This window comes from Eptesicus fuscus, chromosome 17 (genome assembly GCF_027574615.1).
Source record: "Eptesicus fuscus isolate TK198812 chromosome 17, DD_ASM_mEF_20220401, whole genome shotgun sequence".
Taxonomy (NCBI): Eukaryota; Metazoa; Chordata; class Mammalia; order Chiroptera; family Vespertilionidae; genus Eptesicus; species Eptesicus fuscus.
Window position 1 is genome coordinate 35009599 of NC_072489.1, and position 72089 is coordinate 35081687.

At 43.6% G+C, this 72089-nt stretch overlaps 2 protein-coding genes across 3 annotated transcripts; both read right to left on the reverse strand.

Moving 5' to 3' along the window:
• Nucleotides 1-16619: 16619 nt before the first annotated feature.
• CH25H (cholesterol 25-hydroxylase) lies at nucleotides 16620-18551 on the reverse strand. Its single transcript, XM_008152971.3, has one exon. It carries the CDS (start codon nucleotides 18002-18004, stop codon nucleotides 17186-17188), a length of 819 nt encoding a protein of 272 aa, XP_008151193.2. The 5' UTR covers nucleotides 18005-18551; the 3' UTR covers nucleotides 16620-17185.
• Nucleotides 18552-25555: 7004 nt separating this feature from the next.
• LIPA (lipase A, lysosomal acid type) lies at nucleotides 25556-56343 on the reverse strand. Of its 2 annotated transcripts, XM_054728985.1 has the most exons (11): nucleotides 56168-56343; nucleotides 55896-56046; nucleotides 52960-53071; nucleotides 51249-51366; nucleotides 42858-43056; nucleotides 41621-41730; nucleotides 40149-40285; nucleotides 34812-34958; nucleotides 34027-34098; nucleotides 28808-28879; nucleotides 25556-27064 (listed from the first exon to the last, which is right to left on the reverse strand). In XM_054728985.1, exons 3-11 carry the CDS (start codon nucleotides 53068-53070, stop codon nucleotides 26831-26833), a joined length of 1200 nt encoding a protein of 399 aa, XP_054584960.1. In that variant the 5' UTR covers nucleotide 53071; nucleotides 55896-56046; nucleotides 56168-56343; the 3' UTR covers nucleotides 25556-26830. The 2 variants fall into 2 exon arrangements, with proteins under 2 accessions (XP_054584960.1, XP_027983443.1); XM_028127642.2 differs by lacking the exon at nucleotides 55896-56046 and having other exon boundaries at nucleotides 56168-56342.
• Nucleotides 56344-72089: the final 15746 nt, after the last annotated feature.

Consider the following 72089-nt stretch of genomic DNA (forward strand, 5'->3'; position numbering starts at 1 on the left):
TAAGGAAATGAGACTGCATCAAACTAAAAAGTTTTTGCAGAGCAAAGGAACCAATCAACAAAATGAAAAGACAGCTTATTGAATGGGAGAGAATATTAGCAATCGTACATCTGATAAAGGATTAGTATCCAAAATATATACGAAATTCATACAACTTAACACCAAAAAAATTTTTTTTTCAATTAAAAAATGGGCAGAGGACCTAAATAGACATTTATCCAAAGAAGACATACAGATGGTCAACAGACATGAAAAGATGCTCAATATTACTAATCATTTTGAAAATGCAAATTAAAACCACAATGAGATATCTCCTCATACCTATCAGAATGGCTATCATCAATAAATCAACAAATAACAAGTGCTAGAGAGGATGTGGGAGAAAATGAACCTTCATACAATGTTGATGTGATTGCAAATTAGTGCAGACACTATGGAAAACAGTATGAAGATTCCTCAAAAAGTTGAAAATAGAGCATCCATATGATCCAGCAATACTACTTCTGAGTATTTATCTGAAGAAAACAAAAACACTAATTCAAAAAGATTTATGTACCACTATGTTTGTTGCAGCATTACTAGTAGTAGCCAAGATATGAAAAACATGATGTCCATCAAGAGATGGATGAATAGAGGAATTGAGGAAACCAAGATGGCAGCGTACTCACTGCCTCCCACAACCACATCAAAATTACAACTAAAACACAGAACAACCATCATCCAGAACCGCTGGAAAGCTGGCTGAATGGATGCCCTACAACAAGAGAAGTAAAGAAGAAAGCACACTGAGACTGGTAGGAGGTGTGGAGGCACAGAACGGGCTGGTCCGGCACTCACTTGGGCTGCCTTTTTTATCGGGAGGGAGATTGCCTCTGCGGAGGCCGCCCAGAGAAGCAAGGGATCCCAGTCCCACACCAGACGCCCAGCCCAGGGTCCCAGAGCTGGGAAAAGAAGTCCCTACAGGCTGTAAGAACTACAGGCTGTAAAAACCAGTGCGGATTGGGGCTCAATGACACACCAGCTGCTGGAGAACCAGCTGCTCCTCTTAAAAGGCCAGCACCACAAACTGAACTTACAAGCTCCTGTTTCCTCTGAGCTTCAGTACCGGGCAAGGCTCTGGGAAACCCAGACACTCGAGGAGCAACTGGACTGTCTGGCATCAGGGCAGGAACTCAAGGCAGCTTTCTTCCAGATGGAGGTGCTTGCAGTGGTAATTGTTCCTGTGCTGGGACCTGCCAGGTTTGCAGGGCTGAATGGCAGCCATTTCTGTTTGCTCTGCCCTGGTGATTCCCTGAGATCCCACCCCACCCAATTTACAACCCACCCAAGCTGTGCACACAGCTTTCTCAGGCTAAAAACCTGTCAAACAAGCTGCAGCTGGGTCAGGGAGCTCCAAACCTATCAATAAAAGGCCCAAGGCCCAGCACTAGCACCAGCCTGCCTTGCTTCACAGCTGGGCCTCATCTGGGCACTTCCAAGCCCAATATAAACAGAAGGAATCTGCAGATCTCTCTGTAGCTCCTGCTGGGTAGCCCCAGGAAGTGGCTGACTTTGCACCTCCCTGGAAACCCAAGAGCCAGTGTATCCAGTGGTCAGTGTGAGACCATACCAGATTACAACTCTACACGTCCATAAGTGACACACTCAAGGGGCAGACTCAGTGGGCACCAAAGCCCCACTGAAGCAAGTCCTACTCCATAAGGGTGTCTCCTGCACAATAGGTCTCCCACTGTAGTCTCAACTGGTCCCCACAGCCAATTGGCCTACAGGTCAATTCCTCCCAGTGACACCAATCAAGGCTCAACTACAACAAGACTGTGCACACAGCCCACAAAGGGGTACACCTAGAGTATCTACCTCAGGTGACTGGGGAGACTGAGGCACTGGGCCCTATGGGACACCTACTACACAAGGCCACTCTATCAACTCAAGGAGACTTAGCAGCTCTACCCAATACATAGAAACAAACACAGGGAAGCAGCCAAAATGCGGAGACAAACATGTCACAAATGACAGAAATGGAAGAAAGCAAACTCCTGGATATAGAGTTCAAAACCACAGTTATAAGATTACTCAAGAATCTTCTAGAAACCTCCAAGGAACTTAGACTTTCAAGGATCTTAGTGAGAATGCAAAAAAAAAAAAAAAAAAAAAAAAGGACCAGTCAGAAATTAAGTATACACTGACTGAAAAAAAGAATAAAAAAGAATAATATACAGGGATTCAACAGTAGACTAGAATATCCCAAGAATCAAATCAATGATTTGAAATATGAGGCAGCAAAAGACACCCAACCAGAAGAGCAAAACAAAAAAAGAATCCAAAAATATGAAGATAGTGTAAGGAGCCTCTGGGACAACTTCAAGCATACCAACATCCGAATTATGGGGGTGCCAGAAGAAGAGAGAGAGCAAGATACTGAAAACCTATTGGAAGAAATAATGACAGAAAACTTCCCCTACCTGGTGAAAGAAATAGACTTACAGGTCCAGGAAGTACAGAGAACCCCAAACAAAAGGAACCCAAAGAGGACCACACCAAGATACATCATAATTAAAATGCCAAGGGCAAAAGACAGAGAGAATCTTAAAAGTAGCAAGAGAAAAGCAGTAGTTACCTACAAGGGAGTGCCCATATAACTGCCGGCTGATTTCTCAACAAAAAGTATGCAGGCCAGAAGGGAGTGGCAAGAAATACTCAAAGTGATTAATAGTAAGAAACTATAACCAAGATTACTCTACCCAGCAAAGCTCTCATTTAGAATTGAAGGTCAGATAAAGAGCTTCACAGACAAGGAAAAGCAAAAGGAGTTCATCACCACCAAACCAGTATTTTATGAAATGCTGAAGGGTATTCTTTAAGAAGAGGAAGAAGAAGAAAAAGGTAAGATAAAAAATATGAACAACAAAGTGGCAACAAATACATATCTATGAACAATTGAATCTAAAAGTCAAATGAATAAAAAATCTGATGAACAAAATAAACTGGTGAATAGAATAGAATCAGGGGCATGAAAATGGAACAGACTGATGGTTCTCAGAGGGGAGAGAATGTGGGGGTGCAGGAAGAGAATAGACAAAGATCTTATATGCATGTATGCAGTACCTATGGACACAGACAATAGGGTGGCGAGTGCCTGGGGTGGGGTGGAAACTGGGTGGAGGGGAGTTATGGGGTAAAAAAAGAGGGGCATCTGTAATAATCTCAACAATAAAGATAAATAAATAAGAATGAATAAAGAAGATGTGGTGTATGTATAATGGAATATTACTCAGCAATAAAAAAGAATGAAATTTTACCATTTGCAACAACATGGATGGACATAGAGGGTATTATACAAAGTGAAAGTAGTCAGACAGAGAAAGACAACATATGACTTCACTTATATGTAGAATCTAAAAAAGCACACAAATAAACAAACAAGACAGAAACATACCCATAGATAAAGAGAACAAGTAGATAGCTGCCAAAGGGGTGGGGATGGGGGATGGGAAATTTAAAAATGTGTCCAAAGACCAAATTCAGGCTACAGCTGCAGTTGGGGTCATCTTCCAGGCCTTGATCCCTGCAAGCCTCACAGCTGGGGATGAGCTGGAAAGTTTGCAAGGTGGAAGCTACCATTCTGGGGACTTCTGGAGAACAGGGATGGTTCTAAGATTGTCTTTAAGATTGGTGCTGAGATTCTTAGTTTGCCTAGAATTCACAAAATCTAGAAGTGTAGTTGTCACCTCCAAGAACAAGCAATTACCTTTTCTCCCGTGCATCTTTCATCCAGGGCACCAGGATGCCTCAAAATGTGGCTCATGAACCATTTGTAAAAGGACTCCTAGTGCCTATCCCAGGTCTGCTGAATCAGAATATCTAGAATATCTAGAGTATAGTTCAGGAATCTATGTTTTGTTTTGGTGTTTTTTCTTTTTACAGTTTCTGGGAGTGATTCTTATGTAGTCTAAAATTTGAGCACCATGGTTTTACAAGTTATTAAAGCCTACATCCAGGATGCTTATAAATTAGGTCTGACAATATATCAAAGCAAAACTTCATTGAGCTGAAAGATTCATTAGTGTTATGTATGTCATTCTTTGTTAGGACCAAATAGCAAGAAGTACCTGTCCAGGTCAGCAATTATGAGAACATCAAGACACATTCATTCTCCTTAATATACTTACTTCCTTGTACTCCCTTGGTTTTAGGTACTTTTGTCACTCGAACATAGATTTTTTAAAATATCATTGTCTATTTAACAAATTTCTAAATTAATCAGTACCTGCCATGAGACAGGTCTTGCGCTTGCCATCAACAATATACAAATAAATATGTTAGGATCCTGCCCATCCAAGAGTTCACAGTCCGATCCTTTCTTTCTAGCAGTTGCGATAGAACAGCCACCACATTCCTCACAAAGAAACTCAGAAATGCCCTAGTCCACTGGTCTTGCACTGTGTTCCTTAGAGCTCTGAAGTGTCTCCGATGTTCCCCAGGGGATGTGTGGATGGCCGACCAAGCAGGCTCCGTACAACTACCTGCCATTCAACCGTAAAAGGTCCAGTTTTTCCTGATTATTTTTTATTACATGTTCACATGACATTCTAAGACAAGGAACTTCATAAAATATTACCCTAGAATACATATATTTTCAAGTATTTATCTCTGACAAATCGTTTTAATGCAGTATTCCACACTCCCCTTTTTGTTGCTTCTGGTTAATAAGCGAGGATACCTCAAATTGGTGCTGACAAGTCATAAACTTCCCACCAGCTGTAATTTGATATAGGTGTTTGCCCTCAAGGGGACTGGAGGCAGTTAGAAACATTAACTTTCTCTGAAACTACTGCCTTGCCATTTCACTTGGAAAAAGATGTTTTTGAAAGCATGTCAAGCCACACAAGGAAATTCAAAACCACAAACCTTAACTCTCCCATTTCCTGCATTCTCATTCCAATCTGCTCCAATCCTGGTCTAAGCTGATCTCTTTGCTAAACTCCCCATTGAGATGTGTATTAGCGCCTGCTTCCACTGAATTAGAAGATACTTCCAGTTTCTAAATAATATTTGCTTTTCACATCAAGAGTTAGTTCAATTGTTCACAGGAGCCTAGATGTTAAAAGGGAAAAAGGAGGGCCTTTTATTTGTCACCGATTAATGATATACGTTAAGGCATGTGCTTCTATCAGCATGCATGTTTAAATACAAAAAATCATGCCCACCGAACCACATGTTAAGCTCGGAAGTAGAAAGGACCATTTAGGGGGTGTAAGCGTGGGTTTCTGAGGGGACAAAGGTATTGCCAATCCTTGAGAATGAATATAGCATCGTAATCTGGCTGAGTGATAATCAAATATGCTGGGTGTTTGTGCTCTCTACCTGCCTATACCTCTATAGGTCAATAGGGACCACATGTTTGCATGGGGGTACGAATATCTGCTTGGTCTTGGGGTAGTTCTTGTTGAAGCAATTCTTAATAGACAGCAATTGAACTTCTGCCTTTTACTGTTTATCTTGGCACTTGTAGCTGATTAGGGTTACAGAAAGGGCTATTTCTGGAGAAGGCAGTTTACAAAGACATGGATTTATTCTACTAGAATATTCACTCAACTCTAATTAGTCTAAAATCACTATAATAATTTGGAGATATTTTAAAATATCTCCAAAAAGAAGCAACCTCCAAACAGATCCAGTGATTGCTGTGGGCCTTCTGGGATGAAAAGCTACAATATGGTTCTGGACTCTGATTTGCTTTGTGAATTTGGACATCTTTTTTGTCATCACTAGCTTAATAGTCCAGATTTCTCTCTTGCAAGACATAAAATTACCTATCTACCTGACCTTGCAAGATTATGATTATGAATCTAAGTTCTTACCTGTAAGAGCATTCTATAAAATCCTGTGTAAGTGTAAGGGAAATATAATAAACTATCTGTAATTATTACTGAGGTCATTAAATAAAGTCATTAAGTGGACCCAGCCCAGACCATAGACCTTTCTCAGAGCCACTGAAAGCTAGTGTGTCTGCTGCCTCCAGCAGCCTTAGTGCAAACACCATTATGAGAGCTTAGCTGGTAGGGAAGGATCTCGGTGGACCATAGCCTTTGGGAAGTTGGCCTAGAGAAGAAAATATGCCTGGATGAAAACTATTTCATGTCTTCTAACTTATTCTTAAATGTATATTTCCTCTCACATACGCATAAAGGCACAGCCAAAGGCATAGAAAAATGCTAAGCTGCAACTTCTGGAAAATTAGACATGAAAGGGTTTGTTTCATGGAAGACTGCCTCTAAGACATTTAGTGGCTTAAGCACACACAAGTACATGAAGAAAAATCTTCCAAGATGAACTAAAAGAAAATAGCTCACCTTTGCCTGTGTTTTGGCATCAGACTGCCAAATCGAGCTACGTACACAATTTCTTTCACAGCATGCTTTGGAAGGGGGCAAGCACAGCGCGGTGTATGGAAGGTAAATACTCAAAGAATAGTACAAATGCAGGCATACCCACAGGGTGAGGGGTGGTGTGGTCAGGTTGCTTTGGGTCATGTACTCAGAATTATAAAAGCATGGAAAGCACTTCCAAGAATGATTGAAAAGAGGAATGCGGGGGTATCAATGTGGCTGTCAACAAAATCTTCTCTCCTCCCTGAATAAAACACATTAACTGCTCCAGGGCCTCCTCATACATGTCTGCAAGTTGTGCTCTGCATGGCTCCAAGGGGTGTATGACATTGATACATATGAAAATCACACTCCTGGAGTTGTTCTGTGTACAACCTCATGGCTGTACATGGCAGGCCTAGGAGAGCCTCTCTAGCATTTGAAAGAGGGAATAGAATAAAAAGGGGAGGTCTGTGGAAGAAAGAGGCTTTACTCATATCCTGGTTTTCATATCACTATAGACATCACCAGGGGCAAGTCATTTAACCTCTCCGAGTCTCAATTTCCTCCTCTGTAAAGAAGTAATAATAAAAAGTTTCTACAAGGTTACCAGGGTAAATGAGGGCTAAGTGAGATCATGGAGATAAAAGTGCCTGAAATACAGAAGGGACTCGTAAATGACCATGACAATTATGCACCACTTAACAATGGAAATGCATTCTGAAATATGCGTCGTTAGTCGATTTCGTCATTGTGCGAACATCTGAGAGTGTATTTGCACGGGGCTAGTGGTATAGCCTCCTATGTGCTATCCTTCTCACAGCTGGCAGTGCAGCATGTTTTTTACACCAGCATCACCAGAAACATGTGAGTAATGTGCTACCATGTTAGGATGGCTCCACATTAGGACAGCTACCACATTATGATGGATGCAGTATTACCATGGCTATGACATTACAATGGCTACACCTTTAGGATGGCTATGATGTTAGGATGGCTGTGACAACCACAGACAATAGAAAAATTTCAGCTCCATTATAATCTCACTGGACGCCCAGTGCCACGAGATTTGTGCACTGGGGGATAAGGGTCCCTCAGCCCGGCCTGTGCCCTCTCGCAGTCCTGGACCCCTTGGGGGATGTCCGCCTGCCAGCTTAGGCCTGATCAGACATTCCTTTAGGCCAGCAATCAGACATCCCTCTCGCAGTCCGGGGCTCTCACAGTCCTGGACCCCTCGCTCCTTACCGCCCACCTTCAGTGGAGGCAGAAGAGGCTCCTGCCACCACTGCTGTGCTCACCAGCCCTGAGCCCGGCTTCTGGCTGAGGGGCGCTCGCCCTGTGGGAGTGAACTGACCACCAGGGGGCAGCTCCTGCGTTGAGCATCTGCCCCATGGTGGTCAGTGTGCGTCATAATAACCAGTCATTCCGCAGTTCGGTCCATTAGACTTGTATTATATAGGATGGTACCACCATCGTATATGTGGTCTGTTGTTGACTGAAATGTCATCATGCAGCACGTGGCTGTATTAGCATTGACTACATGGCCAAGCAGATACTAGCGGGAGGAAGCCCCCTTTATTTATAAAGAGAGATAAAAATTGCTATAATAAAGCCCCTTTAAGTGGTGGTCTATGTATTGCTATCAAAATAACCTTTTTTTAGGACCATGAGTAGATCCATTTTATAGATTAGTTAAGTCACTTTACCAAAATCACAAAGTTAGTAAGTGGAAAAGCCAAACTCACATTATTTCTTTTCATTAAAAGCCCAATGCCCAATCTCTGAGTCACTGAGCAAGAAACAAAGAGGGGTGAGTGGAGGCACTTGAATGGAGCTCCATTAGCAGAGTGGGGTTGGCTACTGAGCTTCTTTGGCAATGGATTTTATAAACTCATGAAAATGTATTTAAGAGACTTCCTTTTTTCTCCATCAGCCACCTTGAGAGTGCTTTTGTACAACTCAGAGGCAGAAGAGAGCAATCAGCTCTCGGGCCACACACAAAGCACTAAGAGAAAGGAACAGAAACGTGTGGGATTTAAATGTTGGCTCTAACATAAATTAATTCTATTTTGGTAGGACACGTGTCTTGTTTTCTCATCTGATAATAGATGTGTGTAATTTGCCAAGATATGAACCAGTTCAACAACACAACCAAAAGCAGAATTTTCAAAGGAACTTATAATCTAATCACATTCCTTATCCCTGCCCAAAGTTTGAATCCCCCTTTCAAATCTAAAATAGCATACTAGTCAAAACTGAAGACTAAAATCTAACTGCTTGGGGTTTTATCCTACTATGTAAAACTTTGTGCAAGGTTCTTCATCACTTTATGCACCGGTTTTCTTCTCCTCTCTAAAACTGAGATAGTAAATACCGAACTCTTAACAATGAAGGGGCTTATGTATGGAAAGCATGTATAAGAATGCTTGTCACACAGTAGGTATTCAATAAATTAGGAGTGCATAATAATCCTAAATGTTCCTATAGCTCAGGTAACAGAGTTCAAAATACATGAAACAAAACTGATAAAACTAAAGAAGAAACAGGCAGACACATCCACAATTATAATCAGAGATTTAAAACACCCACATTCGATCATTGATAGACCAAGTAAAAAGATAATCTATCGTAATAAAAGCATAATATGCTAATTAGACCAGACAAACGACCTTCCAGGTGACCTTCCAGATGAAGCAGAGGCAGCGGCAGCCACCATGGCTGCAAGGGCCAAGGCAGCCGCCGGGGCTGCGAGGGCCGCCCCTTGCACGAATTTCATGCATCGGGCCTCTAGTAAAGATATAGAAGACCTGGATCCCACTTGGATCAACTTGATGTAATTGACAATTACAAAACACTTCACCCAACAGAATACCTATTCTTTACAAGTACTGAATGAATGTTTGTCTTACCCGCCCCCCACCATTCATATGTCGATCCCCTAACCCCTATGGTGGAGGTGGGGCCTTTGGAAGGTAATTAGGATTAAATGAGATCATGATGGTGAGGCTCCCATGATGAGATTAGTGTTCTTATAAAAAGAGAGAGACCACAGTTTTCTCTCCCTATCATGTGAGGACATAAGAAGGCTCTCTATAAACCAAGAAGGGGACCCTCATTAGGAGCTGAATCTACCAGCCCCTTAACTTTGGATCTCTCAGACTCCAGAACTGTGAGAAATAAACGTCCCAGTCTATGGTACTTGGTTATAATAGCCCAAAACTAAAATTTAGAACATAAGATCCTGAATTAATTTATCATCATCATCATCACTATCTAGTATGATTGATAGACTATACACTACACATATTTTAAGTGCACAATTCGATAAATTTTGACCCATGTATCCACCTATTAAACCAACACTACAGTCAACACATGAACATATCCATCATCCATGAAAGACTTCTCATGCCCCATTGTGATCCATCTTTCTGCCCTCTCCCTCCCCCAAACAACTGCCCATCTACTCTCTGTCACAATGAATTCATTTGCATTTTCTGGAATCTCATATAAACAGAATCATACAGCACACACTATATCAACAGACCATATAGTGCTTTTTTTTTGGTCTGGCTTCCTTTACTCAACATAATTATTTTAAGATTCATCTTTGTTGTTGCTTATATCAATAGTTCATTCCTTCTTGTTGCTGAATTATATTTCATCGTGTGGATGCTTCTTAAAATGTTTTCTAAACAGAGAGTTTCAGAGTTCGCAGGAATAAAATACAAGTCCACACCAATAACCCACAAGTTATATGGCAGGATCGATCTTAGCAAATTTTGAAATAAACACTTCTCTCACATGAGCAGAGCTGTTTATGTGGTGTTCATGCAAATGATTTTTTTAAACCTATGGGTTATTTCTAACAGTGTCCCATAACCACATTTCTGCTAGTCAGCAAGAGGCAGCCTCCAGCGGTTCTAGGACCCAGACAGCCTCCAGTGATTCTAGGGAAGGAAGCAGCTGCGAGAGGCAGGAAGGATGCAGGCCTTTGAGTTCCAACTCAGCTGTCTGATTAAGGAAAAGTCGCTTTTCATGTGAACCTCGGTTTCCCTATTCGTAAAATAGGGAAACTGGACCGTGGTGTCTCAGCCTTAGCATTCATAGAATCTCTGACCTTGACAAGTGTCAGCCATGTGACCTAACTTTCCTTGGCAATGTCATATCTCAGGCTAAACAATCCACTGCCAAGCATGAGCCACGCTTTCTCCCTCCACCTAACTGGGGACTCAATCTACCGAGTAAGGGGTCACTTTTTTCTTTTTAGTGTCCAACTGCAAGAGGCTCCTTCTTTCAAAAGCCCTTCCTCGCTGCCAAATTCTAGTTATGCAAGCAGGCTGCAGCTCTTGGCCTGGCGTCTGTCCTCAGATTAACACTACTTCTGACTCTGACACAGATACTACTGCTCAGGCTGCTTCTGCAAATTGTGCTGCCCCAGGGTCAGTTTCCCCTAACTCTAGTCCCTCTGAGGTATCCTTCCTCTCCCCCCCCCCTCCCACACACACACACCCTCCATGTTCTTCTGAGAGTCAGCAGGGAAGCAGGAACCAGGGAGTGCAGAGTAGAGGACTACAAGGTAAGGAAGCTGTATGGAGTGAGAGGCGGTGGGTGGATTGAGGAAGCCATGAAGAAAGCCAAGAAGGATCATCATCATGGCAGAGATGGAGGGATACGGGAGCCATTGCACCTTCGTGCCTTCATAGATGCCTGAGCTCCACACTGTCGCACTCATTGACAGAGTAACACTCATCCACTCAGCATCCTGCTGCTCTATCTCACTTGACCTTCACAGCAGCCTGAGGAAGCAGGGAAGGCCAATTATAATCACCCTTACCTCCACCATTTCACAGAGGAAAACTGATGTTCAGAGTAATTCAAAGATTTCCCCCAAATAAAAATCGGGCAGCTCAACCCCAGCTGCTTCAGGCTCCAGATCTAAGAGCCTACACTCCAGAAACAGTGACTGAGCACTTCCCAAGTTGTAAGGTCCTTGAAGGAATCAACGATCTGTAAGACATGGCCTCTTCTTTCAGAGAGCTCCTTCTCTGGTAGAGAAGGCAGAGAGTGAAGTTCCTGTAAGAGCTGCCAATGACGTAGGAGTGAGCCGATGAGAGAAAGGGATCTCCAGCTACAGGGAGCAAGGAAAGCTTTGCTTTGCCGTTCACCTGCTGTTTCCGGTACAAAACAGTCACAGTACCAAGCGATCCATTCGTGGACGCTGTGGAAGACAGACAACTTAAGTTTCTCTTCTTGTTTTGAGTAGTGATCAAAAGACATCAGAAAAAGGAAATAAGCAAAAACTATTTAGAGAGGGCTTGGGCCTTTGTCTAAAGAACTTCTGTTCACACTAACTTGCTTTTTTTTTTAACTTTTAAAAATAAATGAATGTATCACAACTGAAAGGAAGAAAGACACAATGAACAACTGATTTCTGGTTTGGCACCAAAAAGAAAGGGTTACCTTTGATTATATCTGCAATGGAAATGAATTCATTGAATGGGGATAGAAATTACTTTTTATTTTACACTGTTCTCTCGCATTTGAAATTTTTCCATAAGCATGCGTTACTTTTATGATCAAAGAGAAATCCATTTCTTCCTCTACACCTCATCTCCACTTGTTTTGGGGACAAACGTATTGTCTCTCACCTGTAACCATAACCCTTTTGTAACAACTAGTAGCAAAAGAGTTTCTATTTACAGAGTGTTTGCTGTATGTGAGGCAGAGTGCTAAATTCTCTAAATATTTTACTTATTTCTTACCACAATTCTAAGGGTAGATACTACCACCCTCTTTTTACAGATGAGGAAATTGAACCTCTGAGAGATTAAGTGATTTGCTCAAGGTCACAAAGTTCATAGGCAGTGGAGCCAGGTTTGGAATCCAGGCAGAACTGGAATCCCTACCGCCCTTCACTGCCACCCGTTATCTTCTTAAACCAGATGGAATCACATCACTTTGCTTAAAATCTGTGGCACACCCACTCCTTCCCTCCATTCCCCAGAGAACGCAACCTATGCTTCTTAACATGACACTTCCAAGTCCAGTTTTCAATGCATTTATTCATGTACTCATCATAAATCAATAGATAATAGCCAGCCCTAACATTTGTTTCAAAGCAGTTTCACATACAACCTCCCCAAAACCATGTGGCATAGGCAAGGGAGCAAACAGTCCTAAGCAGTTTCAATGGCTTGTCAAGAGGCAAGACGACATGCCTTGACTTTCCTCCCTTGTCCTCACAGTGCTCTGAGCTTCCCGCCATGTTTTAAGTATGTCAAGTTCCGCCATCCCTCTCTGATTCTGCCACACTGTGTTTTTTTCTGCTGGGCACGCCTGGGAACACATACAAACCCTTCATGATTTCTGTGGCTCAACTGACCCATGTTTCTTTGGGCTTCCTCAACAACCCGTCATTACTCTGCGTGATCACCCTGGCTACCTTAGAGTAGATGCATTTGTTTGCTTGACTCTCTTTTGCAGTAGACTGTGCACCTCTCTAGAACAGGGATTATGGGTTGCGAACATGGCCTTATTTGGGAAGCTAGGATAAACTAGTGATGGAGGATGGAATGGATGAAGAAAGACATGATTAATGGCAAAGATGTGTTTCTCCTGCTCCCAGGAGTCATGCAATACTAAACCAATAATTATCAAGAATGAGGCATGGTAGTAGGGGCAGAGAGAAATGGTGGTGTGTTAGGTGTGTGTGTATATGTGTGTGTGTGTATGTGTGTGTGTGTGTGTGTGTGTGTGTAGAAAGAGAGGGGAAGGGAGGATGTATATAGTAGATATACATATATAGTTTATATATATATATAATGTTGGCACACATACATAAAGTGTGTATATACAATATGTGCACACATATATGTAGTGTGTATAAAGTGTATAAGTACATATAGAGTACATACACATATAGTTTATATATATACTAGAGGCCCAATGCACAAAATTTGTGCAAGAGTAGGCCTTCCTTCCCCCGGCTGCTGGCACCGGCTACCCTCTGGCACCAGGGAGCTGGGCTTCCCTCACAGTCCCAGCTTCCTCTGGAAGGTCGTCTGGAAGGACATCTGGTCTAATTAGCATATTATGCTTTTATTATTATAGATATTGAGCTTACCTTATAGTGTGTGGATATATAGTTTGTATGTGGCATGTACATAAATAGTATATAAATAGTATGCATATATATATATATATATATATATATATAGTGTTTATTCACACATATGCATGGTATATGTGTGCATATACCTCATCTGTGTGTGTACTAGAACACAATGAAAGCAGAGTTAGAGGGTGCACTTGAAGATGGTAGGAAGGACATTTATTACACACTATACAGATATTTTTTAATGAAATAGAAGCACCTTGAGGCTGGCCTCCCTCTGAGAAAAGCAGCCCCTGAAGCCAGAAGAAACAGAATTAGGAAGGAAAATAGAGAATCGTATTAAAACCAAGTAAGAACCGAATTCCAACATGAGGCTAGTTAGCAAAAGAAAGACCTTAAAAAACAAATCCAAGGCAATGGAAAAGCGAGGGCAGGGAGTGGGGAATCACCGGATTTGATAGTTAGGAAGATGGCAGTGAACAGATATGAAAGTTTCAGGAAGAGGTGGGATGACTCACGGTGACGAAGTAGAGTCAGACACTTTCCAGTCTGTCTCTTTCCAACACTTAGGCCTTGAAAGATGACAAGAAAAGCAGCTTTCATGGAAGCAAAATAAAAAATGGCTTTCTTTGGTTCCCCGTAAGAGGAGAGAGCTCAAACGTGTTTGTGGACAGAAGGCTACAGTCCTGATATTCACATCATGAAACATCCCTCATAGCAAACACGGCCAAGACCTCCAATCCACCTAGAAGTAGCTCAAAATCTCTCACAACAACTCTGTGAGGTAGGTTCTATGATTATCTACATTTTATAGGAAAGGAAGCAAGGTATGGAGAGATTAACTTTTCCAGAGTCCCTCAGCTTTTAAGTCTCAGAGTCCAGGTTGCCCCAGGCAATCTGACTTCAGCATGAGTGCCAGCATGAGTGCCGTGAGGGACTCGGAAAACAGAGCCCTGACCTCATGCTTTCCCAAGCCCCACTTAGGATGGCCTAGGCCTACTTTCCCTAGCTTTCCCTCCTGCCCAGCGGAGGCTTGGAACCCAGGGACGTCCACATCGAAATAGTGGGCCTGGGGGCACTGTGTCGAGGGGCAGTGGCTGGGGAGGAATAGTGAAGAGCGGCCACTTGTTGGTGTTGCAGAGTTTGCAACTTTCTAGCGTTTGGTAAGATGGAGATTATCTTAAGCTTCATCAGAGGAGAGGGATAGTATACACTACCAGACCTAAGTTCGAGAACTGGCTCCAACTTACAGTATTTCAGAATCTGGAGTAAGTCACTTAACCTATGGAGGTACCAATTCTCTATCCAGAACGTTTGATAATAATAATAATAATAATTTTTAAAAATGATAACTATCCTACCTCCCTTAGAGTGATGTAAGGAGCAATGTGTGTGACAGTGAAAGCAAATGTGAACTACCTCATCACCATCATTATTAATGTTATAACTATTAGCCCTCAAGCTATCTGAAAAATTGCTCATCCTCTCCACTCCCCCACTTCCACCTCTCAAGGTATTATAAACTGATAAGACATTCGATTTTGAGAAAATCTTTCTAAGCACAAATAATTTCTTTTTTTTTTTTAATATATATATTTTTAATTGTTTTTTTACAGAGAGGAAGGGAGAGAGATAGAGAGTTAGAAACATCGATCAGCTGCCTCCTGCACACCTCCTACTGGGGATGTGCCCGCAACCAAGGTACATGCCCTTAACCGGAATCAAACCTGGGACCTTTCAGTCCGCAGGCTGAAGCTCTATCCACTGAGCCAAACCGGTTTTGGCGAGCACAAATAATTTCTATGTGGACAATTTGCCCCAAGTGTAAAATTCCCTTATACGGTGAGGCAACATGACACATTGTTAAAAACTCTCAGAGAGTGAGCTGTAACCAATTGTCATGATCCAAGATTTGCAGGCAGCTCTGGGGAGACTGGAGGTGCTCAAAACAACAAATACTTGTATCAGATGTTCTACACCTGCCCCCTCATCCTTCTTTGCTTTGTTAATCATGATATTAACATTCGACCTCCAACCAGCACTTTCCCCTTACATCTCACTATCTGTTTTCGTGGATTTCCCTTTTATACATCAATATAGTCTTTAAGTCCCAATCTGGTCTTGCTAAGGACAGCGGAGGAGATAACTTTAGCTAAGAAGCCAAGAGAGCACACACATTGGGGAGGAACATGAGCCTCTGGGTTAGTTGCCAGGCATTCTAATTGCATTTTGCCAAAGATTTGGAGGAATCTCATTTGGCAGACTGTGGAGACCAGGTCTTTAGATGGATTTTTCACCTTTAAACAACATAGTTTGGTTCATATATGTAGTGAGCCTAAAATTACAGTAAATGCAAAGCTGCCATTCTTTATAATTTCTGTCACAATTTGTCTTGACTTTTAACTTTGCCCTATGTAACTACACTCCAAAGATAAAATTAAAACAGTTAGGCAGCAGCTGGATGGAGAACATGATGGGCAGTAATAGGGACACTTACTGTCACAAATAATCTTCAAGAACATCGGAGGCACAATCTCCTTTTAAGGTGAGGAACTGAGGATGCAGGGTCAAATTTCACTTTTTTCCTTTGAGAAATGGACATGCAGTTTGCATGTTTGTTTACTTAAGAAAAGTGAATATACAAAATTCCCAGATAGCTGAGACGATGCGTATGATCGTCATTTGTACTAGATGGCTTCACGAAAAAGGGGGGTGCACTCTGAACCCCTTTCTGTATCTACCAGCCCCTCGAATGTACACATTTGACTCACCAGTTTTGTAAAGCAAGGCACCCCAATAATCCTATTCATCCCCCAACACCGCCCTCTCCCCAAATAAGCAAATGGTTGCTCAGTGTTAATCTCTCTAAATCTTCACAAGGTAATTTTTTCAGTTGCCGGTTAGGCAGAAATCAGTTAAAGCACATTTAGGACAATAGTGTTTTTTTCTCTTTGAAATGTCTAAGCCAAAAGAGACAGGCTCCTTCTCCTGGAACCCCCGCGCACACCCCACCACCAGATTCCTCTCATCCCAAGGAGGGGCAGAGGGAGGCTGGGACAGACACCTGCCATCCCCGCTCCCTCGCCCTGTTTTAGTTTTTTTACTCAAAATGCCAATGAAACAGGAGCCAGTACTTATTTGGTTCATATTCTTTTTTTTAAAGCATAAATAACATTTCTTTCCATATAAATATAAAATTCTGTGAAAAAAAATAGGAAAAAAGTATGATCATCTTAGTTACTGTCCAGCAGGAACATGGTGCAGTGTTGATAGCATCAGACATCAGATTCCCCATTTTAAAAAATACGTTTTTTTAGTCTCGTTCTAGGACCCTTTCAAACATAGGAAATTCCTTGTCCTACAAACAAATCCGTTTAGAAATGATTTCAATATGCCAGTGATAAATGTCTACATTGATCCAGGAATCAAGGCTACTGGAGTGAGCTAGGACGCACCACCCCGTATACAATTATTGATATACAAAAATTTACATATAAATTAATTCATCCGATTTTTCTCTAGAAATTTCCAGCAGGTAATAAATTACTTACTAACATATAAAAATAAAAAGAGCTCAGGCGTGTTCCTTCTGATTCAAGTGTGAAACGCACCAACAGTCCTGGTTCCGAGGGGCACCCCCTGCCCACTGCAGCCGCCACCCCCCCCCCACACACACACACACACACGGGAGGGGCGCGGGCTACTGGGCGTGAGGGTGCCGCAGGGTCCCCAATAGTCTGTCCCAGTGAGTGAAGTACGGGGCGAAGTTGTAGTTAAAGTGAGAGTGATGCAAGTCGTGGTGCACCACGCCCCCGTACCAGCCGAACGGCACCAGCCTGTGCGTGGACCAGGGGAAGTCGTAGCCCGAGTGGTCCTCCACCGACAGCCAGATGTTGACGGTGTGGAAGACCAGGACGGTGAGCGGGTGGCACTGGAGCAGCGCGATGTTCACCATGTCGAAGAAGCCCAGGGAGAACAGCTCCCAGACGCTCACGTACTGCGTGGCCAGCGCGAAGGAGGGCGCGTTCTGGTGGTGCACCTTGTGGAAGGTCCGGTACAGCCAGGGCACCCGGTGGTGCAGCACGTGCCACGCGAAGAACTCGGCGTCGAAGAGCAGCAGGCAGAGCGCGACGTGGCCCAGCAGCTGGGGCAGCCCGGGGGCGTCGGGGGGCAGGAGGGCCGGGCCGCGGGCCCAGTGCAGCAGCGTCAGCGGGAACACGAACACCAGGTGCTGGTAGAGCGTCCGCCCCAGGCAGGACAGCAGCTGCCGCGCCGTCGGCGCGCTGTGCGGCTGGATCTTGCAGCGCCGCAGCGCGGGCACCCAGGGGCACAGGAGGTCCAGCACCGCGAAGGGCAGGCAGAAGCTCACGTAGGTGGTGATGGAGAAGATGACCGGGAAGAAGGGCGACTGGGTGAGGGCCTCCCGGGTCCGCAGGCGGTCCCAGACGGGCTGCAGGAACATCTGGCCGGAGCTGCACCCGGCGGCGGCGTGGAGCCGGGAGGAGTTGTGGCTGCTCATGGCGAGGCGCTGCTCGGCCGCCGCTGCCGCGGCCGGCGTCCCCCCGGCTTTATTCAGACGCGGGCCCCGCCCGGAGTGACGTCAGCGGCCGCCGCGCTCCCTTTCCACGCTCCGCGGAGCTGGCATCGGGAGGACAGAGGCGCGTGTAGTTGCCCAACTGCACATCTGCGGCTGCATTCCGAGTTTGGAGAGCTCAATCCATGTGTCCTCACCACCCTCAAACGAGACAGGGGGGGTCTTTCCATCACCACCAGAAGGCCTCCTTTGTAACCAATGCAGACCTACTTGCCTTTAAATGCTCACAGAGAATTGCCCGTGCGGATCCATAAAAACGCCAAGGACAGTTGCACTTGTAAGAACTTTTTAAAGCGACGCGCCTTCTGTACTTCTAATTCTTTGCTGTCTGCACGCCCCGTCACGACGTAACCTGGAGCGAGTGGCACACTAACCTTTCTCTCGGAGGGAATCGCGGGGCCCCGGCCGCACGCCGCGGCGATCGGCGCAGGAAATCAGCTGCGACCGGGTGGCGGGACCGGAACCGCTCCAGTTCCGGTCTTCAGCGAGGATGTAGCCCCGCCGGTGCGCCCGGAGCTCCAGATCCTGCCCTTCCCGGCTCCCCGCCACTCCCCCGCACCCCGCACACAGTCTGCGCAGAGGAGCTCGCAAGCCCCGGCCGCTCATCACCCCTCCGCGACGCCGCCGAAGCGCGCGGACCAGCGACGGGAACTCCCCGGCAAAAGAGGGGACCGCGACTGTTCTTCGCTTTACATACATACGCGCATATACGTGCATGCATGCATACATATGTACATACACACATTCTGGCTTTAACTTCTAGCGCCGGCCCAGAACTGGCGAAAAGGACGCTTCCTGCATCTCAGGAAGCAATACAATCAGGAAAGCACCCACTTGGCTCCCCGAGGGGATGTTTGCGTGTTCCCGAAGCCTCGCGGAGCTGCCGGCTGAACAGATGTCGCGCCAGTGCGGCCCTTTCCCTGGGCTGGCTTTGCGGCGCCCACTGGCCCTTCGCCTTCGCCCCCATTCCTCCAACCCCGCAAGGCGCAGCGCCGGACTGCGAGGCTCGCTCCGCACCTGCGCTTCTCTGCCATCGAACTGGGGTTGGCTGGCCCAGGACCCAGTGTGAGGAGGTGGGTACTACAAGAGCTCTGGGGAGACCTTTCTCTCCCCCCCAGACCACCAACAAAGCCTCATTTGACCCGGGTAGCTGAAACACAGGAACGCCTAGAAGATCGGTTTGGACCCTTGGAAGCCAGGGACGCCGCTTTGCCTCTGATGTCTGTGAGGTTATAGCCAGCACTTCGCTCCTCCACGCTTTGCATTTTCAGATCTACCCCCACCCCAAGGGATATGATAGAAGTAGCTATCTCACCAGTCTATTTCGAGCATTAAATAGGAAAATAATAATAATAATAATAATAAGGCTACCATGTAACATCTGTGAGGCACTGACTAAATGTTTTATTTGAGGGGATTTTACCCAGTCTGTGGAAGTAGGCATTATCATTATTGCTGTGGTCTTACAGAAGTAAAAGCATAGCGCCTGGTAAACATAGTAAACATACAAAATAAGAAAGACACACTATTTTTATTTTGTTTTTTATCACCATTTGTCCCTTCTATGCCCTCTTCTACCTTCACCCCCACCCAAGACACATTATTTTACATTTTCATTTCACATTTTACCTAAATCATAATGGAGGACATTTGCAATGAAAATCAAATAAAATTATGTAAAAGATATAAAGCTATATATTGTGAGGAAAGAATAAGGACAATGAAAATATAGACCAATATCTGGGCCTAGAAATATGATATATAGCCTATGTGCTAGTACATACCCTAATATGTGTATCTATATGTTAGACACATTGTATATAATATGCCAGTTTATAATATATAATTATATATTGATATATAATAACAAAAGATATATATGGGGTATATAGGATGTTACACACACACACACACACACACACACACACACACACACACCCATACTAGGCCAATTCGTCACTCAGAACCTCCCAACTAGTGTGTGTCCCTGAACTGCCACCGATGGATCCTGGATATTCCTTAGCAGCCCATTCTCTGAAGCCTCAGGGCTCCGTGTGCCATGAGATCATTATGATATTCTGCTTGTGTCTTGAGGAGATAAAGCTTCAGAAGCAGCTTTGAGCTTCCTGACAGCCAACGCCAGAAAGGAAAGAAAGCGGAGTTTTCTGTTGTCTTGGCATCTGGATGGTAGCAGGGGCAGGCACAACGCAGGCGCAGGCGCTTGGCCTCCCTGCTGGGGGGTTTCTTCCCGTTAGAAAACCTGTCCTTTCTGGTCTCTTCAGTGTTCCCCATGCTCCAGTGCTCTTCCCAATTCGCTCTTTGTGCCACCCAGGAACTTGCCTCTTTTCCATTCCTGGGAAGGATCACCCTGCCCTTGAATGGTGTATGGCTCATCTCAGAGAGAAGAGGGAGGGAGGGCTTCTTTTCCTTGATCTTTATTTATGATTTTAAAATAATACAAATAAAAAGCTTTATTTGAGAATCACACCACTCTACTGAGTGTAGCATATGCCATTTACTCAGAGTTCATTCTCGGGCTCCTCAGAGTTCCAAAGGGTCCATCAAAACTCCTTTTCTCAGAATTACGATTGAACTCTGCGCAGAAGTCAAATATTACTCAGATTTGCCCTCAACTGAAATTAAGTCAACCTTCAAATCTCTGTCCGGTACATGCTGTTCATTTCTTGCAGTTTCAGTTATTTATCATGCTTGGATGCTTTGGATGGATGCTCTCACAGGTTTTTTAAGTGGGTGGCATTGGCAGGTTTGTTTAATTTAGACTTAGCTATTAGATGGTTCTCAGGACTGCCCCTTTGAGCCCGTAGCTCCATCCAAACCATTCTTCTTCCTTGGTTCCTTGATCCTCTATCACCAAGCTTGTTAGAATATTTCCCATAAAGCCCTGCGCAGCAAGACCTGGAAGCCCTGGCTTGCCCCTGGTTGTTGCAGGCTCCCCCCCTCCCGCCCCCAACCCCACCCCTTTGTTCGCGGCACTTTGAAGAATAGCCACCAGCTTCTCTGCCTTTGCATTCCGTGCGGCCACCAGGACAAAAGATTGTGTCCAACACACAAGTGCAACCATCGCAGGGCAAGTGGTCGGTTCAAATGTCATCAGTTGTCCATTCCAGGCCACAGAGGATGCTGCAAACATAGGCCCAGGATGCTGGACAACCGAAAACAGAACATCACTTAATGGAGCCAAATAAAATTGAGCCCTATGTAGTCTTGACTGAAGTGGCATCGTTTCTTGAATTGGCAAACATGCATCTTTAAACACTTCCACTTACACAAAATTGATTTAACAGCTTTGCTAGATGATGGGTCTTTTTAGGGCACAGATTCTGTCTCCGAGATTTCTTCCCCACAGTGCCAATCATTACACCAAGCATTACATAATAGGTGTTGAAGAAGCGTTATTTGTGGACTTAATGTACAGTTTAAAAGATATTGGCTCTAAATTGAGGCTAAAAAAATTTGAATCTTTTTTTTTTTTTTTTTTTTTTTTTTTAGCATTGGGTATGTAGTTTAGGTCTACTTATTCCCTGGAATGGTTTTTCATAAAACGTGGCATTTATTTATTTCAAATGGTATTAGGACTTCGGCCACACTGTTTCTTGTGCTTCTCCTTTTGATTTTGACTTCCTGTGTATTATTTTTATCTCGGCAAGGTCTTTCTGACAGGGCTAGAGTACAGGAATCCTTTCCTCTCTAGCTATCCCAGAGATCAAATCACTCCTCTGAGAGTACAGCAACCAAGTCTATGCATGTTTAATACAATCTAGATGCTATTTGGTACCAACTTACCAAAAGACTTCGGGTACTGCCCCCTCCCATAAAAATAGAACATGTAGTTGGCAACATGCATTACCTATGACATAAAGCTCTTCTTGTGTGTGGCCTTCATGTTTGTTTCCTTCCAAAATAAAGTGAAACTGTCTTAGCATCTATCTAACCGAAAAAAATTATCCATCTAACTAAAACAATTATTCCTGGATAGGAGAGATGAAAAGTGTTGTAATGTTTTACACCTGTAAAACATCAAGACTCATAGAGAGTGGATAATCTAATCCCTGGTGGTAAAGTGACCTTTCTTGGCCTCAGAAAGGTCAAGACTAGCTAGAGTTAAATAGCAAGGTCCAGCCAATCTGAGAGCGAAACCTGGTCAGTGTCAGCTTCAAGACACGTGCCCCTACATCAAAAGTGGTGTCGGGATGGGGCATCGAAGCTGCATTTATAGGACAGTTTACAAAAGACTGGAAAACATTAATTATCCACGCCAAAACCGGGGGAGTGAGGATGAAGAATATGACATAGATGCTGGTGCATATTTGGTTTTAAACACTTTCTCTTTATATTTGTGATTCTTCTGGGTCACATATGTGTGGGTGCTTCTACTGATACCGGAACTCTCATCAACCTATTTAAAAATAAGAACTCTCATCAACCTATTTAAAAATGGCATATAAAATCATTCCCATTAAAAGAAATAAAATTTCTTTTAATGGGAATGATTTACAGAGAAAATACCTCACCTGTCAAAGGGGTTGTTGCAAAGATCAAAGCCTTATGAGAAGGCTTTAAAAATCCAGAAGGCACAATGTAAAATGCAAAAGTATTTGTGTTTGTACTACTGAAACATGTGGGCAGAGAGTTTTCTGCTTAGTTTGGAATTGAACTTGAAATCTGCACCTAAAACAATACAATAACTACTCTTGAATTAATTACTGATAATTATTTTTTAAATCAGAATTATTACAACCTGACGTTGCCTTTCAGGGGTCACATTTTGAAAATCTCTCCATATGTTAAAAAATGAACGACAAGAGTTAAAATTAATGTAAACAATGTATTTTAAATGTTTACATTGAACAAAGTAAGGCTTTTAATACCCACAAACACAGAATAATCTTCATCATTTGGAGATAATATCAACAGTCTAAATGTTGGTCCTTTTTAAGTGTGAGGCCTAAGGTTAAAGACATTTCCATTTCCTCCCCCCAAGTCTGAGGTTCTGACCACTCTATTAGGCAAATTTTCATTTTCATGTCACATTCCAGACACCGCCGTTCTTTTGAGAACATTTGTCAGATGTTATGCATTAGACAGGATTAGTCATAATCCTAGAAATGACCGCAGACATGGTTGATCTTACCAGTCCTCCAATGGCAAACTGGCTCATAAATCAACAGCTCTCTGCCTCTCCCCAGAGGAAGGGACTAGACTCGCAGTGATGGGCAACCTTTTGAGCTTGGTGTGTCAAACTTCGCCGAAAAACTGAGCATAACTCGGGTAGTGTGTCACTTTGAGGAAAAAACATTATTTCGCAAATGTTTCATCCTCGGCATGCGGCCGCCTCAGCGGCCGCGTGTCATCAGAAATGGCTACACGTGTCAGTGCTGACACGCGTGTCATAGGTTCACCGTCACTGGACTAGAGAAAACCTCCTTCTGAAAAGGTTTGGCAGCAAAGCCAAGAGTGCCCTCTTGTGGCAAATGAAAAATAATAATTTTGTTCTCAGTTGTGACTTCATTTGGTGGCTTTGCCCATGTTAAGTACAGGACAGTATCTAAGAGTTCCAAGTGGGCAAATATTAACTAGTCTTTTTCTTGCCACACAGGTCTGTGGACATCTTTGTGATCTGCTCAATAGAAATACATATATATCTTTAAAATATACTTTTATTGAATTCAGAGAGGAAGGGAGAGGGAGAGAGAGACAGAAGCATCAATGATGAGAATCATTGATTGGCTGCCTCCTACACCGTCCCAAACTGGAGATGGAGCCTGCAACCTGGGCATGTGCCCTGACTGGGAACACAACCATGACCTCCTGGTTCGTAGGTCGACGCTCAACCACTGAGCAACACCAGCCAGGCATTAGAAATATATTAAATGCAGTTGGTACGTGTGGGGGAGCATGGTGCTTGGTTGGAAAGTCTGTGGGGAGGATTACCTGGGAGGCCAGAGGCCTCTGGGGGACCTTGCTGAAGGTGGCAGACCCTGCCTTGACTTTTCCAAACAAGTCTGAGTCCTGGGTGTTTTACTAGAATCTTTATGTTTAGACTTCAAAATGCCCTTGTTTGAAAGACACTACAGGTGCAGGTACTTTCTCAAGGATGCTTACCCTGCTGGTTGTATCTAGTGGTTCATTTTAGTTCAAGCTGTTGTGACAATAAAAGCCTAAGGAGGCAGGCAAACAGGGCTTTTTTGCTCCTAAGGCAAAACAGCCCCTTAGCCTCTCTTTCACATAAATGTGTGCCACCTATCATTCAAGGTCTGCCAGTCAGCCCTGGTGGATAAGGTAATCAGAACTCCTACAAACTCGTTACCAAACTTCTTGAGGCGCATGCTCCAACCTTGTTCTGCACTCTCAGCCACGGATGAAACAAAGCTACATTATTGCAGTCCCGTTACAAAGATATAAAACTGGGGCAAGAATGGCTATGCAGCATTTCCACCTCCAGACTGACCCACATACTGAAGAAAATCCCCAGGGATTTGGAAAGGGGGCGAAAGAAAAACACCCCAATAAAAGGTAGGCGCTATAGAATGGAGCCCCCGCTTATTACTATGGCCTGGTGTGTTGGTGCTTTAATGACCACAGGATTTCAAGGGGGGCCTCCATGGCTGCAGCCAAAGCAAGAGAAAGCAGGTCACCTTTGGCACTGAAGCCATTCTCCAATGAGCTCTCTGCCACTACTGGTGTAAAACAACAAACAAAAACACCTGCTCACCGGTCCTTTCTTTCCAGCCCTAGCAACGAATCTTGTACCTGATTGGCCTTGGTCAAAGGAGAGTGGCATCCTCCTTTGCATCTAGTCCAGTTTTACTCTTTTCTGTGGTTGCCATGGAAACACAGATTCCACAAATGTGCAGTCCCAGATGTTACCTGTGCACCTAATTTTATTTCGCTAAATGACAAAGTTCATCATTTTTCACACCTTTTGTCAGTCCACACACTTCTATTGACTCACTATACTCTAGGCTGTGTGTTAGATTTGGGGTAAGATATATCATCTGCCCTCAAGCTCAGAGTAATAGGAGAGATCACATTAGACCCTAAAATCTAGATTTATGATCCTTGAAACATGACTCATCTCTGCCAGCTCTGGTTGCTTCATTTCTTCATGGAGGGCATTGGATGGACAGTCCTTGAACCCATTGTCCTGCCTTTAACAGACCACTAACTGCAGATGGGGTTAATCACTACCCAGTGTCCACTCAGCCTCCCTCTGTGGACCCTGCAAGATTACATTGAAGACCAGTGTTTCCAAACTATCCCCAATATCCCTTGTGTTTGAGACACTCTCTGCTGCCCATTGGAGAGCATCAAGCATTCATGGGCAGTATCAGTGAGGTTTACACGGAGTAAGGAAGAGGGGGAGAAGATGAGAAAGAAAAGCACAAGTCTTACCGAAAGAGTAAGGGAAGCAGAGAAGGGCTATTAAATAAAGAAGACACACACACACACACTAAATCCGTCAAGCCTCTGAGACTCACTGAGTTTTATTGAAAAGTTTAAATAAGACTTGTTATATGTTACAAGGAAGTATGATGCTGTCTCCACATATTAGCCAATACCAAGTATTGTTGATTATTGCAGCTGAAGTAACTATATCAGAAACAGGTATCAATGTTATTCTGCCCACCGGACAGAACTGTAGGAAACAAGGCGGTGAGAAAAGCAGCTGAACTTGGGCTTCCTGACCCAGGGATGCAGATCAGGAGTAGTGAAAACATGGACACACACAAAACTAAAAAACAAAGCGATTCCCTGCGCTGAGATCTGAAAGCATTCATGGTCACGTTCCTCTCGCGTCAAATGCAGGAGGACACTTCTCAGGGGGGGCCTCGGGGCTTTTGTTTCACACGCGTCACTGCTGAGCTACAGCCACTGGCTGAGGGAGTCCCTTCGTTTGAGGAAACCTAGGGGCATCGTCTCTCCACAGGACTTTTCTTCTCAAACAAGTGGGTTTATGACCTGCCTCACAATGGAGAGTTCAAGGATATCGAAGGTTGCATGCATCCGTCTTCAAGTATTTGAAATACAGCTGTTGTGCTTTAATGAGCAGAATTTGTTTTTGAAATTATTTTGCGTCCTCTGAGCAATGTAAACACTTGCTAAGTAACGGCTATCACAGGTAGATTTGACAAAATGCATTATCGGAGTTGTATTACTGACACGGCTGGGGTGTCACTGGCTTTGACGCAGCACCCACGGAGTGACTACATGAGAAAGTGTCACTAGATCCCTAAACTCAGGGCCATTCCTCTGGAGAGCCTTTTAAGGCCAAGAGATGAGAACAGGATACTTACACCCTGAGCTTTCCGCGAGGCAGTGTCAGGCTATTTACCAACGAACAACACAGTTTAAAAAGTCCAACACAGAGGTCAATGTGTCCTGTGTGGAGTAAAAAAAAAAAAGCAATATAGTATATTTTAAATGGTATGGATAAGCAGAATGGCTATGACCTCTCACAAGTCAGTGATATTTTTAGAACACTTAGAGAAACTATATTATTGTTAAGACATGAGCTGCATATTTGGCCATGATTAAACAATTTTTTTTAAAAAAGCAAGTGTGTTTCTACCCTAACTGGAGAACATTGGGCATCTTCAACATCATAATTTTCTTAGATATGAAAAGATAAAAAGCCTGGGAAAGAAAAATAAGTACTTTAGAAAAATTAAGCCAGCAAATTTTTAACATGATTTGATCGTGGTATTCACGGTAAATTTCTCTGTCTGGCTTTCACTGATACTTTCTCATTAGATTTATCATTTTCTCATAGAGCCGCCCAGGGGCATCCAAGCCCCAGATGAAGTCGAGGTGCTCCCATTCCGGAATGCACTCATCGTACACCAAGTTGGTGATCTCGGTCAGTAAGACACTGACGTCCTTGACGTCCGCAAGCCAGTCCTGACCGCCGCTCCAAATGGCAGTCGGCACGAGCATGTCCTTCACATGGTAAGCAGGAGGGTAAGTCTATAAAGGAAAAACCCACAGAAAGTTTTGTCATGGTTGCTCTAATTTACAAAACCACAGCCGGCAATCTCCATTAAACACTGATTCATTCATTGAGTGTTAAAGACTAAATTTTGAAAATCACTCTGTTTACTTTTCAAGTCACTGCTACCAGAACAAACATAAACCTAACCCACAATGAAAGCACAGTTAGTACAGGATCCTGGTGGGCTGGTACCAAGTGCTTAAATCCGATGGGAGGAAGGTGTTCTCCCAAGTCGTTGATTCAAAGCAACAGAACCCAGTGGTCGGGAAGGGGCTTTGGAGTCCATAGCTTTCTATTCTTTTCTTCCCTCTGGGGTGTAATGCAAGTCACTGAAGCCTCAGTTTCCTCATCCTATCTAATAAAAGAGTAATATGCAAATTGACCATCACTCCAACACACAAGGTGGCCACCCCTATGTGGTCAAAGATGGCTGCCCCCATGTGGACACAAGATGGCCACCACAAGATGGCCAACAGGGGAGGGCAGTTGGGGGGGACCAGGCCTGCAGGGGAGGACAGTTTGGGGGGGGGGGACCCAGGCCTGCAGGGAGGGGCAGTTGGGGGACCAGGCCTGCAGGGGAGGGCAGTTTGGGACAATCAGGCTGGCAGGGGAGCAGTTAGGCATCAATCAGGCTGGCAGGGAGTGGTTATCAGGTGATCAGGCTGGCAGGCAGAAGCGGTTAGGGGCAATCAGGAAGGCAGGCAAGCGAGCAGTTGGGATCCAGCAGTCCTGGATTGTGAGAGGGATCCCAGATAGGAGAGGGTGCAGGCTGGGCTAAGGGACACACACCCCCGTGCACGAATTTCATGCACTGGGCCTCTAGTCTTTAATAATAATAATGATAACCGTAGGGGATTTGTGAGAATTAAGTAAGTAAAACATGGCAAAGTGCCTTACACTTCAGAGTACTCAGCACTCAAAAATGGTAAGTTGGGCAAAATAAGACCCGAAGCAGGGAGGCATGGAACAGACTGACATACCTCCATGAGGGGTTGGGGGATGAGAAGAGATAAACTAAAGAACTTATATACTTAATAGAGGCTCAGTGCATGAAATTCATGCACTGGTAAGGTCCCTAGCGGCTGCTGGCTGCTGGTCAGTACTTCCTCCCTTCCCCAGGCCGGCCCCGACCCCTGGTCGAACTCCCGGATGAACTGCTGGTCAAGGGGACAATTTGCATACTATGCTTTTATTATATAGGATATGTATAGCCTATGGACACAGGCAATAGGGTAGTGAAGACCTGGGGGGCTGCGTCAGGGCAGGGAGGAGGGAGTATAAGTGGGGGAGGGGGCGGGTGGAATGAGAGATATCTGTAATGCTATCAATAATAAAATATACATTTAAAAATGAAAACAATGGTAAGTTAATTGCATATGGGAGCAAAGGCTTAGGTAATGTCATTTGGCCAAGGCCCTCCAGCTACCAGATCACACATCTAGGCTTGTCTGACTCTACGTCTGTGTTCCTGATCACAATGAGTCACATATGTCAACAGTGAGAGTGACAACTGTTACACAGGGCCAAGGAAATAACGCAGAGGGAACGCCCAGGCCACTACGCCAACCACAAAGCTCGGGTTGTTCTGGGATTGAGACACTATCTAGTCAACTCTCCCAGACATTTCCGCAGCCCGGAGCCCAGAACCCTGACAACGCGGGCTGGCTCCCTGATGAGTGTGCGAGGCCCACTGTTTCTAAAGACTCTGAAGACTTTACCTGGTTGTAATGAACATAATTCCTGGCTCTGCTCCCCCAGTCAAAGGCTTGGAACTTTTGCAACTTAAAAGTCTAGAAAGAAGATAATGTGGACAAAAAGTTTATCTGACACAGATGTTTGAGATTAACATCACAGGTTGCTAGAGTTAGCCACACCCTCAGAAATCAATTTTATACCAATACTCAGGTTTACTCTTCATTTCCACACTGTAATTCAAAATAGGTGGCATTACTTGGCTGTCCTTTACTAAGTGACTCAATTTCTTGTTGTCTGATTTGAAAACAGCTATTGTAGGACACAATAAAGCAGCTATAGACATGCTATAAATTATACAGGATTGGGGCAAAAGTAGGTTTACAGCCGTGAGTATGCAAACACAGAGCTTATTCTTGTGTTATTTATTAATTATTGTATTATTTTCTATACAAACAACTGTAAACCTACTTTTTACCCCACCCTAGATCAATGGTCACACTCATTGGATAAACTTTATGCTGACATTTTTTACTGAAATGTAAATCTTAAACTTTTCAAAAAGTTAACTATCTTACTTATGGAAGTTTTATATATATATGTATATATATTACATATAATATATAAATATATGTGTATGTGGATTAGAATATATTAATTATAAATCACATAACTATGAATAAATATAATCACTGTATATTTATATATGGGCTAACATACTTCTGTATGCTTCTATATAAACTCCATATATAATCTCCATATTTTCTATATATCTATTCTACTTGACTATATTACTTAATATTTTAATGATTTTATTGTTTTGACACTTTTTCTCAAGTACCAGTATCAGTATAACCACCAAATTGTACTGCACACCAGCACAATTCTAACTAGAGTCATGAAATAATATTGTATATAAAATTTAAATTATGCATAGATAGCATGATATGAAAGTATTTTAAAAGGCACTTATTTTTAAACTTTTAAATAATTCAAATTCACACCTCCTCTATATGTATCCCCAAATTAAAAATATGTCAAGACTTAAATCCAAAATCGGCAACCCAAATGAACTGGAAACTGTTCAAGCTTTGGCCAGAGGGTGGCGTCTGGTAAAGAGGAAAAACATCCTCTGCCGGAACTGCTGTTGATTCATGTGAGGTTCCAGGTCTTACCCATTGCCTAAAATTCTACTGTCTGATACAATAAAAGACGGCGTGAGATTAGAAGCCACAGGGGATTTCTACAGGAGAAATGCTAGCATCTGCTTTTGACCATTGCAAAGGACAGAGTTTAAATACCTGTGGCACATTTAACAAGCAGAACAAAGTATGGATTTACAGCACCTGCTAGGGCGTCTGTGCTCTAGCTCTGGCTGTCAGTGAAAAAATATCAGCGCAAGCTGTTCACCACTGTAGACAGTGTATCGCTTCCTCACATATGTCTTTCAGCATTTACATAAAGCACCCTAGTGAGTCTGGAACACACAGGGAAAACTTGCCTAGGGCTCAGACTGAACTTCTAAACTTGACTTTTGGGCTTAGGATCATAGGAAATCTCAGAAGAGAAATGCGAAGATGATTATTTGTAGTAGTAAAAACATGGAAATAAGCTAAAGTCCAATCATAACTATTTGGTTAAATACATCATGTTATATCCATAGACACAACAGGATGTCACTTTTGTAAAATATAAAGATAATAAACTAGAAAGAGAAATATGAATAATATTTATAAATAATATTAAGTGGGGGGAAAGGTCAGAAAGTGAAAGTGAGCAAGCTCTATGGTTACACTTATATGATAATCAAATGTGACCAAAGATCATGAGGAAATACTTACACTATTAGGATATTAGGATAGATGAATTTTAAAGTGACATTTTAAAAATTATTTTTATGTCTTGAATGGTCAATAGGTTCAACCTTCTAAAGTACAATCTGTATCAGAAATCTTAAAGATACGCCTTCCTCTGACCACTAAGTCTACTTCTACAACTGCACCCTAAGGAAGTAATGAAAGGGCTTTAATTCAAGAATATTTGTCCCAGAATGGTTTACTAATGCAAAAAAAAAATAATAATAATAAGCTATTGTAGCAAAAATAGCAGTAACAATTATAATAATAATGAAAATATTAATGATAATAATTTAAGCAAAGGAAAACCGATGTTACAAATATTTTAAATTTTAGTTATTGAGCTGGAAAGGTATTTTTGATTACAGCAGAGACAGCTAATTGCCCATTCTTGCTTGCTTCCTTAATCCCTAAAGCTTTCGCTAAGCACATGGCCGCCAGGGGAGGAACCACATCCCTTAGATGCTTCCTTCCTGGGGGCTGGAACACACCTGGAGGCAACCCGGCTTCCACCGGGGAGAAGGGGCAGCAGGCCAGCCGTGGTGGAGCTGCCGTGCGGCGGGAGCTGGGACCCTGCGTGACTTCCGAGAGACTGTCACGCCCCCTCCACCCCGATCCCGTGCCACGGATGCCTGCACTGTATCGTGAGAAACAAAAACTGTTTCAAGGCTGTATGATGGCATCTCTGATTCAGCAACTTAGCAAATATAAAGCTATTTAATTAAAAATGTTTAACGCGTGCGGAGTGTAATCCTACTTTTGTAATGAAAACAATTTTACAGAAAAAATAATAGAAGATGGCACTGAGGGAGTTCAGGACCTGCCACCACAAAGTATGTTGCTTTGGCCATTTTAATGACTGATTTAAAGGAATGTGAGAAACAGCAGATGCAAGGAAGGTACTCTGACCTTCCTTGGAAGCAAGATATAAAATTCCCATGGGAAAGAAGCCATCCCTAGACCAGAAGGAAGAACTGTTTTTATTATCAGAGATAGAGGGGAGGCCTAGAGAAATCTGTACAAGAAGACCTGGGTAAGCCCTGCTGGTGTGGCTCAGTTGGTTGAACATCATCCCGTGCACCAAGAGGTCACAGGTTCAGCCCCCACTGTGGGCGTGATCCCCAGTAGGGGGCATGCAAGAGGCAGCCAATCAATGTTTCCCCCTCATCAGTGCTTCTATCTCCGTCTCCCTCTCCCTTTCTTTTTTTTTTAATATATTTTATTGATTTTATTTTTTTTTATTTTTTTTTTACAGAGAGGAAAAGAGAGGGATAGAGAGTTAGAAACATCGATGAGAGAGAAACATCAATCAGCTGCCTCCTGCACACCCCCTACTGGAGATGTGCCTGCAACCAAGGTACATGCCCTTGACCAGAATTGAACCTGGGACCCTTCAGTCCGCAGGCCGATGCTCTATCCACTGAGTCAAACCGGTTAAGGCTCCCTCTCTTTTTCTTTAAAAAAAAAAAAAAAAACTGACTAAAATAACTCTTATTTCTTTTAGTGTCCTGTATTTATTTTAGTTACTTTTCCACAGTTGCTACTTTGTTCAACCTAGTATATAAGCACTTAGGCCTAGTCACTTCTGTGGGTCTTCATTTCTCTTGTGAGGGCTCCCATGTACATGTAAATAAAATTTGTATTCTTTTCTCCCGTTAATGTCTATATCAGTCCCAGTCAGAAACCCTAAGAGGGTAAAGGAAAATGTTAACTTCCCCTAATATACCAACATACTACTAGTAGTTATCCCGGGTAGGGGACATGTGGGTAATTTATTTTCTTCTTTGTACTCACATGTATTTTTAAGCTTCATAATGAATACATACTACTTGTATCATTTAAATTATACTAAATGTCTTTTTACAATGTTTTAAAGACCCTACCTAATGTACATTACTTTTTAAGCTCTAGGTTTCAAACGATAGAGGACATCAGAATCACAAGAGGAACTTCCTAAAATGCAGATCCCAGGGACGTACCTCCAGGAATTTGAATTCTCAACAGGTCATGGGTAGGCCCAAGAACCCGAATTTTTTATAGCACCCTAAGTATTTCCGGACAGCACCGTAAAGATAGGTTAGGACCAGCCTTCTTCAAATCGGACCGAGTTCCTGGGCTCTGGGCATGGTTAGTGAGGGGGTTAAAGGAGGCTTGGCGAGGGGCGGGGGATGAGGGGTCTCCAAGACTTGTCAGATTTATAAAGAGAATAATATCTGTAAACTAAATTTAAAAGCCCAGTAAAGAACTGGCTTGTCAACTACTATGCTGTACACCTGAAACTAGTACAAAATAATATTGAATATAAACTGTAATTGAAAAATTCTTTTAATTTAAAAAAACATATTTTTTACAAAATAGGATACATAAAAAAATAGAGTTCCATGCAAAAAAAAAACAAGCAAACAAACTATGTTTTGGAACTGTTTTTATAAAATGGAATGCTAATTATTTAAACAAGAAGTAAACTTCTGAATGTACTATGAATAAAATGACCTTGTAGGGCACTCTCAAACTCCCACCATAGGAGCCCCCAAACTTCACACTTGATCACAGCCCTCAGCCTGCCAGTGCCCAGACCCCACGCCTTCAGCAGGAGCCTTTGCCAGCAGGCACCCCGGCAGGCAGAGAGTGGCAGCCCCTGGCCAACAGCCCGAAGAGGGAGAATCAAGGAGAAGGTCCTACGAAACAGCTGCACAAAGCAATTCTTCTTGACCAAGATGACTCAGCAAGCAGAAGAGCCAAGGGCAGGGCTGCCCTCCGCAGTGCATCTGGACTTCGGAAACGTTCATGAGACACATTCCAATGTGGTTAGAACCTAAAACCACAATGGGGCCCCAGAGCCGAGCTCTGAGCCTCAGTCTGCGGCCTTCGACCCCGGCCAGCTGCTAGATGAAAGGGGCTGGGACAAGAACAGAAGCCTGGAGCGCAGCCGATCCAAGAGCTCTTCTGCAGACCCGGCCCAGGGTGGAGCGACCCTGTCCTGTGATACACGGCAGGTGGTCTGACAGCCGAGGCTGCCTCCTTCCCAGGCGCCCCTGAGCCCTGGGGCCTGGGCGTCAGCTGTGCTTGGCTGAGGCGCATGACACAGCACACGTGGCCTGCGGTGGTCACTAAGCTGGGTAGTTCAGCAACTGCCTTCAACTCGGCGGGTCATCCTCCCCACAAAAGTGCACTAACCCCAGAGGTGACAAGAACTGGGCATTTTTAGAAATTGTCCATTAGGTAAGAGGGTAGAACATGTTCCAAAAGGCAGGGGTATTTGGTGACAGGGTACATAAAGAAAACAAGTGACCATCAACAGAAATGTGGCAGAGAGGTACGTCATGGGATACACGGATCTTCCTGACGCTGATTTGACACAAATCCCACTGCCCTCCTGGAATGCCTACCTGGCTCCAGTGTATCATGTTTTGCACGGAAGTCCCAGCGGGAGAGTGTGTCACATACACAGACATTCTAGACTGCAAAAAGAATGTTGAAATAAAGCATTTTAAAAAAACAGTGTTAAGGAGGCATTGATAATACACAAATTTTGCACTTCAAAGCATTTAAAAACCACAGAGCCACAATCTCAATGATATGATATTAAGAGCAGGAAAATATTCTTTGACTACAAATATGTCATAGAAAAATATGTATAAACACACACACACACACACAGAGTACATGGCAACAGGGTAACCGTGGGGCTGTATGGGTTTAGATAACTGCTCATTTTTATATTCTTCTTCATGCTTTTCTGAATTTCCAAAATTTTATATAACAATTATACCTTATATTTATCATCAGAAACAAGAACATTTACTATCACTTTAAAAAATTCCCTAGAATCTTCATTCTAGAATATTAAAACCTGTTTTTCGAAAGGCAACATTACAAACTACAAATATATTTAGAAACACCAGCAGATTGCTGGCCAAGAGGTTATATTTTCTAAAATAAATAAATAAATGTACACACACACACACACACACACACACACACACACACTAGAATGTGTGTGAATGACCATTCCAAACTTAAACAATTATATAATTTTTAAAAGAAACAAATCACTAGAACAAATATAAATGTCATTCCTACCTCTCCAGCATGCTCCAACACAAATAAGCATATTCACAGATAAAATAAAATCATTGAAAGTTAAAGCAAGTCTCATTATAAACATACATACCATATTTAAATTTCTCTCATTAAATCCACACAGAAGGAAAAAGAAATTTCCACAAAGCTCCTCCAGAATGACATGATTGCAGACATGCAGACTCAACCACTTCAAAAATTCATTCTGGGGGAGAAATTCTCTCTCCCCAAATAAATCCTGCAAAGAAAAAGAAACCCAAGAACAACTCAGCATTTCATTCTGCTACACGGGCCTCCGTGACCACCTCAGAAGCAGAGATAGGAGAGAAGTGGTAACCAGTGGAATCTAATGAACAAAATAGAACCAGAGACATGGAAGTATGGAACAGACTGATGAATCTCAGAAAGAAAGGAGAAAGGGGTGGAGAAGAGATTAACCAAAGAACTTATATGCATATATGCATAACCCATGGACACAGACAATAGTGTGGTGAAGGCCTGGGGGGAGCGGGGAAGGGGGAGGCAATGCGAGAGGGGGGAGGGGGTCAATGAGGGGAGACATATGTAATACTTACAACAATAAAGATAAATGTTCAACAAGAAGAGAAATGGTAACCAGTGGACGTTCAAACTTAGGGTACCTTAGCAATCTGTTTACTAAGGCAACAGCAGATGTTATAGATATGCATTCAACATTGCAAATAAAGACAGGGAGGCAGGAAATCCAGTAAATTCGCAGCGGACTTTTACAGTGGAAAGGGGCCTCAATGATCACTCATCCCAGGGCCATCTCAAGTTTCACTTGACTTCGATGGATTGGTAGTGACTTCCGAGAAAGAGTCAAAACTGTTATTGATCAGCAATGGGCACATACATCTAATCTGATTCCACTGGCCAATGGCTGCCTACTGCCTATTGTCTTCTTTCATACTTTTTTTTATTCTTTTCTTTTTTTTAATCCTCACCTGAGGACATTTTTCCATTGATTTTTAGAGAGTGAAAGGGAGAGGGGAGGGGGAGGGGAAGAGAGAGAGAGAGAGAGAGAGAGAGAGAGAGAGAGAGAGAGAGATCAATGTGAGAGAGACACATCAATTGATTGCCTCCCACACGGGCCCCAACCAGGGCTGGGGACTGAGCCTATAACCAAGGCACATGCCCTTGACCGGAATCAAACCTGGGACCCTTCAATCCGCAGTCCAATGCTCTATCCACTGAGCCAAACCGGCCAGAGCCATACTTTTGTTATTGTGGTAGAACACATAACACAAGATTTACCATTTTATCCACTTTCAAGTATTCAGTTCAATGGCATTAAATACCCTCACGTTGTACAACCAGCACCACTCTCCATCTCCAGAACTCCCTCGACATCTCAAACTGAAACTCTGTCCCCATTAAACAATGACTCCCCACTACTCCTCTGCCAACATGCCCACTTCTGTAAATAAAAATTATTGCAACACAGTCACACTCATTTCTTTACACTCAAATGTTTCTCTGGCTGATTTTATACCATAAGGGCAGAGTTGAGTAGTTGCCAACAGAGACCATTATGGCCCACAAAGCCAAAAATATTTACTCTGATGATCTTTACAGAAAAAAGCCTGCCGACTCCTAATCTATATCAGCGTTGACCAACGGCCGCCGAACCTGGCTCAAGTATTTCTGGGGCAATCACTATGATCCCAAGGCAGATCTTCACGTATTTCTGCACCAGGAAATAAGAAAAAGATCTTCCTTACATTGAACCCAAATTTGTTCCCTTATAACTTACACTTTTGCTGATGCCTACCCTCTGGAACAGCGGTCACCAACCACTGGTCTGCGGACCACTGGTGGTCTGTGAGGTTCGAAAGGTTGGAGACACTGCTCTGGAAGGTCAAGCAGGAGTGAGAAATTCAAACCCAACAAAAGCAGTTTTATGGGTTGAATTGTGCCCGCCCCCCTCCCGCACCGCCCCCCCCACCCCGCCAAATCCACTGAAGTCCTAATCCCCAGTACCTCAGCATGTGGCCTTATTTGGAGAGAGGGTCTTTACAGAGGAAATCAAGTTAAAATTAAGTCGTTAGGTGGGTTCTAAGCAATCTGACCGGTGTTCTTATAGAAAGGGGTAATTTGGACATAGACACAGAGGGAGGTCTGAACACACAGGGAAAGTGCCATCCTATCTAATAAAAGGGTAATATGCAAATTGACTGTCACTCCAACATAAGATGGCCACCCCCAAGTGGACACAAGATGGCCACCACAAAATGGCCAGCAGGGGAGGGCAGTTGGGGGAACCAGGCCTGCAGGGAAGGGCAGTTGGGAGGACCAGGCCTGCAGGAGAGGGCAGTTGGGAGGGACCAGGCCTGCAAGGGAGGGCAGTTGGGGGAGACCAGGCCTGCAGGGGAAGGCAGTTGGGGGCGACCAGGCCTGCAGGGGAGGGCAGTTGGGAGTGACCAGGCCTGCAAAGGAGGGCAGTTGGGAGGGACAAGGCCTGCAGGGGAGGGCAGCTGGGGGGAGGAAGGGACCAGGCCTGCAGGGGAGGTCAGTTAGGGGCGACCAGGCTGGCAAGGGAGTGCAGTTGGGGGTGACCAGGCCGGCAGGGGAGGGCAGTTAGGGGCAATCCGGCCAGCAGGGGAGCAGTTAGGCATCAATCAGGTTGGCAGGGGAGTGGTTAGGGGGTGATCAGGCTGTCAGGCAGAAGTAGTTAGGGGCAATCAGGCAGGCAGGCAGGCGAGCGGTTGGGAGCCAGCAGTTCTGGATTGTGAGAGGGATCCCAGATTGGAGACGGTGCAGGCTGGACTGAGGGACACACACACCCCCATGCATGAATTTCATGCACCGGGCCTCTAGTGTGAAGATAAAGGCAGAACTTGGGGTGATGTTTCCACAAGCCAAAGAACACCAAGCAAACCACCAAAAGTCAGGGAGAGTCATGGAACAGATTCTTCCTCACAGTCCCAGCAAAGGTGTGTAAATGTACGTGATAAAACAGCACGCACAACAGGCCACCCTGTCCCGAGTGATGACTAGGTGACCTGGGAAGCTATGCACAGCCTAATGTGTGCAACTGCTTTGTGGTACACAGCTTCCTTTTTATTCCCCCCTAATAATCAATTATCAAGATTTCCATGTTCAATATTCCACTTTTAAAAAATGTACTACTAATTTAACTTAAAGCATGGCATGGGCTGTATTCAAAACTCTTAGGGCAACTTTGGTCTGCTACAGCCTGCAATCTGTCTTCTCCAAGGCAACCAATGGATACCTAAAGACTCATACCAGGACTCCTTGAACTCCCTTTCCTCCAGATTAGTCATGCTAATATTAGCTGAGGAGAACCAGGAAGTAAACACCACATGCAGATAAGGTCAAGGGTCATGAAAAGACATCAGTTTCTAAAACTCATGGCTCTGAGTCTACATAATAGTCACATGTAATAAATGCATATATGTTTGAGGTTCTCTACTAACAAGTTAATAGGATCAGTGACTTAAATCAACAAGCCAAGCTCTCCTTTTGACTGACAAAGGAGGTGAAGTTGTCTTGCACTTCAGAACTGTTACCCAAACACTGCTGTGGCAAACTCCACGGAAAATTACTGCAAAGCAGGACAGCAGGACAGAAAAAGGAAAATTCACCTGACGTGGACAGGCCTGCTCCTGTCCACCCTTCTAATACATACCTTTGTATTCTGAGAAAGAGTTATGACACTCAGCTCTCATGGAAGTAACATATTCTTCCCAGAACAGCAAATTCAAAGGTTTTACTCTTTCACTTTGTCACTCTCCAGGATATTATAAAACATTGGTGTCTGGACCAGTAATTCCTAAATACCAGTCTGTTTGGCCTGCATTAGAAACATGTAGGGTACAGATCCTGGACCGCACTGCAGATTTAACAAAACACCATCTCCTTGCCGAAACCGGTTTGGCTCAGTGGATAGAGCGTTGGTCTGCGACTGAAAGGTCCCAGGTTCGATTCCAGTCAAGGGCATGTACATTGGTTGCGGGCACATCCCCGGTGGGGGGTGTGCAGGAGGCAGCTGGTCGATGTTTCTCTCTCATCGATGTTTCTAGCTCTCTATCTCTCTCCCTTCCTCTCTGTAAAAAAAAAATCAATAAAATATATTTTTAAAAAAACAAAACAAAAAAAACACCATCTCCAAGGTGGGGAGGGGAGTTTGTATGTTCACAAAGCTACTAAATCACAATCTCCAAGAACTAAATTAAATTGAATACATTCCTATGACACAGCAGTTTCAGTTCTCCATAAAAAAAAAAAGTTACAAGGATGCAGCAACAGCAAATCAGCGGCAACCTAAATATCTACCACAGGCATCTGGCTTAATACGGTAGCTGTTCTTTATAAATGGAAAACTTACTATGCAGCAGTTAAAAAGCATGTGATAGAGTTTTATGCATTAACATAACAGCTCTTCAAGAGTGAAAAGTGTAATCTGCAGAACAATGTACACCGTTGAATACTGTCTACATCAAAACAAAACAATATATGTCTCTCTGGAAATTCACACACAAGGTCTATAGGAAGAGACCCTAAACTGAGCACTGTGCTTAATTATGAAGAAGGCACCAAGAAAAGCTACGGTAAAGGACACTTTATCTGTAATCTTCCAATTGTTTATAATGAAAATTTTAATAGTACTACCCAAGGCATTATAAATTAATTTGGTTTAAGGAAGTCACATCTTATCTGCATATCTGGTCACCTATGCAGAGAAACCCATCTTATGTGAGAGTCAGATTCTAAGCTCAGAGTACAGGCTGTATTTCTTATGAAAGTCTCTTAAATGGCCAGTAGATGTGCTATTCCTAATTTGTAGTATATATGCCTGAATGGGATTTCATATCGGTGTGTGTTTAAATGTGTCATACATAAAAATATATAATGCATGCATAATGGACCATCTGGCCTCAGCTGTCTCTCAACTCATAAAAACTGCTTCTTCCTTGAAGAGAGCTTGGGGTCACACAGCTCAAGGGCTAAGCCCCCGCGAGGTTCCTGGCTTGTGTTTAAATCACCCTCGTTGTGGTCAGGGTCAGGCATGTATATGGGAAGGGTGCATTTCCTTCTCCCACCTCCTGCCTACTCTGCACCACTCACTGCGTAGAATAAAAGGCAAGTCCAAGAGGATTAAGCTACCTTCTCCCAGACTCTCTTGTGCTCTCTTTGCTTGATCGGTGGATATCTGCACTGATATGTTAACTATGAACATGGGCCTCGGGTGCAGAATTAATGATACACCTTCCCTGACTCCCCAGGATCTGGAAGTAGGGGTAAGGGGGAGAGAAGAAAAACCTTGGAGAGAGAAATCCCACTTTCCGCTGATAGCAAACCATAATGGAGAAAAGCACAAATTTTCCCTCTAATGGCCAATTCTTCAGATCTGGAAAGGAAATTGGGGGAGGGGTGGGTTAAGTACCTTAATGAGAAGATCCGGAAACAGTCCTAATTTAGCTAGAGGGCTACTAGCGAACTCGACTGAAGCCACAGGACCCAGGGCAAAAAACATCTTAATCTTTTTGGCCAGCTCCGGGATCCGTGAAAATGCTATAAAACCTGTGGGAACAAAAGGAAGGTAACAGGAATTTGATCCTCTGGAATTTTCTCTGAAAAAGCAAGGGCAGTTGTGTGTGACGCCCTCTAGTGGCCACCTGAGAGACATGCAGGCAAACACTTGAAAGGGGTCCTCTGAACTATGTGCAGAAACACTGAGTTTGACTAAACTAGTAAATCAAGTATTTAAGTGCTTGTTTCAATTTTTCAACCTAGTTATGCCCTGGAAGAAATCTTTGTTGCTAAAACCAGAAGATGTTTCCTGTTCCTTTAATAATGTAAACCGAGCTCCTGAAAGACTGTAGTCCTAACAGTTTGGGAGGGCCCCAACACATCCATATTCCTAAGGACAACTTACAGAGCCATTCAAATAAATTAGCAATGACTCAGAAATGACTGGCACATGTAGCGTGCCCTAGGGATATAATACCTCTTAGTGTCCTTCCAGGTCACTGCTAGCCTTAAACTTGGCTTTAGAAAGCTACCTTAGAGAGCAGTGGGGCAAAGGACATTCAGTAGACAAGTCAAGAAATATGAATGAAGGAAAATGCTTAACTTAATGAATGAGAAAGGCAAAAAGACATCCATGTTACTTTTTGAGTGTGTATTCTAATGAGACCGTGTGACATGAACATAAAGATATTGGTCACAGAAAACACTAAAAGAGGGAATTATTCAAATTATGGAACGGGTTCCTAGTCCCTAATCAGAGGAACTCTTGTTTGCTAGAATTAAGGGCAATTTTCATTTTCTTTAAACTTTGCTCATTTTCTATTTTTGTTTACAATGAACACATATTATTTTTATAATCACCACAAATGAAAATGCATATGACTTTTAAAAACTATTTATAAACAAAAGTGTAACAGCATTGGCAAGGTAACAATGAAACGGGACTATTTTTGCATATCTAGTAACAAGACTACATCTTTGTAGTTAGCTTCATTCCACTTAACTTTAAGTCAGTGTACTTTCTTATTTTCTTTTTAAAAGTCTCTGGACTTACGAAATTTGTTTTCTACCCTCTCACATCCCCATGTTGCTTAACCAGAAAAATACGTAATAGGCTGTGGCTTAATACCTTTAAATTCAAGAGAACCATGAACAGCATGGTTTATTGCATTTATATTCAAGTCTGAATTTCCAGAGAAGATAAAATATTACCAAAATTCTTTGCCCTATTCATTATTTCTGCTTGGTGATAATAATAATAATGATGATGATAATGATAAATAAACATCTACTTAAGCTAACATTTTTTATATTTCATTTTTCAGAACAAATGCAAACTCTGTAATAATACATTATATCAACTTCCAATCTTTATTGCATACATACCTATCGTAGTGCCTTGAGAATGACCCACATAATACACTTGTTCTTGGCCAGTTTTATTCAGAATGAAGTTAATTGAAGCTGGTAAGTCATAATTTGCCATCTCATCATAACTGTAATCCAGAAATGGAACTCTTTCATTGAGACATTACATACAAACGCAACACACACAAATAGTAATTGTGCAGTTTGACGACTTATCACAAACTGAGCACAGCTGGGAAACCATGCCTGAGCACAGGAAACAGAACTACCAGAACTGCAGAAATCCCCTGAGCCCTTTGCCAATCGTGCCTCTAAGGGTAACCATTATCCTCATTTTTTACACCATAAATTAGCTTTACTCATTTTTGAACTTTTCTATAAATGGGACCACAGTATGCATTCTTCTGTATTAGGCTACATCCAAACTGTTGCACATAGTTGTAGGTTGTTCATTGGATAAATAGACCACACGGAATTTGTCCATTCATTGTGAATGGGCATTTGGTAGGTTCCAATTTTCCACTTATTACAAATAAAGTGACATGCCGCTGTACATGTCCTTGGTAAAGCTCTCCGTGCATCTCACGTCCTTAGGTTGGCTCCGCTTTTACAAATGAGAAGCAAGTCTGGAGGGTCCGTAGCCTGCTCTTCTCTGTGCCTGGTATCAACACAGACCCGGACCCGTGGGCGTGTGAGCCTTCGTCATCAGGAGGAAGATGAGCCAGTTGTTGCCACTGCTTGTGATGAACCAGGTTCTTTCCCTGTATCCTCGCCTTTAATCCCCCAATAACCTTATAAGATAGGTATTCATTATCCCCATTTTACATGAAGAACACTGAGACACAGAGAGCTTGTGCTAGTACACATGCCCAGTGTCACACAGTGATTAACTGGTAGAGCCAGAAGTAAAAGAGAGAAGAGGAAAATGTGTGGCTATGGAGTCGTGAACATTTGGAATGTGTGTTTTTGGAGGGAGGAAGAAGGTTCTGGGGCCCAATTTACCCAGCAGCTCCCACACCACCAGCAATGTCAATATAACTAAATATTCCTACTTGAATCTAATCCTTAAATGTAATCACTTATTTAAAATTGACCTTCCTGCTCTTTATTAAATTCCTAGAAAGGTTTAAACTATTTCACGGTCCACCAGTTTCTTCTCTCATACGACCTCGAGTTACCCATCTCTCTGCCGCCCTGGTGTCTGCGTTAAGGATACTAAGGAACTAGACGCCTGTCCAAATCAAGCCAGATATACCTGAAGGCCCAGAATTCGTCCTGAAAAACGGAAAGGGTCTTGTGTTTCCGGGACCAGGTGTTTCCCCTGCTGTTCCCCATCCACACGTCGAAACCAGCATCTGCCAGAAGGAAGCCCAGGCTGCTGTTGGGCAGGTTGGTGACCCAGTTACTTGAGTCGGCCAGCAAGCCGTGCTGCAGGAACACCACTGGTTTGGGACCTGAAAGACATGTATGTTCGGGAGCCGGCGGCACCTCGCTGCTAAACAAGCGTGAATCTTAAAGCAAATAGTGAAACGGAAATAAATTAAAATATTAAGGTAGCAATGCACTCCTATAGAACATTAGTAAAAATATTTTTTTAACAGCGTGGGCAAGGTAACAGGGACACGGGACTATTTTTGCATATCTAGGAACAAGACACATTGACTTAATCATCAAAAAGTTTTTAATGTATTTTAAAGAACTTATGCAATGTTTCTATACTTTGTTCCAGTAGATTTCTCAGAATGCATCCTAACAAAACAAACCGCAAGAAAAGTATCACACAGACACAAATTCACAAGTATAGATACACATATATATCCATATGTGTGTACAAACACATATGGATATTTATATGTAAATTTATCTTCTACTCACCCATAACTGAGACAGTGATATAGTAGAAAAAAAAACACAAAGATTTGGGAGTCAAAGAAACCTGACCTCTGGCTGCTAACAGTGTTAAAAGCATCCAGTCATTCATTAGACAAGCATTTATTAAGCACCAACTCTGTGTCAAGCTACCCAACTATATTCTGGGGACACCACAGAGAAGAGAAATAAGTGAGAGAGAGAAACCTCACCGTCATGGAGCTGACATTATACTGACCATGAGTTTTAGCATCAGACCCTCCTGGGTTCAAACCTGTCCTCTCCTAGTTCTGATGTGCAGCTTGGGAACAGCATTTCAACACCCCATGAAATTTATATCACCCCTGCAGCACGGCAATGTATTATGTACCTTACAGGGAGTAATGAGATATGAGATACTATATGAAAAGTTCTTAGCAAAGCGTCTGACACACAGTAAGAGTTTAACAGACATTAGTTCTAATTATTATTAAGTTGCTTAACCAGTCTGAGTCTTAGTTCCTTAAAGAGCTGTTAAGAGGAGTAAGTTAGATAATTAAGCGTCTGGTACAGTGACTGACACATAGGTCAAAATGAATAAATAAGAACTCCCTGTGCCTTCTGCCCATTCTTTATAATAGTGAAACACTTGAAATAAACTAATGGTCGAGTGGACAAATAATTAATTGCAACCTAACTGGTGTAATAATTAAGCTTATCAACAACAAGGACTGTGGTGGCACAGGAAAGCTCATAACATAGCCTTGAAGAGCGGGGTGGGGGAAGAAGAGTAAAGTACAAAATTACAGTCTAGCCCAGCCAGCGTGGCTCAGTGGATAGAGCGTCGGCCTGTGGACAGAAGGGCCCCGGGTTCGATTCCCGTCAAGGGCATGTACCTTGGTTGCGGGCACATCCCCAGGAGGCAGCTGATGGATGTTTCTCTCTCATCGATGTTTCTAACTCTCTCTCCCTCTCCCTTCCTCTCTGTAAAAGATCAATAAAATATATATTTTTTTAAAAAATTACAGTCTACTCTGTACTACAGCTATGCAGCAATGATGTGTGCAAATGAGGAATGTAAAATATCAACGAATAATGAGAAGGCTGATTCACTGAATACTCAGATGGGAAGCGAACTGACAAATTTTTCTTTCTGTTAGCTGGATTTCTTTTCACCTTGCTGAGAAAAGCTCATTGAAATAACAGCTAGCTACTATTGCGTGCTTATAAGCTCTAAGTGAACATCCCGTGACGCTGGTACTATTCCCATTTAGCAGACAGGAAACTGTGGCTAAGAGAAGTCAAGTAACTTGACCACTGTTGACTGAGAGTGAGTACCAGTAAGCGGGAGAGTTGGGATATGAACCCAGGTATGTCTGATACCAGGGTCCATCACTGTCATTTCTTTGCTATGGGAAAGGAGGTTAGCCAGAGAGAAGTCGTTCTAGACCACAAAGAAAGCCCTCAGAGGATGACGGCCCAAAGAGGGTAAGCTATTTTGCAGGGAACTGGACCAAATGCTTGGAAGAAAGTGGGTGCAGGAGATAGAGAATGGGAGACAGGGGCCTGACACTCAACCTTGCCCGCTCAGGCGATTCTTCCAAGGACCAGCCTGGTCCTTGCACTCCAGCACCTGAGGCCTGGTGTGTCTGAGCAACAAACTAATATGATCAGAACAGGGCTGCCTTCCCCAGCTGTGCCCTACAATTAGTTTGTCTGTCCCAAACCGGCTCTGGGGGGGCTGGGGACTGAAGGGTAGGCCTAAAAGCATCTTGGACCAGAGAGGGCAGGTGACATTATCATGGCCACCTAAACAGCACAGAGTCAGCAAAGGGAAGCAGCCCAGTGATGACCCATCACAGGGCTGCCTGCCGTGATTAGCCCCAAACATGGGTGGAAGTGAGGAGGGGATTACTCAGGCTCCAGAAACCAATCTGCTGAGCCCACAGTCTCCCAAGAGGAAGATGACCGGGTGAATGGGGAAGTTCCTCCTGCCTCCCAAGCCACTGGCCTTCTCTGCCAGGGTAGTGTCCGGTCAGGCTCCACTGGTCAGGCTCTAAAATGGTGTGAGAAATCAGCTGAGGTGCAAGGAAGAACCAAAAGAAGAACAAGGAGAAAATCACAAAGATCAAGGTGTTGGCGTGAAACAGACCTTGGTTCTTACTAACTATGAAACCCATGTAGCATTTACTCAAGATCCTTTTCTAAAGTGGGAAAGATACAGTGGCTGGTACACAGTAAAGCTCAATAAATAATAGCTCATAAAAATAATAATGAAATAATATTAGAACAGAAGTCACAGGCAGGAGGGAGGGAGGGAGGAAGAAAGAGAGGAAGAGAGAGAGAGAGAGAGAGAGAGAGAGGAAGGAGGAGGGGGAGGGGGAGGGGGAGAAGGGAGGGGGAGGGGAAGGGGAGAGGGGGATGGGGGAAGGGGGAAGGAAGGGGGAAGGGAGAAGGGAGAAGGGAGAAGAAGAAGCACTGCTGGCTTTGAAGATGGAGGATGGGGCCAGAAGCCAAGGAATGCAGGCAGCTTCTAGTTGCTGCAAAAGGCAAGAAAACAGATTCTCCCCTAGAGCCTCCAGAAGGAACACAGTCCTGCCAACACCTTGATCTTAGGCCTTCTGACCTCCAGGACTATAGGATCATAAGTTTGTGATGTTTTAAGGCACTATGTTTGTGGAATTAGCTACAGCAGCAATAGGGAACTAATATAGTTGGGGACTAGTTTTTACCCCCACTTCTCTGATAAGGACTCTGAGGCACAGTGTGACTAAGTAATCTGTGCATAGTTGCACAATCAGCAATCCCGAGCTCGGGCTCAGAGGCGGCAGTATGCCTCCTGGGCCTAAAGAAGAGAGGCCTGGCTCATTAGTCTGGCAGGAGCTTGCGTAACCACAACCTTTCAGGAGCTCTTAGAAGATAGGCTGTAAGTGGCATAAGGGCTCCCTCTCCTTGGCAAAGATAGGTTCTAGACAAAATGGCACCAAGGACTTAGCTGATGGTACATAAGCCTTCCCACCACTTCACAGTGAGCAATGAAAAGTCAGAACCGCCCCTCACTTTAGACCTTTCTGCAGTCATCCCTGGGACTGAACAAGTCAAGGAAGCTCGACATCCAGCAAAGTAGTCCTCGGCTTGCACAAACCCAAGTCCAAGGACTGGTTCAGCCATCCCTTTTGGCTTTAGCTCACCAAAAGCTTCGGGGCTTCCTGAACCTGCCCAACCACTTGAGATAAATCCTAGCAAACATTCTGGTACCTGGTTGATTAACAGCTACCGATTATGCACACGGCACTTCATTTCACATGAATTAAACTGTTATAAAAGAGCTAATAAGATCCGGCCCATGTTAAAGATAAGGTAACTGATTCCTGGAATCAGAAATTAAGAAACCTACCTTGGAAGACTCACCTAGTAGAGAGCCAGAATGGAAACCCAAGTCAGCCTCCTTCCAAAGCCCTTGCTTTTAACTTCTACTCTAAAGATTCATCAGAAACCAAAAATGGTGGGGAGAGGAGGTATGCTTATACGTATTCCTGACATTTCAAAGCAAGCCAACCACTATTTCCCATGCATATCTGAATCACCTGCGGGACTTAGAAGATACACATTTCTGGCCCTGGTTCTGATGTAGGGAAGCCTGCAAATATTTATTTTTGATACACTCTCTCAGCTCTTCTGATACAGCCCATCCATAGGCGTGTTCAAAATGGATTCATCTAAAGGGGAACATGTCCAGCCCTCGAAGGGCAGCCCCTGAGTCTTTGCCAAGGCAGAGTTGACAACGCCCGTCTGTGCCCACTGAAGGCAGCTGTTCATATCCAGGGCACCATCAGATACACAGCTTCTCAGATATTGTTGGTGCTTCACGTGATGATTGCCTTATTGGACAATTTATTTCCCAATTAGGCAAGGAGTAAGTATGCCTTGTTGCTGTTTATTTGCTTTAGTCAAAGCCTATATGTCTTCCCTTTTTTTTTAGCCAAATAAAATAAATATTCTGTCAGGAGATTAACTTGCTCAAGACTTATTACACAAGGCCATGTTCTCTAGTTTTAAAGAACACTATCTCAGAGTGGCTGGCCTGCTACCCTTTGACCTGAAACAAATCTCTTTCCTTCTTTGAACTTGGCTGTCTCACCTAGTAAAATGAGGACGCTGACCTAGAACACAGGTTCTCAGCCCCAAGGGCTCTACCTTGGAATCCACAGGAAAGCTCTCCAAAACCTTCGCCCAGGCAGAACTCTGAGATCCTTCCAGCACTAACATCCCATGATCTTCTGAAATAAGGCCAAGCAGATAAAAACAGAACCACTTCCCTATAGATGATGAGTTTCTGAATTTCAATTCCCTTCTGGAGTTAGTGCCAAGCAGGGGGAGCTCAACACCCTATAGAGAAGTTTGCTAGACATTGAGAAACAGCCTGCACTTACCTCACAGATCACCAAGAGCTTCCTAAACAAGCGTGCCAAGCTGCCTACTTAGTAGAGGTTTGACCAGACAGGCATATGATTGTCTAAACCAGGGGATTCTTTACTGGGTCCATAAACTCATTAAAAATACATACAAAATTTCTGTGCACACAGAAATTATTTTACTAGAGACAAGGCCCATCGCCTTCATCCAGTTATGTACCCCAATTCTGAAGACTGCCCTGGTATCACTGCCACTCAGGCTGACCGTGCAGAGTTGATTCAGGCGTCTAGCTGTGGGTTTGATCCCCGGTTGGGGTGCTGCTAGTTGCTCTGAGGCAGTGGTCAGCAAACTCATTAGTCAACAGAGCCAAATATCAACAGTACAATGATTGAAATTTCTTTCGAGAGCCAAATTTTTAATCTTAAACTATATAGGTAGGTACATTGTTATTAACTTAATTAGGGTACTCTAAGCTGGCCTTTGCTAAAAACTCAAGGGGCCAAAGAGCCGCATGTGGCTCGTGAGCCGCAGTTTGCCGACCACTGCTCTGAGGGATACAAAGATGACAAAGACACAGTCTCAGAAAGTGGCTGAGGGAGCAAGGATAGGGAGAAAGAGGTACAAAACTAAGACAAACCAAAGCAAATAAGCTAAGCACCTCCAGAGGGGGGTTAGCAAGGCATTTGGCAGTCCAGAGCAAGTGTGTGTCTCCTTCCTGCTTAAGCAATCCGGAGAGCTGGCAGGTGAGCTGGACTTGGAAGGATGAGAAGAATTCTTTGGAAATACATATAAAAATGAAGACAATAGGCAGGGTGGGCAGCATTCCAGGGGTTGTGTTCACCAGCTGAACTCCAGGGGACTTTAGAAAAAAGGAAATAACTCAGTTGGATTTGCGTGTCCAAAAGTAGTTCTTTGATACTTTTAACATAAAATCACAACTTCGATGTTATCATGCATAATTTGGCTAGGAAGCCTATCTAAACCTGTACAGTTGATAAATGATGAAAGTTCCTTAAGTAATGGGTAAACACAGCTGTCAACCCACAGTTCTCGAGCACTCCTCGTAAGCCTTGTGAAAGAGGTATTCTACCCCGCTCTGCAGGGGAAGCCACCGTACACACCAGAGCTGAGGACTGCACTCGCTCATTTGGGGACTCATATCCATGGTGAACGTCAAAGGCCTACTGCTCACAGAATGGGGGCGAACAGTATACACAAGACAGGAGATGAAGGGAAGGTGTATATCTTCATTGAGCAGGTTCCTGTCAATTGCTGACTGGCAAAATCACTTAATTATGCCTGGGCTCTACCACGTTTAATCCTGAGAAATTACATAAGAGGGGAGAAAACAGGGAGGCTGGCAGAAAAGAGAGCAGTTGGCATGTGTAGAGGAGCAGTTAAGCCCTGTGATCATAAAACCTCCAATCATCTCCAGGTGAGGCTCTACATGTGACCAGAGGGGACCACTGTGACAGGACTGAAGGATGGTCTCTATATGGCTGTAAACATGGCAGCACCACAGTACAGCCAAAAAACGGGGGAAAAACCCTTTAAAAAGGGTAATAGGAACTGTTTCACTTAGCCCCACAAATGAATGTTTCCATGTTGCTTGTAACAACTTATAAATGTTATAAGTCATTATACTATGATGTTATTTCTGTATTAAAAGCACTGATTTCTTAAAAGATAAAGCAGACTAAATTTTCATATTCCTGTTTCGAAATTCTTTCTTTTTTAAAAATATGGGAAGTCTTTAAAATGGACATGGCTCAAGCCTCTCTCAGGTTGTGAACTTAGTTCAGGCATCCAGTTAAATGGTAACTAGAACGTAAGGGTAGCTCAGTTGGCTGGAGCATCATCCCATGCACCAAAAAGGTGGTGGCCTTGATGCCAAGTCAAGGCACATACCCAGGCTGTGGTTTCAATCCCCAGTTTGGAGGCCTGCAGGAGGCAACCGATCAATGTTTCTCTCACTCATTGATCTCTCTCTCTCTCTCTCTCTCCCTCTCCCCTCTCTCTCTAAATATCAATAAAAAATTTTTTTTAAAAAAAGAAGATAGGGTGGCAGCCTACCAAAGCGAAGGAAGGAATACACTGAAGCACATCACATGAGCAGCCTAGAGAGGACTTGACAGCCACTTGACGATGGGCGTCAGGAATGATTCTGCAGTTTCTAGTCTAGGTCATTAGGAGGGCGATGGTGTTATTAATAGAGGAGGAAGCCGGAAGAGGAAGCTGCATGAATGAGAAGACAACAAGCTCTGTGTGAAGCATCTGATGAGTTCTTTTTGTCTATTTGGCTTAACTGAGCCAAAGGAACACCACTGACCACCCTGTTCCTGCCTGAGTGCGGGACGACGAAGAGCCTCGGCCTTGGAGCAGGGGCAGTGCTCAGGGAAACCACAGATTTCCTCCAAGCTCCCCTGCCCTCTGAGCTTAGCTCACAGCAGGTGTTAGGTACACACCACTGATCCCCTACAGGAAGGCCTCTGCAGAACAGAGGAAGAAGCTGGGGACCTCCTGCTAAGGCCAGAGTTAGGGTACTTTCCGTCTTTGTTCCCCATTTTGAAGGTTTCAAGGGTATCCACTGCTCTACACACCTGCCAAAACAAGACAAAACAGAAAGAATATCGCATGTAGCCCATAGAAACAGAGAGTGGGAAAGATGGAAGGGGTACTTTGAGATTATTCCAGCCCATCGGCTGTTGGTACAGAGGAAGAATCCAAAGCCCACAGATGTGAAACCACACAAGCACTTAGAGGCTGGCCCAGACCTGGCACCGAGGTCTCCTAGCTCTTCTTCCTACCACCTGGGAGCAATTAAGAATCATGCTCACTTTCCTCACACTCCAGGGCACAGCACCTTCCCCCGCAACAGCCGTGATACACACAAGTAGGGCATGTGGCGCTACTTGCTTAATTGCCATATGGACAGAGAGGCCTGGAGGTAGTGATTAAAAAAAAGAGGAGGCACATTCTCTAAGCTTGTTTTTACTGAAGATTCCTGGGTCTTTTAACAATGACTCACACTACTAATTACATTAGTCAACTCACCACTTTTAAGAGAAATCATATGAATACATATTTTCCTTTATATATGGAATCTGAAATCAGTATACAGGGTCTACTTTTCTAAAAAAGAAAATAAGGAAGGAAACCAAGATCATATGATCTCTCTGGATTAAAATATATGTTTTGTGTGTTTTGAGCAGGAGGAAAAAATAGAAGCCCTCACTATAGCTCACTACTCATTTCTGTAACATGCTTATTAAAAGGAAGATTAACAGTAAGTATCCATAAGACATAAAAATCTCAAGAGGTAGAAATTAAATTTCTGGACAAATTCCAAGCTTTCCTATCTTGACATAGAAAACACCCATACCTTCGTCAGAATGGTTCTTCCTCCCGTGAGGGATTCGGTGGAGGCAAAGAATATACCCATCTTCTGTCTCAACTAGGTGTTCCTCACTAGGAAATCCCCAGTAAGAGATAATTTCACTCTACAGAGAAAAAAATAGTTATTATAATGGAAATTCTACAGACAGAATCTGATAAGATCTCCCATTGTGGAGAAGACACAATGTCAATGACATTTTCCAGGCATCACTTAAGAAATCGCCTGTGGCCCTGGCTGGTTTGTCTCAGTGGTTAGAGCATCCAACCGCAGACTGAAAGGTCCCAGGTTTGATTCTGGGCAAGGGCACATGCCCGAGTTGTGGGCTCGATCCCCAGTAGGGGCCATGCAGGAGGCAGCCGATCAATGATTCTCTCTCATCGTTGATGTTTCTAACTCTCTCTCCCTCTCCTTTCCTTTCTGAAATTAATTTTTTTTTAAAAATTTTTTAAAAAAGTAACAAAATCAACTGTGATTGAAATTTTAGCCTGCTGAATCTAGTAGCACACCCACCACAAGAGTAAATCCTCCACATGTTTTATCCATGTGTTCTACACACAGGTGTTTGGTTAAATTTGGCATCATCATTCTGGCATGTTCTGCACCAACAATGACTAATTTTATCATAGCTTTGGGCCTCTTTGTTTTCATCCTGGCTCCCAGGCACAAATAAACATTCTTCTTTCTTTTCTAAATCTACCGGCTAATCAGGGCACATGCCCAGGTTGTGGGCTTGATCCCTAGAGTGGGATATGCAGGAGGCAGCTGATCAACGATTCTCTTTTCATTGATGTTTCTATCTTTCTCTCCCTCTCCCTTCCTCTCTGAAATCGATAAAAATATATTTTTTAAAAAGAAATAAGTAAATGTACCTTCTAACTATGTGATCTACCACTATTCTTATTTTAAGAGGTCCTATCCTGTTTTGTTTTGCTTAGGAATCTCTATTTTCCCAATCCTTTATGCATAAATAAGGTATTTCCAGACTTTATTGTTTACTTAAGATTGAAAACTTGGACATGTTTTAATTACTCAAGGGATTATTTTTGCTTTTTTGTTCTAACAAAATGTAGGGTTTTTTTTAAATATATTTTATTAATTTTTTACAGAGAGGAAGGGAGAGGGATAGAGTCAGAAACATCGATGAGAGAGAAACATCGATCAGCTGCCCCCTGCACACTCCCCTACTGGGGATGTGCCCACAACCAAGTTACATGCCCTTGACCGGAATCGAACCTGGGACCCTTCCGTCCACAGGCCGACGCTCTATCCACTGAGCCAAACCGGTTAGGGCTAACAAAATGTTTTTGAGACATTTTTATTTTTGTTTTGAACTGTGCTTCCTGGACATTGCTGATCACAATCCTTGTTCAGTGTATTGTAAAAGCAGCACTCAGTAACATTCTTGCAAAGTTTTGACATGTTTTTACTGTTCTTTAAGCAAATTGCGTGATACTTAAATAGCATTTATCTCAGTAAGAAGTATATAGTTTTAACAATAGGATGCAATCTGCAAAATACACATCACCTGGTGGGAAGGTGGGGCGAACTGAATCTAAGATTCAGAGAACACGAAAAGCGCTATCAGATAGAAAGAGATTCAAGTTTGTGGCTCCGTGTAGCCCACATAACTGAATTTAGGAAAATATCCAACATCTGTCACATGCATTTTAAAAGCAGGTGACTTTGAGAGACTTACCACATTCATATTCGTTTCAGGATCCACAATTGCCTGCTTCCCTCTAGATGTCTCGGAATGCAGGGTCCCAAGGGCCACACAGAACACCAAACCCAAGAGCCACATTTTCATTCTGCACAAAACAGTCTATTGTTATTTGTCCAAATTTCATTACACATAATTATGCTGATAGATTAATGTCCCCATAAAAAGTTCAGAACCAGGTAAAGTAAAAGTTGGGTAAAGGGTGAATAAGAAACAAGTGATATCTGGAAGCCAAAAAAAAAAAAAGATGGAATTCTGTTTTACTAGGAAAACTCCCCAATAGCTACCCCCCAGTTAATACGTGACCTAGCACACCCACTCACCTCTTCTTCATGAGGTTAAATTGTTCCTGGAGAAATGGAGGAATTGGAAGAAAGTAGGCCGAGAAAAAGGAAGATCCTCAAAAGTCCCGAGCCTGTTAACCTCCCACATTTTCCTCCCTAATGGTGATTTAAACATTTTTTAGTTTGGCCAATATTAGCTCTTGCCACCCCTCATCCCCACCCCATCCCCACCCTACCCCTATTTACTCACTTCCATTCTTGCTCAAAATTATATGTCAGCATTCAAATTTGTCACCCCAGGGGAAAAAGTGAAGTAAAAGAAAAGATCCTGAAAGAGAAGCAGAGGCAAAGAAACCACCCCTCTCTCCTTCTGAGACCCTCCAACCATCAACAAAGGCCATCTCCTTTCTGGCGGTGACGGGCACAAAATCACAGCATGGCAAAGACTTGGGGATGGATGTTAAAGGCAAAGTGAAGTGACTCTCCCAAGGACACCCCGATGGTTAGAGGCAAGGCCCAGGCCTCCTAGCTTTTTTAAAATAAATATACTTCCTTATAAAGATCTATGTGTCACCCTAGCAGCTAGAGCCTAGCCGGTTTGGCTCAGTGGATGGAGCGTCAGTCTGCAGACCAAAGGGCCCCAGGTTTGATTCCAGTCCAGGGCAGGTACTTGGTTGCAGGCTCCTCCCTAGCCTGGGCCCTGGTCGGGGCATGTGCAGGAGGCAACCAATCGATGTGTTTCTCTCACATCGATATTTCTCTCCGTCTTTCCCTCTCTCTTCCACTCTCTCTGAAAATCAATGGGAAAACATCCTCGGGTGAGGATTAAAAAATAATAATAAAGATCTATGTGTGTATGCCCATACAAAGACTTGTATAAAAATGCTTATAACAGATTGTGTATAATAGCCCCAAACTGGAAAAGCCCGAATGAGTGAATGAATAATCATATTATGGTATATACATTCTACTCAGCAATACAAAAGAATGAACACAATGACATGGATGCATCTCAAAATAATTACAGTGAGTGAAAGAAGCCAGGCCCCCCAAAAAAACTACATATGATTCCATTTATATAAAACTAATCTATATTGATAGAAAGCAGATCAATGGCTGTGTGCGGAAAGGGGGGTGGAAAGAAAGGGTTACAAAGGGCTATGCGCAAGGAAGCTTTGGGGGGTGGGGAGTGATGGATAGGCTTATTATATTGCATTTACTGATTTTTCACAGGAGTGTACATAGTCAAAGCTTATTAAATTGTATAATTTAAAGTATGTCTTTTTATTTTATGTCAATAACACAATTCGGCTGCTTTTAAAAGACTGTGCTTAACTTGAGAGCAGGCATATCTCGGTGACAGTGCGCATTTGGTTCCAGACCACAGCAATTCAGTGAGTCTGGCAAGAGAGCTTTATTTATGCTGTCTGGAACCAAGCCCAAAGTATCTCAAGGTAGGCCTGTATTCCATGAATCTTACGAAATTGGTTCTCGGGAGATTGCAAAAGTGGACGGACACCTTCTGTGGATGCAATTCCTACCGGTGCTGCACTTATTTCTACAAGCCGTGGTGGGCCCCGACCTTGTAGACAGGGGGGATGTCCTGTCCGGGTCTACACTGGCAAAGCAAGCCCACTTGCATTTACTCAAAAGTTTGTGTTTCTTCGTGGTGGTTAGAAGGGCCGTACCATCCTTGGCTACCTTTTATCAACCTCCCCAAACTCCATTATTACTAGGGAGTACGGGGTAGATTGAAAAGAAAAAAAAAGAAAAAATGAAAGGTTCTAACCGCAATTGAAAACAGCGCGGCATCCAGCAGGAGCGGCTGCTCTCCATGCAGCCAGCACCTCCAGAACTGGGACCCGCTGTCCACAGGCGGCTCCAGGGGGTAACAGCTGAAGCCACTCAAGGAAATAGGGGCCCAGCTAACTTTTCCTTCCAACACAACACCAAGCACGTTTCTCAATCACTTTCTCAAGTGACTCTTGCAGGGATGAAGGCTGACAGTGTAAACGGAGAGTAAAAAAGCCCTTTTCAGGAGCATTCCAGAGCTGGACACCAAGTGCTTTTTTTCTAGGCTCCCTTAGCAACTTTGTCTCAGTCCTTTCCATATTGCAGCAATCCAGTTAAATGCTGATCTGCCTTCATTTCACCCCAGCCCGAAGACAGAGTGGGTGTCTGATTCAACTTTGAACCCCTAGGACCCAACCAACATATCAGATGCACGATTCAAATTTTGCAATATGGAATAGGGGCAGTCCAACAGTTCAGTGGCTGAAGAAAAGCTCCAAAACAGCTTGCCGTGTAGCTTTATAATAATAATAGCAACAACAATATCTTGCTATAGGGTCTTGGGACTTAAGACGTTAATTACTCTTCTACCAACTTTATGCAGTAGTATGACATCCTTTTTTCAGGAAACGGAGGTTCACCCAAGTTAAGTACTGAGAGCAAAGTGACAACTGGCTAAGGAGTGTCGCCTTAATTTTCACCAGGATCAATGCCAAAGTCCGCCCTCGACCGAGCTCTGAGCTAGGTCGGGCAGGCTGCCTGAAGGAGCTAGCGGGGCGCAGAGGAGGAGGAGGAAGAAGGGGACCTGGGAATCAATAATCAATAATCAATAATCACCGCAGTCGGGAGGCTCTGGGAGTCGGAGGGCACCGGGGAGGGCGGACAACTTCAGAGGGCTCCCTCCTCCTGGTCACTGGCAGGTGCCTCAGGCCACCTGCTGGTGCTCAGGCTGGACGCGCCGGGGCCGAGCGCGCAGGGTGCTGCCGGCCTGCAGAGGCTCAGGGATGGCGGGACTGAGACCCCGGGAGCCGGGCACGACCCTCCCCTCCGACCGGCCCAGGCGGACCCGAACTGCCGCACCCGCGCCTGGCGGAGCAGCGGGGACTCACCTGGGACGTCCTCCCGGTCGCAGTCCAAAGCCCCAGTGACTGCTCACAGTGCCCGTAACTCGGGAAGGCAGTAGGGAAGGGGCTCGGGGAGGGGTTCGGGGAGGGGCTCGGCGGGGGCGGGGGCGGAGACAGGCCGACCCGAGGGCGGGCGTGCGCGACCAGCTAAGGCTGTTAGCGCCGGGAATCGGAGCAGCGGGTCAGTGCGGTGGAGACTCCGCCCGGCTGAAGGCCCCGCCCCGGCTGAAGGCCCCGCCCCCGCCGCGCCGCGGCCCCCGCGGAGCATGCGCTGTGGGCGGGCCCTAGAGGTGCGGCGGCCAGGCTCCGCCTCCCAGGCCGCAGCAGCCTGCTCCCTCTGCTTCAAATTAAGCATTTAGCATTGTGCCTGATGCAAAGCAATCTTGCTGTCCATTTTATTTTTATTACTAAGTATGCCAAGCATTATTGAGAAACTGGGAGTACAGTAGCCAACCAAACAAGGTCCGGCCCTCCTGCTTTCATTCGAATGAGAAGAGACACACCATGAGTAACTAACCATATAATATAAAGTAGTAGAAAGTGCCATGAAGAACAACAAAAGAGTAAAGGGATAATGAAGAGCATGCAATGTTATATATAAGGTCATCAGAAAAGGACTCTCTGATGAAGTGGCAGGAAGGTGATTGAGAACCATGTTGATCCCGGAGGAAAAGCATCCTGGGGTGTGAGAATAGCATGTGCAATTAGGATGTTAGGCCCTGAGGCAGTAATATCCATGGTTGGTTCTAGCAAAAGCAATGAGGTCAGTGTCACTGGAACAGAATGTGTGTGGTGAGAGTGTAGAAAATGAAGTCCTAGAGGTAGTTAGCACCTTAAGGGCCAATGGTAAAGACTGCTTTTTCTTCTGAGCAAGGTGAAACGCTGGTGGAAGGTTTTCCATAGAAAGCCAACATAATCTGGCTTAGAGTTTAGAAAGACCACTCTAACTGCTAGTGTAAACCCAGTGAGGGTTAAAGATGGCTCCGTCTAAGGTGGTGAGAGTAGTAGAGGTGAAGAAAAATACTCCACTCCAGGTATCTTCATAAAGTCAAGCCAACACGATTTGCTGGTGGTTGGATACAGGTATGAGAGGGGAAGTGGTGTCAAGGATGGTGCTAATGGGTTGAGTTGCCATTTTACTAAACACTCTCGCCTGCTAAGGCCCCATCAGGAAACAGAACTGCTCTAGGTATTCCAAACAGAGGAAATGGTTACACAGTAATGCAGCAGGGTTTAGGGAGGCCCCATGGAGATTAGCAATAGCAGGAAGGGCTCAAAATACCGTGGCTTTTCCTTCCTCCTGTCCTCCAAGCTCCCAGCAGTCCCTCCTGTGGGTTAAATGTAGCCTGTAGCTGGCTGACACAGGAGCCTAAGAAATGCAGCCTGCAGGGTCAGACCCCTCCATAATTCAAAGTAGAGCAGAGGAAGGAGAGGGGATGAATCTGGAGACAAAATGGCAAAAATCAGCACTAGGATTTATAGGTCTAGTGTTCAAAATCAAATTCCAGGCTAGAGATATAATTTGGGAATAATCAGCTTAGAGACAGTATTTAAAGCCATGAGACTGGATATCTCCAATGGGGTAGGCACATAGAGATTCAGAAGATTAAAAGCTGAGAAGACAGTGAAGTTGGAGGAGAATTGAGGTTGTATTTGGCACTGAGTGGAGAAAAAAATTCAAGAAAGAATATGAGTAGCCTGAGCCAGTACCAATGATACCTGAGTGAAGTGAACATTGAGAAATAAACATCAGATTAGCAACATTTCTGAGCACCAGATGTTGGGCTAAATCCTTTACACAGTGTCTCATTCAATCCTCAAAACTACCTCCATATCCTCATTTCACATGTGAGGCTTTGAAAGGTTAAGTTTATTGCCCCAAATCAGATGTAGAAAGGTATAAAGATAGAAAGTGATATGGCCCAAAATGAAAGCCAGGCTAATTAAATCCAGGTTGTCATGTATAAATGAATGAATAAAGGAAAGTGCAACCAAGGAGTTCCTTCACCCAGGTAAAGGGGGATTTCCCCATTTCCTGCTTTGGGCCATTGTAATCCACAATGACTGGTAGATGACCCATACTTTTATTATAAAAATAAAGCTTTACAGAAGACAGGGGGTATGAGGTGGTTTGTGGGGGTGTATATGAGAGAGTTTGGGATGGGCACTTATAAGCCAGACTAATGGATTTTCACACTGAAACAACAGTACTAATAGCAGTTTTGCTTCCAGCCAAGATGAGGTAACAAAGACCAGATTTACTTTTCTGCCTTAAACTACTAGGGAAAAGGATATGGAACATTGGGTAACAAAGTATGGGTGGAGAAACCAAGATGGTGGTATAGGTAAACACCTAAACTGCTGCCTCAAACTACAATTTCAAAACTACAACTAAAAGACAAAATGGACATCATCCAGAACCACAGGAAGGCTGACTGAGTGGAAATTCTACAACTAGAAGGAAAGAGAAAAGCACACTGAGACTCAGAGGAGTTGCAGAAGGCAGAGGTACGAAGACGCGCGCGCGGAGAGGGCTGGCAACTGAGTACGAGGCTTGCTTTCTCAAGTGGGAGGGAGACAAAAGCTCCTGACTAATCTGAACTCAATTTCCGAGCAAGACTCTGGGGACCCAGACTCATTCGGGGAGAAACTGGACTGTCTGGCTGCGGGCGAAACTTGAGGGCGGCTTTCTCTCAGAGGTGCTTGCAGCGATTACCGCGGGACACTGAGACCCAGGGGCCTCTTAGGGCAGGGCTGACGGGAAACCATTGCTGTCTGCTCCGTCTTGAGACTCCCCCCCCATCCAAGCTGAGCACAGAGGCTTTTGCAAGTCTTGTCTTATAAGGGTGTCTCTAGCACAGAAGTTCTCCCAGCGTAGACACAGCTGATCCTCACAGCCAATTGGCCTGGAGGTCAATTCCTCCCAGTGATACCAACAACAATCAAGGCTTAACTACAACAAGACTGTGTACACAGCCCACAAAGGGGTGCACCAAGAGTGTCCACCTCAGGTAACTGGGGAGGCTGAGCCAGTTTATTGGGCCCTATAGGACACCTTGCACACAAAGCCACTCTATCAACTCAGGGAAGCAGCCAAAATGCAGAGATAAAGAAACAGATCACAAATGAGAGAAATGGAGGAAAGCAAACTACTGGATATGGAGTTCAAAACCACGGTTATAAGGTTTTTCAAGAATTTTCTAGGAAAGGCCGATAAATTTAGTGAGACCCTCGAGGATATGAAAAAGGACCAACTAGAAATTAAGCATACACTGACTGAAATAAAAAATAATATACAGAGATCCAACAGCAGACTAGAGGATTGCAAGAATCAAGTCAAAGATTTGAAATACAAAGAAGCAAAAAACACACAACTGGAAAAGAAAAAAGAATCCAAAAATATGAAGATAGTGTAAGGAGCCTCTGGGACAACTTCAAGCGTACCAACATCCGAATTATGGGGGTGCCAGAAGAAGAGAGAGAGCAAGATACTGAAAACCTATTTGAAGAAATAATGACTGAAAACTTCCCCCACCTGGTGAAAGAAAAAGACTTACAAGTCCAGGAAGCACACAGAACCCCAAACAAAAGGAATCCAAAGAGTACCACACCAAGACACATCATAATTAAAATGCCAAGAGCAAAAGACAAAGAGAGAATATTAAAAGCAGCAAGAGAAAAACAGTTACCTACAAGGGAGCACCCATACGATTGTCAGCTGATTTCTCAACAGAAACTATGCAGGCCAGATAAGAGTGGCAAGAAATATTCAAAGTGATGAATAGCAAGAACCTACAACCAAGATTACTCTACCCAGAAAAGCTATCATTCAGAATTGAAGGTCAGATAAAGAGCTTCACAGATAAGAAAAAGCTAAAGGAGTTCATCACCACCAAACCAGTATTATATGAAATGCTGAAAGGTATTCTTTAAGAAGAGGAAGAAGAAGAAAAAGGTAAAGATAAAAATTATGAACAACAAATACATATCTATCAACAAGTGAACCTAAAAATCAAGTGAATAAAAAATCTGATGAACAGAATAAACTGGTGAATATAATAGAATCAGGGGCATAGAAAGGGAGTGGACTGACAATTCTCGGGGGAAAAGGGGTGTGGGGGTGCAGGAAGAGACTGGACAAAATCGTACACCTATGGATAAGGACAGTGGGGTGTGGGGTAAGGGCAGAAGGTGGGATGGGAACCAGGTGGAGGGGAGCTATGGGGGGGGGGGGAAGAGGAACAATTGTAACAATCTGAACAATAAAGATTTATTTAAAAAAAAAAAAGTATGGGAGAGCCATCCCTGAGTAAAGGAAAACAATTGCCCCCAATAACAGACTGGAGAGAATTTCCAGGAGAAATTGGGACCCTCATATATGGCCAGTGTGAATATAAAGAAAAAGAAGGAGGAAGAGGAGGAGGAGGAGGAGGAGAAGGAGGAGGAAGAGAAGGAGGAGGAGGAGGAGGAGGAGGAGGAGGAAGAGGAGGAGGAGGAGGAGGAGAAGGAGGAGGAAGAGAAGGAGGAGGAGGAGGAGGAAAGATCAGAAGTTACTTGATAGACATATGTACTGGGAAATATTTACTACAATTTGGTTAGCTAAGACATCTTTGGAGGAGAGATTATTCCATGATGTGACCATTACCAGACCCCACAAGCTAGACTCAGGCCAAAACAAAAATTGCTTCCTGCAAACCCCAGATAGCATTGATGTTTATTCTGACATAAATCACAACCTCTCCCCTACCTCCTGCTATGTGCTGGTTCCTGGAACAGGCCATTGAAGTGATCTGGTCAAGCATGTAAAATAATGTCCCATACCTAGTAGCATTCACATACTAGTGCACATGACTAGCCCCTTTCTGCCCTAGATACTTATTTGACACCTGTCAAGAGGCTTGGGGATCCATTTGTCTTGTAGCCCCCCTACCCCCCCCTAAAAAAAAAAGAATCACCTTGTAGGTAAGTTTTCCTGGATAAACTCTATTAACAGACTGGAGTGGCCAGCCTCTTTCTTTAGTCCTTCCCTGCCCTCCACTTATGGAGGTAGATTTTCCATCTCAGAGCCTTTCCCTGGGTTCCTGCAGACTAGCATCCTTCACCTAACAAAATTACCATCTTGTTGTTATTGTTGTTGTTATGGTGAGAACATTAAAGTCTAATCTCATAGCAACTTTCAGCATTGTTAACTATGGTCACCATACTGTCCATTAAATCCCCAGACTTTATTCATCTTACAACTGAAAGTTTGTACCCTTTGACCAGTATTTTACCATTTCCCCTCACCCCTGAACCCCAAGCTCCATTCTTCTTTGTTTCTATGAGTTTGATTTTTTTCTTAATTTCACATTATGTAAGATCATTCAGTATTTGTCTTTCTCTATCTGACTTATTTCATGTAGCACAATGCTCTCAAAGACCATCCATGTTGTCACAATTGGCAGAATTTATTTCTATTTGTGGCTGAACTATCCTATATAATAAAAGGCTAATATGCAAATCAACCGAACAGCGGAATGACTGGTTGCTATGATGTGCACTGAGCACCAGGGGGCAGATGCTCAATGCAGGAGCTGCCCCCTGGTGGTCAGTGCACTCCCACAGGGGGAGCACCACTCAGCCAGAAGCCCTGAGCCAGGCTCAAGGCTGGCGAGTGCAGTGGTGGTGGTGGTGGCAGGAGCCTCTCCCACCTCCACAGCAAATAGACATTCCCCAAGGGCTCCTGGACTGCTAGAGGGTGCAGGCCAGACTGAGGGACACCCCCTCCCCGAGAGCACAAATTTCATGCACCAGGCCTCTAATATATATCACATTTTCCTTACCCACTCATCCATAAATGGACAGTTAGATTGTTTCCATGTCTTGGCTATTGTGAATAATGCTTCAGTGAACCTGGGATGCAGGTACCTCTTCAAGATACTGATTTCATCTCCTTTGGATATATATCAAAAAATGAGATTGTTGAGTCATATGGCAGTTCTATTTCTAATATTTTGAGGGCCCTCCATACTATTTCCCTCAATGGTTGTACCAATTTATATTCCCACCAACAAAGCACCAGGGCTGTCTTTTCTCCACATCCTCAATGGCATTTATTATCTCTTGTTTTGTTTTCATAGCAGTCATTTTAACAGGTGTAAGGTGATTTCTCATTGTGATTTTTTTATTTGTATTTCCGTTATTATGCTGATGGTGAGCACCTTTTCATGTATCTGTTAAGCCATCTGTATGTCTTCTTTAGAAACTGTCTATTCAGATTTTATGCCCATTTTTCAATCTGTGTGTGTGTGTGTGTGTGTGTGTGTGTGTGTGTGTGTGTGTGTGTTTGCTATCGAGTTGTATGGGTTTCTTATATCTTTTGGGTATTAACCCCTTAACAGATATATGGTTTGCAAGTATTTTGCCCCATTCCACAGGTTGCCTTTTCATTATGTTGGTTGTTGTTTTGATGTGCAGAAGCTTTTTAGTTTGATGTAGTATCGCTTGTTGATTTTTACTTGTATTGCTTGTGCTTTTGGTGCCATATCCAAAAATCCATTGCCAAGATGGATCATATCCAAAAGGTCATTGCCAAGACTGCTGTCAATCGAACCATAGAGTAGCGAAGGAAGCTAACAGGCTGTCCCACTAGGGGGCGAGCTTGGCTTACTCACCTGCCCCGCCTGAGCTGGTCTGTGCTGGCCAGTCTACCTCTTCCACAGAAGTTGCCTTCTATATCCTCCATAAAAGTCAGTGTTTAAAAAAACACACAAAAAAAACCAACACCATTTTTCTTTTGTGTTTCTTATTTGAAAAAGAACACACAAAAACTTTAGAAAATACAGAAAATATCAAAGAAAATAACAAAAATTGCCCACAGTTTCAGAACACTAGGATTCCTTTAGCAATTTAGTGTGGAAGGAATTGAATTTTCTTTTTTAATTAAACTACCATCTGGCATCCAAATTCTTCTTTGGGAGAGAAGTTTTTTTCATATCTATTTCCATTGCTTTTTTTTCTCTCATTTTGAGAAATATAAACTGGCACATGTTCAGGATTCAGGGTAAGAGCATGTTGTCCCTTGGCATAGGAAGGAGAGAGAAGGAGTGTGGGGGCTGGGTGTCCTTTGACAAAAGGGCTTCAGAACTCCTCTTATCTCATCTTTGCAGCCCAGCGGGAAGCACGCTGTCCAAGGCTTTATGAGCACATGATTTCGAGTCAATGGGCAGACATACACAATGGAAGTAAGCATGGGGGGCTCTTCCCCATCAAGCTTCCCCCATTCTGAGGAAGCAGCATTCTAAGCTGACAGTTAAATCTGCTCCCACGCTGCTTAGATGAGCCCCAGGGAAGGTGAGCAATCTTGATTCCTACATCCAGGTAACTGGACTCACATAGATTCATTTTATGTATGACACACAATGATATTTGCAAAAAAATATTTTGTATCAGCCACTGTTCTGTTTTCTGAAGCAGAAAGTGAGTGTGAGGAGGAGTGGAGGAGATGCGAGAAGGAGGGGACACGCTGAGCTTTTCCATGGCATGCCTTGGACCATGAGAAGATACTAAAGAAAGGAGGGTGGGTTCTAGGCCTCCCTATAGGCATGCGCCTTTCCATGTCTGATGGGAGGGAGGTGAGTTCCCTGGGGACAGACTGTGTTAGAGCTCCCTTCCCCTCAGAACACACATAGATGCAGAATGACTTGGTTCGCTGGTGCTGCTGTTATTTTTAGAAGAGGCTTCGGGTGCTATGACTTCTTCTGCCATCTTCCCAGAAATCAAGACTGCATTTTATTCTTCTCCACATTCTTCAGCTCAAAGGGCTTTCCATCTGCGGGTGGCCCAGCCCTCAGGCTCACAGAGCAGAGACTCGGTTAGGCAATAGCAGCATTGAGTGGAAAACTGTGGGAGCTTTGTTCTGTGTCCACGTGGTTAGGCGGAACTGGGTCTCCCAGAACTTTCTTCTTTGTCTGATTCCAGCCAGGGTGAGTCAGGGGACATTTTTGCATGTGGTTTGGAGAGTGGAAAAAGACGCATTCATTTTGCTTTTTGTGCTTGGAATGGGAGGACGGGTGTGTTTGCAGCTCATGGCTGACGGTTGCTTATCTCCTGGCTCAACCCCTTGGTGCACCTCCCCCCGGACCCTCCTTCAGGGTCTCTGAATCCTGGGCCGCTGTGTGTTTAGCTCCGTGGTGAAGGGTACCAGCTTCTCCTGCGGAGCCCACATCATCCGAGTTGGAGGCAGTGAGAGCTGACTTGCACTCCTGCCCACTGTTTTGTGGATGCGCACAGCCCGTGCTGTGGTCCTGCAGTCTTTGTTCTCCCACATCACCTCCATCTCCCCTTCTCCACGGCCTGCTGTGGACTTCAAGCTCGAGATCAGACAGGGAGACAACAGTCTCACAGACACTGCTTAGCCAGCTCCCCAAGTGCATAAAACCAAAGGCCTGTAAGAAATACATGTACATGTCTCCTAGTGGCTCTTCTTCTCCCACCCAACCCTAACACGCAAATGAAGATACTTCCTGCAACTGGGAATTAGTGATCTAGTTTTATTTCTGCTAATTCTGGTTCTGTCACTCTGTGGGAATTCTTTTATCCTTTTGGGCCTCAGTTTCTTTAAGGTACAGGAGTTTGACCAAGTGATCCCGTTCCAGCTCCGGGGCTATCAAATGACGTGATGGTTCTTTGCCAAGCATACCAGGCCCTGCGTAAATAGCTCTCTAGTTACAATATGCGGAGATTACATTACGACCTTATTTATTAACTTCTACCTTATCTCCAACCCTTAACTACACAGTTTGTGTGAACAATGCCAGCTCAGGTCAGAGGGTGACCTTTCTGCTTCCTGGTGTGATTTTGTAGAGAATGTTAACCTGCAGAGGGCAGGTTTCACAAACATGGGTGCTGGACCCGGACAAGGCAGGGTACGGGGAGAGAGGCACCTAGGGGCACATCATTTAAGGAGACACTCATTCTCACCGCCTTGCAAGTGCAGGGTCAGCGTTTATACCACCCTGAAGGCAAGTGTCTTTTTAAATTCCACACCCTAGGCGCCCCACTCACCTCACTCTAGCGCAGTGGTTCTCAACCTTCCTCATGCCGCGCCCCTCGAATACAGTTCCTCATGTTGTGGTGACCCCCAACCATAAAATTATTTTCGTTGCTACTTCCTAACTGTAATGTTGCTACTGTGATGAATCGTAATGTAAATATCTGTGTTTTTCCGATGGTCTTAGGCGACCCCTGTGAACGGGTCGTTTGACCCCCAAAGGGGTTGTGACCCACAGATTGAGAACTGCTGCTCTAGTGCTACGTCTGGTTCTGGAGCCAGACTAACAGGTTAGAAGCACAGATCCAGCACTTGCTGATGTACAATTTTATGGAAGTAATTTAATCCCTTTGAGTCTGTTTCCTGGTCTCTAAAATGAATCACCAAGTGTATCATAAAGCTGTTTCAGAGATTAAAACACCATAGTGTGTATAAAACAGCTAAAACAATTCCTGGCACATAGTTATGGATCAATTAACATTAGCTATCTTTATATTTCTATTATATTCAAACATTAGAGGCATAGAAGAGTGTCTGGCATGTAGCTGAAATATAATAATCATTGAGTGAATAAATAAATGAAGAGAGATAATGGATGGATAGACAGACGAACAAAATATTTATTCTGAGTTCAGCATCCCTAAATTTCCCCTCAGCTATTCAGAAAAAATACAAATAAAACAAAAGGAACAATCACTGATAAAGTATTTTTTAATATATTTTATTGATTTTTTTTACAGAGAGGGAGAGGGATAGAGAGTTAGAATCATCGATGAGAGAGAAACATTGATCAGCTGCCTCCTGCACACCTCCCACTGGGAATATGCCGGCAACCCAGGTACATGCCCTTGACCAGAATCAAACCTGGGACCTTACAGTTCACAGGCCGATGCTCTATCCACGGAGCCAAACCAGTTAGGGCCACTGATAAATTATTAATGATTGTTTTTAAACAAAGGAAACTATTTAAAACTACTGATCATGATTGAGTTTAGGGAAATGACTGGGTTAGTGGCAGTAGATGTCTTCATTCATTCATTCATTCTCCAAGTAAAGAAAGCACAACTTGCAGTGTGAATGCCTCCAGTGTCTTTTACTCTATGGTTTCTTTACACAAATAATAACCCCCTTCCCACTGTCTTTATAGAAATACAAGAGGCCTGGTGCACGAATTTGTGCATGGGTGGGGCCCCTTGGCCTAGCTGGCGATTGGGGCCGATGGGGGGAGGGACCACGGGAGGTTGGCAGGCCACGAGAGATTGGCTGTGGGAGCGACTCACCACCAGGGGGTAGCTCCTGCATTGAGCGTATGCCTCCTGGTGGTCAGTGTGCATCATAGCAACCAGTCAACCGGTGGTTTGGTCACTTATGCACATATATATATCTCCCTGCATTTTTTATTTTGGTTTTGGTTTTTAAGTGTCCCAGACTCACTTAACTTGAAAATACAGAGTGCTATAAAAATGTGAGGGACAAGAGATGACATTCTGTTGTTTGGGGAACCTGTTATACAGCCCTGTCTCTTTCTTCCCTCTCCCTCTCTTTGATCAGAATTAGCGCTGTGAATCAGGCTCAAGGTCAAAGTCCTGGTGAGGCCCCCATCAGAGTGACAACAGGAGAAAGAACCATTCGTACTCAAATAATTTCCTGAGTTTCTTTTCAGGAAGTATCAGGAGGATGGTTCCCTTTCCTCCGTTCTATTGGCTTCCTATCTCTGCTAAAGGAAAAGTAACAGGGGACAAGGCTAGTGATCTCTTTACACAAGACTTCTGACAAACAAGAGAAGCCACAGCTGGACTGATTCCAAAAGCTAGAGTCCAAAACAAGATTAGTTGGGATTTGAGTCACTGTGCCATAAAAGCTGCAATATAGACTTGTGAGGTAAGCCTCTCTCTGCTACAGTGTGTCAGAGAGGTGTGGAGAAAGTACACAATGACCAAGCAATAATATTTGTAATTAACTCTTATGAGTAGTTTATGATTTGTCAGGCTTATGATTTGGGACTTTTCTTGGTTTATCTTATGTAATCCTTCCAACAAATAAATGTGATAGAAAGCAGAGGCAGAGAGGTCAAGTAACTTTTCCAAAGCCACACAGCTAGCAAGTTGCCCTATTTTACTTCAGAACTGGAGAACTTGACAATTTAAATTGTTAGTTTAGAATATTAGCCCAAAAAAAAGTATAAAGAGAGGCTCCAAAGAGTGCTTTATGCTTTGAAAGGAATCTCATAACATATCATTGAATTGTAAAAAATATAAAGTCTTAAGTTTAGATTAAAAATGTAATAATAGAAGCACACAGAATATATATTACTGATACATACACTCCTCATACAAATTTTATAGAATATATAATAGGATATTATATGATAGAATATATTATTTTATATATGACATAGAAGAAAGTATATAATATATAAATACTGTGTAATATTGATATATATTTTATTATATTTATGTTATACTTAAATATTCTTTTATATATTTACATATTAATATTTATACTCTATAATATAACATTCATTATATGTTTTATAGAATGTAATTTAAAATAATATATAAATTATTTAAATATATAATAAGTATATTATAATAAATAAAATATATTACAAAGGAATATATGTACACATGTATAATGAAAACACAGAATGGGAGAGGTTTTTGTCAACAACTGCTTCACTGAAGCTCATATAAAATACACTTGAGAGAATGACTTCTGTGAACAATCAGTTGTTATCACAAAGAACCCCCTTTTGGCTACATTAACAGAAATAGAGTTGTTCAAAAAAAGGGAGAGGATAAGTGTTCTAAGCTTACTGGTCATGAGATTCTGTTTGATGTGATGTGTCCATGTGAGACTCCAGGGCTTTAAGGATGAACCCAAACCTGACTCTGCCACCACCTTCCCTGCCTTTTCTGATAGACCCCATCTTCTTCCCTTCCTCTTAGCTTAATGAGTTTAATCTCCAATGAGGTGAGTCAAAGGAGACTATTCTGTAGAAGAGGATGGATGAAGAAATTGGGGGAGAGTTTGGGGAAGCATCCAGGATGACCTTTCTATCTGAGTGGTAAGTGGTGGAAAACAGGGCAAGATGGGAGCGGAGAAGGCTCCCACCTTCAGGAAGGATCTCAGATTTCCAGATGCACTGGTGTGAGTCACCTGCCATGGTCCTGGCTTAGAGCCTGGGGCTTCTCCACAAAGCACAAGAAATGATAGAGAGAACCAACGGAGAAATGCCCCCATTTCCTGAGAAGGGGCTTTGAGCTGAATCCTGACAAACAATACATTTTCTTGGCCTTGAAACTTCAGAAGAAGCATGAAGAAACAGAGTAGAAATGCCATTCACAGAGGCCTTTTAGCAAGTCCCACAACTACAAAAATACTTTACAATGCAGGCAAAATTTAACACAGGACAGAAAGTCTGGAAAAGGCGCTGAATTCTTTATAAAGGTTTATGAATTCTCACCAAAAATTGCCTACCTGCTTCACCAGATCTAAGACTACTCTGGGGGAAAATTCAAACAAATTCAAATGCAAAAGCATATGAATCAAATGGAAAAGAATAAATCATACAGACCCTCAGGAGATATGCTACAAATTCTTTTTCTAATAAGATGCCTTCATTTTTATTTTTTCTTCCAGTTTTATTGACATATAATTAACAAACAATATTGTTTAAGTTTAAGGTGTACAGCATAATTACTTGACATATTGTGAAATGATTACCACAATAAGTTTAGTTAAGAACCATTACCTCATATAGTTACCAATAAAATAGTTTTCCCTTATGATGAGAACTTTTAGGATCTACTTCCTTAGCAACTTTCAAATATACCATACAACATTGTTAACCATAACCACCATGCTGTACATTACATCCCCAGGACGTATTTACCTTATAACTGGAAGTCTGTACTTATAACCACCTTCACCAAGTTCCCTTGTACCCCTGCATCTGGCAACCACAAATCTGATCTGTTTTTCTTTTTCTTTTTTTTTTAACATATTTTTATTGATCTTAGAGAAGAAGGGAGAGAGAGAGAGAGAGAGAGAGAGAGAGAGAGAGAGAGAGAGAAAGAGAGAGAGAGAGAGAGAAAGACAGAAAGAGAGAGAGAGAGAGAGAGAGAGAGAGAGAGAGAGAGAGAGAAACGTCAATGATGAGAGAATCATTGATCGGCTGCCTCCTGTACATCCCACACTGGGGATCGAGCCTGCAACCCAGGCATGTGCTCCTGATAAGGAATAGAACTGTGATCTCCTGGTTCACAGGTCGGTGCTCAACCACTGAACCACGCCAGCCGGGCTGATCTCTATTTTTTATGAGTTTAATTTTTTTCAGAATCCACATATCAATGAGATCATACAATATTTGTTTATTTCTGTCTGACTTATTTCACTTAACATAATGCCCTCAAGTTCATCTACATTGTCACAAATGACAGCATTTCCATTTAATTGCTGAATAATACTCCACTGTGTATATATAAATATGCCATGTTTTCTTTATTGCTCATTCATCCATCTATTGGCGATTGCATGTCTTGGCTATACTATGTAATAAAAGACTAATATGCAAATCAACCAAACAGCGAAATGACTGGTCGCTATGCCATGCACTGACCACCATGGGGCAGACGCTCAATGCCTCTCCCGCCTCTGCAGCAGTGCTAAGGATGTCCAACTGATGGCTTAGGCCCACTTCCCATGGGGAGGGGGTCTAGGCCGTTAGTCGGATATCCCCCAAGGTCTCCTGGTCTGTGAGAGGGCGCAGGCCGAGCTGAGGGCCCCCCCCCCCAGTGCATGAATTTCATGCGCCAGGCCTCTAGTTGTAAATAATGGTGCAGTGAGCATGGGGGCAGAGATATCTCTTCAGCATAGTGATTCCCTTTCCTTCTGAGGTGCACTCAGAAGTGGAATGGCTGGATCATCTGATAGTTTCATTTTTAATTTTTTGTCTGTTTTCTGTAGTGGCTGTACCAACAGTGTGTACGTGAACCCATGGAGCTCAGACCCAGAGCGTCCTTGCTCTTAGACTCCACAACTACAAAAGTGAGTTTCTGTAGTCGGTCAGACCTGGCCTTGCCTCCTTGAGCTTGTTGCTTACGCTCTCTGAGTCTTCTCTTAGTCCTATAGTAAACAGCCGCCTCTCACATGGGTGTCGCATGGAATAAATTAGGCCCATCCTCTAAGCCTGGAGCAAAGATTCTCAAGCAGAAGCTAGGGCTGTTCCTGGTGAAAGCAGCTCTCCTGTAGCCACACAGGTCCAGTGGTCATTTGGGTTTCTTGTTCTCTGAGTGCTACCTTTGTGGTCCTCCCTCTAGTAAATTTTCCTCTACCTTCAACTTCCTTCCACAGGCTTCCTGCAAAACATTTTGTTACAGTTGAAATCACAACCAGAAAGATCAAAGTTCCTCTTGCTAAAATTTCCTTTTTCCCCAGCCCCAAACCAGGGTAGCTGAAGGTTTGCTGTGCTTGCCAGGAAAAACGTCCATGTCCTATTCGCAAGGACACATAAAGGTACCCTTCATCACCAGCTCTGTGCTTCCTCTCCTCAGGACCTGCAGTCAGCTCAGGCAGACTCTGAGCAGCAACCAGCCTCCGCCAGACACTGCAGGGCAGCCCTTGGCCTACAACCATGAGATAAATGGTTTTTATCTTGTATTGATCCCTTGAAATTGTGTCTAGTGTCTGAAAATATTAAGGCAGATTTTTCTCAAGTGCTTGATTTCAGCATCTGCTTAAATATTTAATGTACTTTCATCTAGATACTAATCATTTCAGGAATTTAAACATCTGTAGCACTTCCTGACTCACACAGGCTCTCCCTAATGGAAGCTTTTAGAAATCCTAACCAGCCAGTGGCCAGAGGCTGAAGTAGGAAGAGATGGGAAGATAGGGTGCTGGTGTGGGAGGCTTTAGGGGTAGGGGAGGGGCGAGTTTATTTCATTCTGTTGTGGGCAAATTTTATCAGTTAAGGATGCAAACCAGGCAGAAATTGTTCTTATAGGCTTTTATTTTTCTGTTTATTTGAAAGGAAAAGTTGGAGTTTGGGGTTATCTATCTATATAAAACCCTAATATGCAAATAGACTGAAAGGCGCAATGACTGGTCACTATGACATGCACTGACCACCAGGGGGCAGACGCTCAACACAGGAGCTGCCCCCAGCCCACAGGCCCCAGACCAGCAGTGCCAGAAGTGGGGGGCGGAGCCAGTGAGTGGGAAGCGCCAGGCCAGCCAAAGTAGGTGTGAGCACCCCTTTCCCCCCCCACTGATTTCCCCACCAGACACCCCACAGATCAGCTCTGATCACTGGCCAGGCCTAGGAACCCTACCCATGCACAAGTTTCATGCACCAGGCCTCTAGTTTAATTATAATTTTTAAAGGAAAGGTATCTCCTTATCAGAGCTCAGCAGTGGCTGTCCTAGTAAAGGGTGGATTTAACTCACTTTCTCAAAGAACCACTGTCTGGCACTTACCCTAATGCACATCTCGAAGAACCAAGTCCTGCTTCTCTAAATATTTAGAGAAGTGCCCATCCTCCCTTTCCTATTTTGTTTTTAAGCCTTGATGATCTTTAAACAACAAAAGAACACTCATACAACAACAACAAAACTAAAATTATGAAAAACATTTCTAAGGATAAAAATACTATAAGCACACTAAACCCTCTGGAAAAGTACCAGCTAATATAAGGGGGGAAATTCATATCATCTACTTTACATAACCAACCAGAACTAAAACATTTCAACATTTATAAAACAGACTTGGGGGAATTTCTTTTAACCTTAGAGTGCATATTATTTATAGTTTCATCTTGTCTTTTCACTTAACATTGTTTTGTGAAAATCTTCCAGTGTTAATATATTTTTTAA

Excerpts from the sequence above, each read along its gene's own strand:
- LIPA (XM_054728985.1), bottom strand. The coding sequence starts at position 53,070 with ATGAAAATGTGGCTCTTGGGTTTGGTGTTCTGTGTGGCCCTTGGGACC. Across the intron at positions 34,099-34,811 it reads ATGAGAGAAATTTAAATATG|TCTAGAATGTCTGTGTATGT; the intron begins GTATGTATGTTT and ends TTCTTTTTGCAG. Across the intron at positions 27,065-28,807 it reads ATTATGTTCATTACAACCAG|ACTTACCCTCCTGCTTACCA; the intron begins GTAAAGTCTTCA and ends TTTCCTTTATAG.
- CH25H (XM_008152971.3), bottom strand. The coding sequence starts at position 18,004 with ATGAGCAGCCACAACTCCTCCCGGCTCCACGCCGCCGCCGGGTGCAGC.